This window comes from Phacochoerus africanus, chromosome 5 (genome assembly GCF_016906955.1).
Source record: "Phacochoerus africanus isolate WHEZ1 chromosome 5, ROS_Pafr_v1, whole genome shotgun sequence".
Lineage (NCBI taxonomy): Eukaryota > Metazoa > Chordata > Mammalia > Artiodactyla > Suidae > Phacochoerus > Phacochoerus africanus.
In genome coordinates this window covers 84,028,155-84,089,102 of record NC_062548.1, presented here as the reverse complement: position 1 = coordinate 84,089,102, position 60,948 = coordinate 84,028,155, and the positions used below count along the sequence as shown (strand labels likewise).

General features: G+C 46.0%; 1 protein-coding gene and 1 pseudogene across 1 annotated transcript; one reads left to right on the top strand and one right to left on the bottom strand.

Moving 5' to 3' along the window:
• The first annotated feature begins 591 nt into the window (after window positions 1-591).
• Window positions 592-33,206, top strand: B3GNT2 (UDP-GlcNAc:betaGal beta-1,3-N-acetylglucosaminyltransferase 2). The gene is made up of 2 exons (XM_047781983.1): window positions 592-852; window positions 30,549-33,206. Exon 2 carries the CDS (start codon window positions 30,558-30,560, stop codon window positions 31,749-31,751), a length of 1,194 nt encoding a protein of 397 aa, XP_047637939.1. The 5' UTR covers window positions 592-852; window positions 30,549-30,557; the 3' UTR covers window positions 31,752-33,206.
• A 7,492-nt stretch (window positions 33,207-40,698) lies between these two features.
• On the bottom strand, window positions 40,699-41,007 carry LOC125126833 (non-histone chromosomal protein HMG-14-like; annotated as a pseudogene).
• Between the last annotated feature and the right edge of the window lie 19,941 nt (window positions 41,008-60,948).

Below are 60,948 nucleotides of genomic sequence, written 5' to 3'. Positions count from 1 at the left end.
GTGCCAAGTAGGCATCATTTGAATACCTAAGAGGTGGCAGCAGGTACTGGAGGGTCAGAGAGCAATGGTCAAGTTCCATTTTGGCCCCAGGAACCCCTACCTTCATCGTCCATGGTGGAACCCCAGGGTTTTGCTGGGGCACATTGGCACAAGCACTTGGTTGGTCGCAGTTCGGTCTAGAACCAGTCACAAACACTCTGGCCAGAAGAGGCCACTGGAGTTCTCACCAGGCCATGTGCTTAGTTTCCCAACGTCAAAGGTACCTCAAGAAGGATTTAGGTTAGACTGGAGTTGGAAAATAGTTCTTTTGAGCTTCGAGCTGCCCTTTTTCCCACCGAGGGTCTAATTCTTAGGGTCCCTTTCCCCTAGTTTAATCCTTTGCTTCTCAGGTATGGGCATGGAGAGACCCTGGAACCAGGAGCAACATCAGCTTGGGCGGGTCCCAGGCGCCCCTGGCAGACAGGGAGAAGCTGCGCCTTCCCTAAACTTGGGTCTCTGGGCTGCGGGCCAGACTGGGCGGTAACATGAGGGGCGGTGCCCGGCCCGATTGGCGCATCGGTCAGGGGCGGGGCCGCGAGGACGGGGAGGGCCGGGAGTCCGGAGGCGGTGGAGACGCCACGAGCCGTGAGTGAGGCGCGGCGGAGGTGTCTGCAACAAGTGCCGGAACCGAGCCCGGGCCGAGCCGAGTCAGTCACCCCGTCGCCGACACCACCAGTACGCCCTTCGCGGGCGCAACGCATGGAGCGAGAGCGGCGGCGGTCGCCGGGCTGAGCCGCGCGGAGCGGCCGGGACGTGGATGCAGCCGCGATCTCCCGCCCCCGCCCCGCTGAGCAGGAGCAGCTCCCGGACAAGGTAGGGCCGGGCGGGTCTACACTCCCGCAGCCTCCCTCCCACCTCCCAGGCTGGTTTCGCTCCCTCCTAGCTCTCTAGTTCCCGGCTCCCCCTTCACCGCCCCCCCACCCCCCAGTACAACCCAGTTTCTCGCCTGTTCCGGCTTCGTACCGACGCCCCAGCGGAGGAAACCGTCTCTAGGTGGCTTCTGCCGCATTTAGGTGTCCCCGTCCTCTCCCTCGGCCCCCCGCCACCTTCTTTGCCCTGAAGGAAGAGGATAACGAAACCCACGGTACCATGCCTTCTGAGCCTCTTGCTCCATTCCACACCCGCCCCGGGACCTAGGAATATCCCTCCCTCCCCACTGCACCCCAACTTCCGGGGGAGCCCGCGCGGGGGTGATGCAGGCGTTGGGAAGGGGGGTCTGAGGCTGGGCCTCCTCATTTGGGTTGTCCTGGCGTTTCGGGGAGGGGGCGGTGGTAGGTTTCGCACTTGCAACCCCGCACCCCACCCTCACACTGCGCTGCCTCTGGTGCCGCATGGGGAGATCAGGTGTTTTGTGAGCCAAAGAGCTGCCGGCAGTCTCTCCCCACCCCCATCCGCCTGCCACTGCCACCTCTGGGTCCCTAAAGGCTGGTTTCTGTGAAACTTAGGGAGAGAACCTTTTGCTGTGACCTCTACAAAAATATTCCACGGCGCCCGCGTTGAATGATTAACCAGGCTGCTTGACCGAAACCTGGGGAGGGGGAAGGGTGGGTGCTTTGGGGAGCTCGTCGAGCCGGCCTCTGCAAAACACCTGGCGTGCAGGGTGGTCTTGGATCGGTGCGGACTCTTGCTGGCTTGCCGTGGGACGGCAGGCCGACCCTTCTGGAGGCAATGAAACCCAGTTACCTTAATTTCCAGGCCACAGTATTTTCCATTCAGGAAAGCCCCAGAACCCACTGTCTCCTATGAGAAGGGGAGAAGCAGCCTAGATAATCCCTACAAGTGTCAGAGCCTGAAACCTGGGTTGGCGAGGACACTCTCTCCTTAAGTAAAGGTGGTATGCTTGTCTTTTCATCCCTGTTCCCCATGGCCTCCTGAACCTTCCTAATTTAGTAGTATGGTAATTTGGAACAATTATTCCATATTCTCCTACCGCTCCCTTATTGGAGCCTTGCTGTAGATTTCAGATTGCAAAGCCAGTTGGTGAATATGGGCTTCTGCTTGTTATAACAAATCTTTCCGGTGTAATTTTTGCCTCGGGAGTTAATGGGATGGTTTAAAGAGGTGGCTGACAGGGCCAGGACTGGGATGGTTAAAGAGGTGGCTGACAGGGCCAGGACTGGGATGGTTAAAGAGGTGGCTGACAGGGCCAGGAGGAGACCCAGCTGAACCCAGCTCCGCTCGGGCTCTCCTCTTGAGCCCTCTCCTGGCCTCCGCCATGTGGATCTGACAGCTTACCTCCCGGGAGGATAGGTCTAGTGGTCACTTCTTCCCCGCTGTCCTAGTTCCCTCTTCTGCTTCTTTTGAATGAAGGTTATTCAGCCTGGTGGAATTTGGGCGTGTTAAGAGTCTGGGTACCCATAAACTGGATTAGATTTTAGGACCATGGACTGGCCGAAGCCGTATACTTGAGAACCTGTACTTAGAACTATACTTGAGAACCTTTCTCTGCTGCCAAGCCTTTGCAAATGTCTTTATCTTATCTCCTGTTTGGAAGTACTTTCTCTCTTTGGAATACTCTCTTCCCTTGGGAAGCTGCCTGTAGCAGGGGCTCATGCCCTTCATTTAATTTTTGTGCAGATGGCATGTGTGTGATGAACATGAACTTTCTGTAAGAGTTCCCACTTCCCACCTTCACTGTTCAGGTCTTGCTTCTGCAGCATACTGCTCCGTGGCCTTGGACAAATTGTTTAGCATCCCTGCCTCTTTTTCCGTGTCTAGTTTTGGGGATGGTAGTGTCTGTTCCACAAGATTGTTTTTGAGGACAAATAGGAGACTTTTTGCCAAACTCCTAGTTTTGCATCGTGGGAGTTAAGAATCACTTAATAAGTGGTGGTCATTGTGTAATCAATATAGACGGTCCTCCAGGCACCAACTTCCTCTTACCAAAAACTGTAACCATGTTGATTGGTCTGACTGAGACTAAAATCAGCCAAATTTGGCAGCTGGTGGATAGCTTTTAAAATCCAGGGAATGAGGTAATCTTTTGAGAAAAATAAACATAATATGCTGGTAAAATTATGAATTGATTTTTTCCCCCCAGGTTTTTCATGGCAAGCTTAGTATATATATAGGTGGCTTGTAGTTGTAAAGATTTCCTTGTTTTTTAAAGAAAACCACAATTTAGATTTCTCTAATTCTAAGATACTAAAGTTCTACTAAAAATAGGAAAGTGGAACTGATTATTTGTGGTTGATTTTTCACAGTACTGTTTGTAAAAAAGTGTGGCTTTTTTTTTTTTTAAGTTACATTAGGAAATGAATGAGAATCTTAAGAAAGTTAATCATTTTGCTTTACCTGATGCATTGTTGGTATAAAGCTAAGATATTTTGGATAGAAACGTCACCTTTCTCAGCTGACGCAAGGATAAGAGAAAAGGTAAATCCTGGCGTTACCGTTGTGGCACAGTGGAAACAAATCTGACTAGGAACCTTGAGGTTTTGGATTCGATCCCTGGCCTTGTTCAGTGGGTTAAGGATCTGGCATTGCTGTGAGGTGTGGTGTAGGTTGAAGACGCGGCTCGAATCTGGCTTTGCTGTGGCTGTAGGCCACAGCAGGTATAGCTCCGATTGGACCCCTAGGCTGGGACCTACATATGCCTCGGGTGCGCCCTTAAAAAAGAAAAAGAGGTAAGTTCTTTGTTTCTCAAACTTTGAAACAAGAGGAAAACTTTTCTTCCCTTCTAAATTCTTTGGCTGGTCTAATAATTAAATTGACATAAGACAGATGAGCAGATTAACATAAGGAGAAAAACATATTTAATTTCATGTGTTCAGGGTCCCTTAAAAATATGTGACTCCAAAGAAGTGACCAAAGCAGGCGACTTTCATACCTTTTAGACAAGGAAACAAACGTGGGAAGAATTGAGGAGACAGAGGGGTTTGGAGTTAGGGTAACTAACTGGTGAAGAAGTGACAAGGTTGATTTGCACAGCCCTGTCTCTGTCGCTGAGGATGCCTTCTACCCTTCCGGTGCAGGGAGGATACCTTCAGTGGGAGATTTATTTTTTGCTTTCAGGGGGACAAGGGAGGGTCAGCGTGTCCTTGCACTGGCTGTTTTCTCAAGTAACTTTAATTCAAAATAATCAGTATGTTCAAAGTGACATGTTTTGGGATGGCCTGTCCTGCTCCCCTCACACCTTATAAGTTTTAGTTTTGACAAGGCAGGGTTTTTGTATTTTTGTTTTTTTTTTTTTTTTTTTTAGGGCCACACCTGTGGCATATGGAGGTTCTCAGGCTAGGGGTCTAATCGGAGCTACAGCTACCGGCATACACCACAGCCACGCCAGATCGAGCCACGTCTGTAACCTACACCACAGCTCATGGCAATGCTGAATCCTTAACCCACTGAGCAAGGCCAGGGATTGAACCTGCAACCTCATGGTTCCTAGTCAGACTCGTTAACCACTGAGCCACGACAGGAACTCCTTGTTTTCATTTTTAACTGTAATTTAAAAATGCTGAACCAGGGCTGTGAATGTTCTTAAAGCACATTCTGTTCTTGACGTACTGGGTCAGAGCTTTTTAATTCATTCTAACTTAATAGCAGCAATATTTGACTCTACTTAGGTTTTTGTTTTTTCTTTTTTGGCCACCCAGGGCCAGGGATCAGATCCAAGCTGCAGTTGTGATCAGCACCTCATCCTTTAACCTGATGTTCCCAGTTGGGGATCACACCTGTGTCCTGGTGCTGCAGAGATGCCACCTATCCCATTGCGCCACAAGGGGAACTCCCCCCCCCCTTTTTGGACAGTTTTATTGGGCAGTTTTGTTAAAGACTTTAAAATGGAATAAATGCCAATGGTTACTTTTATAAACATGGAAATTCTTGCATCTGGGTTACTGTTTGGTTATGTAATTTATGCAGCATGTACAATAGTGGTGCATAAGTTACATATACTGAAAAATTCTCATAAAACCCTTTTGGATTTATCTGCAAATACCCAGGAGAAGTTAAAATCATTTGGATCAGTTGCCTGGCATTTTTGGTGTGTACAGAATGTTAAAACATGAATTAAACTGGGCTCTGACAGTTTGGAAGTTGGGTTTCCTGGATTACATAATCACAAGTGCCCAGTAAAGACCATATACCCCACAGGTGTGGATCCAGCTGTCCCTCCCCACTTCTCTCAAGGTGGGATAACTTGTAACTAGGTGCTTGCCAAATTTGTCTTCAAATTGTAGGATGGATAAATTCATCTCTCCAGAGAGGCAATTACCTTTGAATAAGAGGTAAATGTGTGTGGGGGTAAGGCTTTGAGCGAATTGATGTAATGATTTCATCATCACCAACTGATGATGAGGCCTTGCTAGTCTGAACAAAGCTTTGGTGGGAAGAACTTGCTACTCAATTGGTATTTTGTTATTAGGGCATATGCGCCTCAATTATTTTACTGCTGGAAAAAAAATTGTTTATTTGTTACAACTCTGCATTGAGAGTTGTGGCTCCTACTATGAGTTTTTTGCACTTTGCGCATCAGCTCTGTCTTCTTGCCTTGTCTTAATTTTTGTAGCAAGATTCAAACTTTTTTCGAGGGGCAGCGCTGTTGATAAAATCATAACGTCTTGAAATATTTTGTGTAGTTTTACGTAGTTATTTCTATAGATAAGTCTTTAAGAATTTTTTTTATAGGTTTTCTGTGCATCTGTGAACATTCCCTTAGAGCAAGTTTTAAAATTGTTTTTATTCTAATGTGGCTACAGAGGGGAAATTCCCAAGTAGCAAGGAAATTGATACTTTCTACTTTTCATTCTGTGGCATTTAAAAATAGGTTTATTGTTCCGAAGGCTTCACTCTGATGTGATTAAGATGTACTGTGTTTACCAGAATGTTTTAAAAAACTGATTATCCAAGGGAATCAATTCTAGAGTGTGGCCGGTCTCTGTCAAGTGGTTGTATGGTGGTTTAGTGGTTAAAGAGAATGAACTTGGAGTCAATCAGAGGAGGATTTTTTTTTTTTTTAACTTGAGGTGTGGCATAGAGTAAACTGCGTAAAGTGCACTAATATTAAATGTGCATCTCATGAATGTGTGTCCACCACTCAATCAAGAAGTAAACGTTTATAGTACCCCTTCTGGTCAGTACTCAGCCCCTAGAGGGAACCCTTATTCTGACTTATGTCATCTTAGATGTGATGCATATCATTGTAGATTGGTTTGGCCTATTCTTGAACTTGATATAAATGGCATTTACAGAAGCAGAGTGTAAAGTCTTCTGTGGAACAGGCCAGGATTTGAGTTCCATTTTTGGCACACACTCACTATGTGACTGTGGTTATTGCCTGATACTCTAAGCCTCAAGTTTCCTCATTAGTGAAATAGAGGAGATAAAACCCATCTCAGCAAATTCCGCTTGTGGCTCAGTAGTATCCATGAGGACGCAGGTTTGATTTCTGACCTTGCTCAGTGGATTAAAGGAGCTGTGGGCTGTGGTGTAGGTTGCAGACACGCTTCAGATCTGGTGTGGCTGTGGCTGTGTTGTAGGCTGGCAGCTACAGCTCTGATTCGACCCCTAGCTCGGGAACTTCTATATACCTCAGGTGTGGCCCTAAGAAAACAAAAAAGAAAAAAAAAGCTATTTCAGATTTGCTAAGAAAATTAATACAATATACCTAAAATACCCAGCACTGTGCCTGACATACAGTTTCCTTGTCCCCTTTTTAGTTATTTAAAAAGATAACTAAATCAACTGTATCTTCTGTGTTTTCATAGGCTATTTCACTGTAAAAATTGTGTAGGTTATTTATTGAAAGTTAGAAGCCAAATCTTTGTTGATTCAACACTTTGTTGATGTAGCATTCAGCTTAAATAAGACATATTATTTGTTGTTAGTTGATCTCCAATTATTTTTTTTTTGTCTTTTTGCCATTTCTTGGGCTGCTCCCGCGGCATATGGAGGTTCCCAGGCTAGAGGTCGAATCGGAGCTGTAGCTGCCAGCCTATGCCAGAGCCACAGCAACTCGGGATCCGAGCCACGTCTGCAACCTACACCACAGCTCACGGCAACGCCGGATCGTTAACCCACTGAGCAAGGGCAGGGATCGAACCCGCCACCTCATGGTTACTAGTCGGATTCATTAACCACTGCGCCATGACAGGAACTCCCCCAATTATTTTTAATAGACATTTTCTCTCTAAGTCTTAAAGTGACAGTCATTCAAGTGTTCCTTTTGGAGCTGATTGGTCACCTGTGTGAAATGAGCAGTGCTGACGGTTAGTTTACACTTGATTATGAAGCTCATGGAAGAATCTAGTTTAGGTAAGAGCCTTCAGTAAGCACCTGGGATTCCCAGAACAACGTTTTACTGCTTTATGTTTTGTAAAATAATTATTTCAGAAGCGAAAGCACAGAGCCAGTTAATTAAATGCTTCAGACAACCCGTTGAAAGCATTTTCAATTTTTATAGTCTTCCTATGTAAGTGAATATTGTATATTCAGGTGTCTCATGCCTCCAAGTGTTTGTGGGTTATTTTTTTAAATAGAATTTTACTTTGTGGAGCCAAAGTACTTCCTCCCCCCCCCACCTTAGGGCTGCACCTGCAACATATATGGAAGTTCCTAGGCTAGGGGTCGAATTGGAACTGCAGCTGCTGGCCTAAACCACAGCTACAGCAACTTGGGATCTTAGACGCATCTCCAACCTAAGGCACAGCTCGTGGCAAATGCGGGATCCTTAACCCACTGAGCCTTCATCCTTATGGATACCAGTCAGGTTGGTTACTGCTCAGCCACAATGGGAACTCCCTTGGGGGCCATTCTTTAAATTTAACTTTGCGGTACTATGGCATTCTTTCTAAAAGCCTTTTTTTCTTATGATGTTTATTTCGGGAAAAGTCAAGACAAAGGAAAATAAAGTTATTTCCATCTCTTTGTAACTGCTGTTAACTTGGTTGTGATCCTTCTAGGTGCTTTCCTCTACTTTGTATACCTCTAGAATGAGGCTGGGAAAACATGTTGCTAAGGCTTTAGGCAAATGTAAAGCAAATTGTCTGGGCCTTGGAGATACCTGGCTGGGAAGGCAGAAAGCTTTGGAGGCTGGGATTCAAATCCATCCCTACTCTGGCCTTGTGGCTATGCCACACAGTCCCCAGAGGCTCCATCAGATGGACCCCCAGCCTCCAGGTTACAGTAGCCAAAGGGGAAAACCTGTTCTTGAACACCCCCTACCTCTACCCCCAAGACCTCAAGAAGATAGGTAACAAAAGGGTCAGTTTGTTCACTTAGCCAGCATGCATTGATTGAGCACCTAGTGGATGCCTGGCACTGCTTGGCCCCTTATGTATTCCCAGATGGGTCAGGAGATGCTGTCAAGGAGGTAGCAATCTGGTGGGAGCTCTAACCAGGAACTGATAAGTGTTTTGGTAGAGGTGCAAGAGAAGTGCAGCAGTGGGGGCAGCCAAGAAAGGCTTCCTGAGGAAGTGGTGTTTGGGCTTAGCCTTGCTGGATGCATAAATAACTTCAAGGGCCAGAGAAAGGCTGGCAGAGGCAGCTGGGAGGAGGCGGCTGGGGATGGCTGGCCTGTGGTGGTGTGTCAGGGAAAGAGCACGTGATCCCAAGGGTTTGGAGGGCAGGGTGCTTAGGGAGGGGTCGTAAGACACAGTGCAGCCTCGATGACTATGCAGAGAAAGTGGCACTTGATCGTTGTGGAGGTGGTGGGAAGCCATGGAAGGCTCCTGCGGAGAGGCTGTGGTGACATGTCACGGTCAGGCTTGCCTTTAGGAAGATGAGCTTGAGCTAGAGAGGTGGATGCCAGGTGGGTGTGCTCAGGGGCCTAGGTCTTTTTACAGCCCCCCAATGGGGCTCCCTGCTTCCTATTTGCCCACGACAATCTATGCTCAGAAAGAAGGAAGAGGAATCTTTAGAAACTGAATTGCTTTCCCTGCTTCTCTACTCCAGTGGCCCCTAGTCTCCCTCAGAGTAAAGCCAAAGTTCTTTGTCACCTGGCAGGCCCTTGGCTCCGTTCACCCTCTCCTATCTGTCCCCCTCAACCCCCAACTGCCACAGCTCCAGTCTCTGTAGTCTCTGCCCTTGCACTGGCTGTTCCGCCTTCCTGCAACTGTCCTGCCCCCTTCCCCCCAACTTCTGTCTGAGAAGAGGCTTTCTCTGACCGTCCCTGTCCTTATCTACTGTTACTGTTCTTTGTCTGAGCCCTTATCAGCTTTATGACCACATGACTTCATTCTTTGTGAAACATTGCCTGGTTTAAGTAGGTGCTTATTATTTGTTGAATTAGGTCACTTCATCAGTCTTGCTGGGGAAAACTGAGGGCCCAAACCAGGTCAGGAAAGGTACAGAATTTAAGTGTGCGAGTGATTTATTTGAAAATGAGGCAGGCTGGGACCTGGGACCCTTTGCTGCCCTGACTGTGGTGTTTGCATCTAGACAAACATCTTGAGCAACAAAATACAAAGAAACTGTAAGAGACTAAAAATAACTGAGTACATGCTGCAGTTGGAGCAAATTGAAGGTACCAAAAAACTCTGAAAACTCAACTGGCACTTCTGAAGAGCCAAGAGCAAAAGCAGGGTGTCAGGAGCAAAAGCGGGGTACCGTGCATGCTCTCTGCACACAGAATCACCATGGGGTAGGCCCCCCTCTGACCCAACCCCTGGACTTTGCCCCCCACCCTCACCTTATATAAAGAAGCAGCTCACTCCCTCCTGCTGCAGCAGGGGCCCCAATAAAGCCTTTTGCGAATTCTTCTGTCTGGCCTGTTTTTAATTTCCATTAAGAAAAGCCAAGAGGAGTTCCTGTCGTGGCGCAGTGGTTAACGAATCCGACTAGGAACCATGAGGTTGCGGGTTCGATCCCTGCCCTTGCTCAGTGGGTTAACGATCCGGCGTTGCCGTGAGCTGTGGTGTAGGTTGCAGACGCGGCTCAGATCCCACGTTGCTGTGGCTCTGGAGTAGGCCGGTGGCTACAGCTCCGATTCAACCCCTAGCCTGGGAACCTCCATATGCCTCGGGAGCGGCCCAAGAAATAGCAACAACAACAACAAAAAAAGGCAAAAGACAAAAAAAAAAAGAAAGAAAAGCCAAGAGCCCCTTTGATGGTAACAAAGGAGAGTGAAAGAGAAAAAGAGTTGTGGTGAATGGGATGAGATTTGGAAACCAGTTCAGGACGGTGTGAAGGGAGTCAGCTACAGATTACTGGTATATGGGGACTTTAAAAAAAAAAAAATCAGATCATGGGAGGCTATAAGTGGTGTCAGAGAGGGTTCAGAGAACAGAAGTGGAGGGCAAAGGAAAGCCCAGCAGTAGGCCTGAGCCCAGAAGTGTGGAGAATTCCCATTTGAGGGGATGGGCCAAGAACAAAGACTGCCAAGAGGCAAGAGAACTAGTAGCGAATTGGAGTTTGGGTTGATCTTGAACTTGGGGTGGGGGTCGGGGTGGTGGCCAGCAGTGTTAGATTCTCTGGGAAGTCTGGGGAAGCTGAGGACTGTGAAGATTCCAGAGGGTGAAGGGAAGGGGATCGGTCAAGGCACAACCAAGGGGTGTGGCAAGGAATGGAACCTTTGCAGGAAGTTGGCTGAGAAGGGAAAGAGCAGCCTGGGGGCCAGGTGACAGAGTGCTTTGAGGTGGAGGGTGAGAGTGGAGATCACTAGTGGTACAGGACCACAGGGGAGCAGCAAGGGCTGTCACCGGGGACAGTCATCTTGTGGGAGCTGGGGAGCAACTTACTGAAAAGGGAGACTGGTCCATGTGGAGGACTTGAAGTAGATTTTGGTCCCTGAGCTGACATCAAATCTTTGTAACCATGGCAACCCACTTAGGTAATTCCCTCCCCATCCCCACCCCCTGCATAATTAGGAAAAAACCTGCACAGCCAAGTTCATATGTTGATTGTTTGAATCCAATGCAACCATGAATATGAAAGTATTAACACTCCAGTAAGTTTTTTTCTGTGGACCATAAACTAGCTAAGGCATATAATTTGTGCTTCAGAATTCTGTTGTTTGTTTTCTTTGAAAAGTGCTTAATATCCAAAAGCTTCTCAGAAAAAAACAGCTTCAAATCAAGGTTTAGATTGTTCAATGGGAAGCCTGGTGATGCTTTCAGAATTAAGTCTATTTTGGAGTTCTGGCACGGCAGAAATGAATCTGACTAGGAACATGAGGTTGCGGGTTTGATCCCTGGCCTTGCTCAGTGGGTTAAGGATCCGACGCTGCCGTGAGCTGTGGTGTAAGTGGCAGATGTGGCCCTGATGCCACGTTGCTGTGACCCTGGGTGTATACCGGTGGCTACAGCTCGATTAGACCCTTAGCCTAGGAACCTCCGTATGCCTTGGGTGTGGCCCTAGAAGACCCAAAAAAAAAAAAAATCTATTTCTCTAACATTGAAAGGGTCACAGTGGGTTTGTTAAAAATGTCATCCTCTCTAATTAAACATTTGGAATTAATGGCATGTATTTTACATTTATTTTATGGCCAAATTTAATGCTTGTTTATAAGGAACTTATGTAGCTTTAATCTTTAAGTAAATGAGATGCAGCCCTTTTACTTTTCTATTCTCTTTACCACATAAGAATTATTTTCTTCAAATGAACTTAAAATATCTCTGATGAATACTCCTATTTTTAACTGTTTCTCTCTTTTGAATTTTAATCCTTAAAGTTCTGATGGATCCTCTTTAGGAGAAAAAAAAAAAGCCTCTTTATAATGGAAATTTTCAAACAAGTGCAGATACCGAGAAGGATAGAATGAAGCCTCAGGTGGCGCTCACTGGTTTCTGCGTGATGGCTTCTCTTTTTAGGCCCTACCCCACACTTGAGTGAGAGGCACTGCGTGCACCGCCTGGAGTGGGAGGAGAAGTCCCTGTTGGACCTCCAGGTGTGGGTGTGGGAGTCTTTGGTGCAGAGATGGTAGAAGTTCTGGTAGTGATTGGGCCCCCAAGGGGGAGGGCGGAGTGGGCACTGGGAGACAGGGATTGCTGTGCCAATATTTGCAAGGAAGGGATAGCCTGTGATCACTTAAAATTAGGTAACTTAAACTGCTTGTTGAAAGAGGCCCAATTCCTAACCTGCTACACACTGTGCTCATATTGAACAAACAACCTGTTCTCTTTTATTTTGGCAACATAAATTTTTCTTGGCAGGTGGCCAGAGAAATCGATGTTACCATTTCCTCCTTTCTTCTTTCTTTCTTCCGTCTTTTAGGGCTGCAGCTGTGGCATATGGAGGTTCCCAAGCTAGGGGTCTAATCAGAGCTATAGCCACTGGCCTACACCACAGCCACAGCTACTCGGGATCTGAGCTGCATCTGCGACCTACACCACAGCTCACGGCAATGCCGGATCCTTAACCCACTGAGTGAGGCCGGGGATGGAACCCACGTCCTCATGGATGGTAGTCAGGTTCGCTAACTGCTGAGCCACAACAGGAACTCCTCATCCCTTCTTTAAATATGTAGACGTCTTGTTTGAACTACTTTCCCTTTATTTATTTATTTATTTATTTTTTGGTATTTTTCTAGAGCCATACCCATGGCATATGGAGGTTCCCAGGCTAGGGCTCTAATCAGAGCTGTAGCTGCCAGCCTACGCAACGTGGGATCCGAGCAGCATCTGTGACCTACACCACAGCTCAACGCCGGATCCTTAACCCACTGAGCGAGGCCAGGGATCGAACCTGAAACCCCATGGTTCCTAGTTGGGTTCATTAACCACTGAGCCACAGAGGGAACTCCGAACTACTTCCCCTTTCACAGAACATTTGGACAAAAGCACAAATTGTCACTATTTTCAGGATGTATTATTTTATTTTATTTTATTTTATTTTTTATTTTATTTTAATTTAATTTTATTTTATCTTTTCTAGGGCCGCACCCATGGCATATGGAGGTTTCCAGGCTAAGGGTCCAGTCGGAGCTGTAGCCGCTGTCCTACACCACCGCCACAGCAACTCGGGATCCAAGCTGCATCTGCGACCTCCACCACAGCTCATGGCAATGCTGGATCCTTAATACACTGAGCAAGGCCAGGGATTGAATCCATAACCTCATGGTCCGTAGTTGAATTCGCTAACCACTGAGCCACAGTGGGAACTCCAGGATGTATATTTTAAATCCATATGATTTACTTTATTTATTTATTTTCTGGGTCCGTGCCTGTGGCACACAGAAGTTCCTGGGCCAGGGATTGAATCTGTGTCACAGCAGTAACCAGAGCCTCAGCAGTGATGATGCTGGGTCCTTAACCCAATGAGCCTCTAGGGAACTCCTGATTTATGTTACTTTTAACACCCCTCCCCCCCACCAAACCAAGAATCCTCTAGCATCTATCAATAACTTACTGCAATTTAACAACATTTGAGAAAGAGGGAATAGGCAGAAAATGAATCTGGGGGACGGAGGCAATGCTTGTTTGATGCCCTGTCCTGAAGTTGCCACTCCAGGTTGGCACTAGAAAGGTTGTCTTCTGGAAGGAGGATAGCCCCTGACTCTGAAGAAGAGGTGGCATCCCAGTGGGCACCCGTTTTAATTGGTTACTCTGTGTGTGAGGAGCAACCTATGGTTTGGGGAACCTTGGTCCTGCCTCCCTGCGGTTGAGGAGAGTAGATCTCAGCTTGCCTACCTGGAGCCATTCAGGCTGGGAAACAATGCTGCGGGGTGGAGGTGGTTCTGGGTAACTAGCTCTTGGTACCCTTTGAAGCGTCTTCAGTTTTGGGGAATCTCAAGTGCCAGGAGGAGAGGAATAAATACAGTGTACTGGGGAAACTGAGGGTGTCCTCATGGATTTGAAGGAGGTGGTGGATTTGAACCTGGGCCTTTAAGGATGGTGGCAGGATTAAGAAGCACGAGGATGGATGTTCCAGGCTGGGAGAAGTCAGCATGAGCAGTGGTGTGAGTGAGGACAGCAGTTGTTCTTAAGGTGCTGGGGCCCAGAAAGGGGTTTTGAATGTGTGTGTACTTGGATCTGGGATGAGGTCTTTGTGAGGACGCATAACGAGGATTGGGTACCTAGTACTCCTCCACCCTGGCTGTGCCAGCCGTGCAGCTCCATGTCTGCCTTCAAGTCTGGCAGCAGCTGAGATAGATGGACTCTTAAGCTTGGAGCTGCCCATTGGGGTCCTCAGTTCCTGCCCTCTCCTGCCACTCTCTGTCTTGGGAACTTCAGACAAGTTTCTGGAAGCAGTTCACTTATCTATAAAATGAGGATACCTTAGTTGGCACTCCACAGGGCTGTGGATCCCATTGGGCTCTTGGCACGCTTCCTGGGGACATGGACCAATGTTACCAAGTTCAAGCTTGCTACACAGGCTAATAAATTGAGAGTTGTTGGGGCAAGGAACAGTGACTTTATTTGGGAAGCCAGCAGCTGGAGGTAGTGGACTAGTGTCCCAAAGAACCTTCTTATCCCAGTTAGAATTCAGGCTCCTTTTATACTAAAAGGGGAGGAGGTGGTATTGGTTGTTGCAGACTTTGGTGTCAGCTTCCTATGTTCTGGCAACCATCCACATAGGTGTCTAAAGGTCATAATGCCCCTGTAAACTTCCAACAAGACAAATGTTATTATTCTCTGTTCTTTTTATCTCTGCCTGAATGGAAAAGTGTCATAGCTTTAAAGGTCAGAGCCTTGAGAACGTATATTTCAGGCCATAGGCAACATTCTTAACGTGTAGCAAAAGCAATAGATTACAAAGGTGAAAGTAAAAGAAACAGATCCAATAGGGAGTCAGACTTGTTCTTCCCTGTTAGAAAAGCCCTGGGTGGGAGTCCCATCATGGCGCAATGGTATGGAACCCGACTAGCATCCATGAGGACGTGGGTTTGATCCCTGGCCTTGCTCAGTGGGTTAAGGATCTGGTATTGCCATGAGCTGTGGTGTAGGTCGCAGATGCGGCTTGGATCTGGCATCGCTGTGACTGTGGTGTAGTCCAGTGGGTACAGCTCTAGTCCCTAGCCTGGGGACTTGCACATACCATGGGCGTGGTCCTAAAAGACCCCCTTCCCCCCAAAAAGAAAGAAAGAAAGAAAAGCCCTGGGTGAATGGGTAGGGGCTGGTGTGCAGTTGTTAATTTCTGTTGTTTTCAGGAGTATCTCTTTTTCCCCCTTTCCCAGACTGGTTTTCCCCCTTTCCTTTTATTTTAACACAGCATTATTTACATTTCTGCACAACTCTGATTTTCATGCATGTGCTTAAAAGAGCGACTCAGGCGCTTCCTGCAAAGCCATCTTAAAGTCCAAGAGACTCCAGATGGAAAGGCAGGGAGTCCTTTGAGCCCGAGGCTCAGTGCTTAATGTTTCTTGGTGTCTCCTTCATTGTACCCAAGGGCAAGTGCCCTGATTATATTTTTTACTTTGGAAATAAATGTAGACTTTATTTTGTAAGAATGGATGGAGGTGCTCTCAAAGTCTACATTTCATGGGGACAAGAATGGCCAAATATAATTTAATAGAATGGGGAAGGGCAGTGGTTGATTTGGAAGAGTTTGTAACCTATCTTTTGGAAGTGACATAGGTGAATCTCTGTTGGAGAAAATGCCAGATTGAATTTGGCTGCCCATGTGCTTAACATTAAAGTGATTTTCTTAAAACCTAAAGTGTTTACTTCTCTCTGGTCATTTCTTAAAACCCATGGAATTAAGTGATGTGGAACGATGTAATTTTTAGAGTTAATCCTAAAACTTTGAGGAGAGTCAACTTTTAATTTGAGTTTTTCATGCATTTCACGGTGTAAAATGACAATCTACTTTCCAGCACCTATATGAAAATATTCTTTCACCACCCTTTCCCTATATGTGGCTGTAGACAGAAGTAGCCCACACAGTAAGCACCAAATTCCTCCCCTCCCCATCTCTGTCCATGATTGCCAAGCCATGGCTGATGGCCCTCTTGTTTCCAGAAGCATCATACAAGGTCAGTTTGATAACTTAGTTTATATAATGGGATTCAGCTTCTAGTCCAGTACTGTAAATTTATGCACGAGCATTTTTATTAATTTTTAACTGCCTCTTCTTCCCCTCCCATCCCTTGGGCCTGTGTTTGTTTACAGATTTATTTAATCATATGAGACTGTTTCCTGGGATATTTTAAGGTGATGTCCTACTTTGAGATGATATCCAGTAATGCTGCTGTCCTGAGGGGTGAGGGGTGAGGCATAGAGGGGAAAGCACAGAAACTGGAAAAGGCTTATGATGGTCATGAGGAGGAGACGCCCTCACTGACACCTAGACAGCCAGGGCCCTGGGAGGGTATGAGAGGAGGCTGGCAGTGTAGGGGCCTGAGTGTGAAATTATCCCCAGTAATTTGTGTGGCACAAAAGGCGAAAAAGACTCAAGAATAAAATTGTCCTTTATTTAGCCCTCATTCCTTTACTGCCCCTCCCTGTGTATATCCTTCTTGTCCTTCAATCTATTGACCAAGGGTCAATATATTGTCCGAGTGGCCCATGTACGACACAGGAGACACGCATAAATGAAATGGCCCAGCCCCTGCCCTTGGTGCCCACATGCCCTGTAGGGTGTTTGACACTTGTTATCTATAAGGTGTGATAAATCAGGTAAATGTGTGTGAGATGTTAGAACAGCGAAGAGGAAGTAATAAAAAAAGAAGCCAGTCTGGCACCAGAGGGACCAGGAAGGCGCCACAGGAGGGGGTGCTGGGGGCACTTGGCCTTTCTGGCCTTATTTTTTATGTTGATGGCCCAGAATGGAAGCTATAGGCTGTGAGAAGCCTGTGTCACCTGATGACCCCGGATGAGGCTCTGTGCCTCCCTGTGCCTTGGTTTCCTCATCTCTAGATGAGGCGGTTGGAGCATAGGAACCGTGGGGCCTTGGAAAAGAAATTCTTGAAGCTTCTTTCTGGTAATGAAATGGGGATATGGTCTGCTTGTGGAATGCGTGTGCGTGTTCTGGAGAAGACAAGTAAGAGGGTGAGAGGTACAGTTTGTGGCCAGTACTTGCTCTTCAGTCGCCTTTTTCTGACACAGGCTGGTGTCCTATCCTCCCAGAGCCTGGAGGGCCCAGGCTGTGGCGCCAGAGGGGGGAGGGGGGGTTGGGGAGAGGAGAGGCAGCATTTTCTTCCTGTAAAAAGCTCCTGACAAAAGCAGTTTGCCCAACAGGTTTGTTAGATTAGGCCAGTTTAAGCCCCTGCCGGATCGTACCTGCCTCAGCGTGGATAAATGCCTAACTTAAGCGCAGGGCCCCCGCCGCCCCATGGCAGCAGGTCCTGCCTTAGCTGACCAGGGGGTCTGGAGATGGGTCTCTATTGTTCCTTTCTCTTGCTGTTTAAACATAAAACTTCCTCGGAACTGTCTCCATCTTCTGAGTATCCACAAATGCAGTGATTTCACTTCCTAAGTTATTATTTCTTTTAAAATGCAACTTTATTTGGGGATTCTTGAAATCCTCTTTGAGTGACAAGGTTGTGTGGTAGAAAAGAGTAAGAGTTTAGCCTTGAGGTCAGGGTCCAGGGTCCAAGTGCTGGCTCCGCTGGATTAGCTTTGTGGCCTCAGACTAAGTGCTCCACATTTTTGAGCTTGTCATAAAGACTAAATGAGATGAGAACATCCTAACATAGAAAATGGGCGAAGGGCAATGAGGAGTGGGAAATCTGAAGGAAGCACGTGAACAATGATGGGTCAGTTGAAACAACAGAGGCCCTGTTTTCTTTTTTTTTTTTTTTGGTGAAGATTAAAAGAAGGGCAGTGTGCACAGTCACTCTGGATAGCTCCGTGCTCTTAGGGGTCGAGCATTGAAAGGAGAACTCCATCGGGCTTGGTGGGGGATGGGTGGAGAGGGCACAGGAATATGATTATATTCTAAGTGACTTTAAATGTGTGTTCTGGGGAGTTCCTGTTGTGGCTCAGCAGAAACTAACCTGACTAGTCTCTTTGAGGATGTGTGTTCGATCCCTGGCCTTGCTCAGTGGGTTAAGGATCCGGTGTTGCTATGGCTGCGGTGCAGCTGTAGCTGCAGTCGCACCCCTAGCTTGGGAACTTCCATAGGCCATGGGTGCGGCCCTAAAAAAAAGTGTGTTGTTTGTAATTTTTCCAAAGGAAATAATAAGGCAGTGGAAAAGGAAGCATATGTGGTTGGTTGTCAGGTTTTTTGTTTTTGTTTTTTTTTTTTTTAATTATAACGAAAATCAGTACCAATTCATAGGTTAGTGATTGGTCAGCCAGGCCAAATACCTGTACTGTCAGAGGGTGCATTAGACATCTGACCACAGAAGAGGAATCGCTGAGACCACGCTCTCTCCCCCCTGTGAACCCAATCAGCTTTATCAAATGTATGGGCACAAAAGCCAACTGTATTTGTAATCAACACGGACATCCAATTTGGACTTCTTCATTTTCCCCTTATTTCCTGTACCTGTGACTTAGTTGTGTATGCGTGTTTCAATAGAGGGGCTGTGAAAGGAAACATGTTCCTACAGTCTCTCCAGCAGCAGCATTTGTTAAGTTAGGTGTGGACACAATGAACCCTTACCCAGAGAGGCTTGGGGCCCAAGAGCACTTGTCCATTCTCTCCAGCAGCCTCAACCCATCTGCCCACAAACTGTGTGGGTCTCTGCATGCTGACACCCTGGGCACCCAGCCCAGCTCTGGGCTGCCCTGCTTCTCCCCAAAGCTCTGATACCTACCATGTTTCAAGCCCCACTCAGGTCCTGCCTCGTCCTCTGCTGTCAGCTAATGGACCATTGTCTATTTATTGCTTATCAATTGCTTATCAATTCACTGTACAGCACCCGTGCTTTATACACTTTCCCTCTAACTTTAGATTTAGATAACACTGTTTATGGTTGGGGATGAGTTCAGATTGGCGATGCGGAGATCTCTCACTTGTGCCAGTTTTCAGCTGTTGCTTGTCAGCTCCAAATTTATCCTTTGTTGCCTGATCTGTGAAAATGGAGCAGGGCCTTCAGATATTTTTTCCTTTGCCTTCTCTACTTTGAGGGCCCTGAAGAGGCTGTTGCAGGATTTTCCTTCCTGGTTCCAGGAGTCTAGAACCTGCACTTCTGGGCACCTGCAGGCCATAGCGTTCTCCAGCTTTTGGCTGCTGTGCATTCTGTCCAGCTCTGGCAGCTGAGGAAGAAAGGGGAGCCTGGGCCCAGCCCAGGTTGCTACTTCTCTTCAGCCCTACATGTATGCACACTGGGAGCCCTGTGATTCTGGCCATCTAGTGAGCTGGCCACCTAATCTTTGTGCTGAATGTGGCCTGTTTTGTCCAGGCCATGCAATGAGGTATTAAGTTCCTGCAGAGGGAGGCTTCTCCAGGTCCTGGTTCCAGTAGCCCTCTGATACCCTATGTATATGACTCCCTCTGCGCCCTTCCAGCTGTCTCCCAGTTTTGTTTCCCCGTCACCCTCCTGATGGGTACTCTGTTCCAGACTTTGTGCCAGCATCCTAGAAGGTGGTTCCTGCTTTCCCAGTGACTGGACCATCTCTAGCCTGGGCACCCAGGAACTTTTCTGCCATCTATATCTTCTTCAACAAGCTCCCAACCTTCCACATTTATCCTTTTGGGGGTACTTTTTATCTGGCGCAGGGTACCCTTTAAGGTTCTAGTCTATCTTAATAGTTACTCAATTACCATATTTTTAAACTTCCCATGCTTAAATTACCATGTGGTTTTTGCCTCCTGGTTGGACCCAGACTGAAATACATCCCATGTACCCCAACTAAGCAAAACAGAAGGATGAATCAGAGAGAAATCTAGGGATTTTTCTGAGGGCTTGTTGAGAGCCTGCCAGCCAGACTTTGTACCCAGGTCCTGGGGCTTGGAGTAGAAACTCTTACTGAGCCATATCCCTGCATGGGCTCTTAACAAGGGCTTCCAAAACACATTCAGCTCCATTGCAACATTTCTTTTCTAAGATGGTTTTCCACCTAGGTAAGTAGATGTCCCCGAGTTTTCAGTCTGTCCCACAGGCCTTCCTTCCTTCAGACATGGTCACCCTGTCCCTCTACTGTCATGGCTTGGTGGGGGTCCTCCCATTGCCAGGAGGGAGGTGTGGTAGCTCCTCTGTCTGGGAATGCAATGGCGGGGAGTGCTGCCAGAGGAGCACTGGAGGCTCTGCAGAATCCCACGCACCTGCCTTCCCACACAGCTGGGGCTGGTTGGGGCTTTTCACTCCAGTTTACCATTTCAAATCTTGCCCCAACCCACCCAGGTGTAGACAGACTCATCACTTCTGTTATTCTTACCTTCCCTAACTTTAGAAGATCCTGCTGTTATACTTGCGTATTCAAAAAGGTGAGACAGATTTCTTTAATACGTGTCACTGACCAGCACACATATAAGTGATTTGCCAGTGTCATCGCTTTGGAGAAAGAGCATGTTTATTTAATTAATCTAGTTGCTGCTGAACATCTGTATGCAGTGAACTTGACCATATGACCAAAATATGTTTGTTCAGCCAATGCTGACTGACTCTCAAATGCCACGTGCAGGGGTCATGGTGGTAGACACAGTGCGAGACCTCCATCACAGAGGGTGCCCTAACTCCTGGGAGGAGAGCTTCAGAAGTGACCCTGGACCTAATTGAGGAGGAGGAGCTCTTCAGGAAGGCAGAGCAGACAGAGGGCACTTGCAGATGACAGAGGAGCTGGGGCTTTCCGCAAGAGGGAAATGTGTTTGCTGTGGTTGGAGGTTAAAGTGTATCTGCTGCGGAGTTGGGGGATGTTGGCAGGGGGTGGTGTGAGGGGAAGCACAAAACATCCTAAAGGGCCCTGGCCAGGACCAGAAGGGCATGTGAGTGGAGGCTGGAGGAATGAGGCTGGTGGTCAGGCCGGGGCATATCCTTGGGCAGGAGATCTCATCTAAGGGGCCTCATCTCATCTTGTCCATGAGGCCCTGAGCTCCGGGAGTGGAGAAGAGAGGAGTTGTAGAAGACAGCATGGCTGCAGTTAGGCTGTGAGGGAGCCAAGGTGTGCTGGTGACCAAACGGGGGAGCAGCATGAGCGAGGGATGTGGGTACAGGGGCTGAGAGTGGGTAGCGGAGCTGTGGGAACGAAGGGGTTGGGCTCCCGTGGCAGCCAGAGGCAGAGTGTGAATGGGAGAGGGGAGAGGAGAGGAGGAGGTGCAGGTGAGGCGTGGAAGTGGGGACTTTCGACTCCTGGGGGAAGAAGCAGCTGAAGGTCCTGCTATAAGGGCAAGTGGAAGGAGCGATCCATTGCAGATGAGGGGCCCAGGAAGAGAGACTCCACAAGGTTTAGAGCTAATATCTGGAGTTAACTGCATCAACTTGTAATCCTCCTTTCGGAGGTAATGGTTTAAGGTGGTGGGTAGATGGATTTCTAGAGTGAGAATATTTATAAAAGAGGCAAGAACACTAATAAAACTTGAGAAATGTGCTTTGCGTTTGGTGTAGGAATCAGAAGCCATGAATGAAAACTCTTGAATGCTCATTGCCTGGTAGATAACACACTGGTGTGGCAGGTTATATCCTCCCCATCTGACAGATGAGGAAACTGAGACTCAGAGATGTCAAGTAACTTGCATAAGGTCACACAGCTAGTAATAGGTAGCATAATCAGACTTTAACTTTGACTCTAGATACCAGACTCTGACTTTCCAAAGTGAAAAATGATCTGGGACATTCTCTTCCTCAAACATCTACCAGCCTTGTTTTATAATGACACATTCTTATACCCTGAAGATCTATTACTCTTGCCAGTTTTGCTAAAGGCAGGGGCAAGATGGCCTCTGAGAAGGCTGATTCCCTGTTTACTAAATTTTGTTCCTCTTTTTCTGTAAGTTCTGTCTGTGTTTATTTGAGGACTGGACTTGGTGATTGATTTTATTTTAAATGATAAGAACCATTTGAGAAAAATCAATCACACTAGGCTTTGGGGGACCTATGTAATCCATGGAGACCAGAAGGTGCCTCAGACACTTTGGTGTGTATATAATGTTGCCTGTGGCAACATGTAGGTAAACAGATTGACCACATGTCCTTTTTCCTTTACATTTTGAACATGAAGGGTATTATTACTGACTACAGACTCAATTCCTTGAATTTAGCTGGTAGATGTTCTATGACTTAGAGACCAGAACGCAGTCAGATACATTCTCTACCTGTGCCGGGTGTTTGGGGAGGCCTGGGGCTCCAGGGCCCTGGTTAAGAACCCAGGCCAGGCTTCTTGCTCCTGTGAAGGAACAGGCTCTAGGGCTGGCCCAGCTCTTCTGGTCCCCACCGAGCAGCTGCACTCACACTCTGATCGCCGCACTGTCTGCCCTGAGTGCCAGGAGGTAGGTTCTCTCCCCCGGAACCGCTTAGCTGCAAGCTGTCCCTGTCTCTTCATCTGAGCAGAACCTGGAAAGGCCTGGCAAGGACCAGGCAACAGATGTGAGCAGCCTGGGAGGGAGGTAAGGATTTAGGAAAGCCACTCTGGCCAGGCTTCTAGAGTGAGGGCAGGGGAGGTTGTGCAGGCAGGATGACGTACAGGTCCTCTGCCCCCTGATATGGCAGGGGGCCAGGGCTCTTTGTCTCTTGGAGGATTTGTGTGTCCCGTTTGCACAGGAGAGTGAGCAGGAAGCAGATTACCCTGGACATGAAGTGGAGGAGGCTGCTAGCTAAGGAGCTTGGATTTCCAGCCTCCAAGCCTCAGCCTGACTGGATGGAGTGGCTGGTCAGTTCATTTCATGAGAAGGGCTCGCCTTTCTTTTTCTGTCTGCCTGCCTCCCTCCCTCCTTTCTTTTCTTCTTACACGCATCCATTCTCTTTCAGATTCTTTTCCCACATAAATCATCACAGACTATTGGATAGAGTTCCCTGTGCTGTACAGCAGGTCCCCATTGGCCAATCACTCCATATACCTCAGTGTGCAGATGCCAATCCCAAACCCCCAGTCTGTCCCTCCCACCCGCCTGTCCCCTTTGTTAATCATAAGTGTTTCAAAGTGTGTGGCTCTGTTTCTGTTCCTCAAATAAGTTCGTTTGTGTTCTTTTTTTTTTTTTTTTGGATTCCACATACAGGTGATCTTACATGATGTTTGTCTTTTACTGTCTGACTTAGTCTTGCCGTTCTTTTATCCTTAACTTTGGTACCGGGGGCGGGAGGGAACCCTAGGCAGTCTTGGGCGCAGGTTCTGGATTGGGCCTGGGTGTGGTTGCTGGCTCTGTCCCTGACCATCTGCCAACATGCCTGAGCCCCTTGGATGGGGGAGTCAGTCCCTGACTTGGAGTTTTGTGAGAGTGAGTCCTCAGGGCTGTCTGTGGCCACCTTAAAATGTCTTCTGCTTTGCTTTTGGAACTGGAGGGAGCCTTTTAGGATCATCCTCTTCAGTGGTTCCCAGTCTAGTGTCCAGCAGTGGCAACACTGGAATTGTTTGGACTGTAGAAAATGAAATGACTGTGGAATTATCGGTAAATTTTACATGATCCTGCCCTACCTCCCATATCTGACTTCGACTGATGGTAGTTTTGAGGGTTCAAATGTATAAATATAAAGCTTTAAAATTGTTAAGTTAATTTTTTTAAGAAGATTAACCATTGAAAGGCAGACTGTCATCCTTTTAGTTCCTTTAGTCATAGGCCTGTGCTGCAGTGTTGATTTGCATCAGGGTTTAAAACTCAGATTCTGGATCTGAGCCGCTTAGGTTTGAATCCTGGCTCTGCCATCTGCCAGCTGTGTGACTTTTTTTTTTTTTTGTCTTTTGTTGTTGTTGTTATTGTTGTTGTTGTTGTTGCTATTTCTTGGGCCGCTCCCACGGCATATGGAGGTTCCCAGGCTAGGGGTTGAATCGGAGCTGTAGCCACCGGCCTACACCAGAGCCACAGCAACGCAGGATCTGAGCCGCGTCTGCAACCTACACCACAGCTCACGGCAACGCCGGATCGTTAACCCACTGAGCAAGGGCAGGGACCGAACCTGCAACCTCATGGTTCCTAGTCAGATTCGTTAACCACTGCGCCACGACGGGAACTCCAAGCTGTGTGACTTTGGGTGAGTTAAATCACCTCTCTCTGAGTAGCTGCCTCAGAACATCACTGGTGCCTGGCACATGGCCGGTGGTAACTGTTTATTAAAATAAAGCAGATGTGTTCATATTTTACTATTATTTTTAGGAGTCCCTTCTAATAGATGGGTTCAGAAGAAAGGTGTGCAGATCAGAGCCTTGGCGGAACACTGCAGGGTCCAGTACAGCGTTGGAGTGTCATGGTCTGGTCTAGTGATGGGGGTGTAGAAATGGGAACTTCGAATCCGGATTCGCGTGCGATGTGTTCCCCACCCCCACCCGAGGCCGTCTAGATGTGTGTGTGGTGGAAGCTTTTGAAGGGGAGAGATAGTGTGGCAGCATTAAGGAATATTAAAATAACCTATAATCCTCCCACTCTGATTAAACCGGTTTTGTTTTTGTGTGCTGTTTTATCTGGATTTTCACATAATTTAAGTACGGCATCTGTGCTGTTTTGTAATCCATTCAGCTAACACAGTTTTTTTTGTTTTTTTGTTTTTTTTGGTGGTTATGTCCCTACCTTTCTAAATACTTTAATTGCAAAATGAAGAAGGAAGTTGTTGTGAAACAAAATCAACTAAAGTGTTTTAGAAATTTCAGGGCTGTTCAGTCTCAGTTGGGAAGAATTTACTCCCAAGTACAAGGTGAAAGCTAAGGTTGTTCTTTGTTTGCATATGGGATTTTCTATTTCTGTTAGTCACAGTAAAATTCTGTGTTTCACAGTACGGGTTGTATAACATCTTCCCTAGCTCCAGGGTAGGTTTTCTTACTCAAATTCTTTTTAAGCAGTGTAACTTCCTGCTCAGAAAAGGACACAGAATTGGTTTTATGTTTGTAATGGGAATATTTAGTCAGATATTCAGAGAACTTTTTCCCACAGATATTTTTATGGAGGTCACTGCTGTATTCTCCTTTCCATGAACTTTGGTTTGTTGTAAGAGTCTGGTTCTCATGCGAGGGCCTGTACCTAGGTTACAAATGAAGGATGACATTTAAACTTGATGGGAATGTATAATTGAGAATCCAGGTGGTTTTTCTACCATTTCTTCTCAGGTTGGTTTGGAAGAAATGGCCTTTAGAAATAGCGGTAAGAGTTAGCCCAAGCTGCATGTTTGGGAATTTGGAAAAGGAAGGCTGGCCCCTTCTCAGAAGGGGAGTTGGGAGATTCTATGTCTTGGTAACAACCAAATGTACCATGCATGACCCAGTGCCTTGGGTCTTGTCAGTCTTTTTTTTTTTTTTTTGTCTTTTTGCCATTTCTTGGGCCACTCCTGCGGCATATGGAGGTTCCCAGGCTAGGGGTCTAATCGGAGCTGTAGCCACTGGCCTACGCCAGAGCCACAGCAATGCGGGATCCGAGCCGCGTCTGCAACCCACACCACAGCTCACAGCAACACCAGATCCTTAACCCACTGAGCAAGGCCAGGGATCGAACCCGCAACCTCGTGGTTCCTAGTCGGATTCGTTAACCACTGAGCCATGACAGGAACCCCAAGGTCTTGTCAGTCTTGAGCAGCCCATGAGACTTCACTGTTGACCTGGACCAGGTTAGAAGAATGTGGCCATGCCTGAAAGAAAAAAAAGAAGAGATCCAGGAGTTTTCTCATGGCTCAGTGGGATAAAGATCCTGTGTTGTCATGGCTTTGGCTCTGGTTGCAGCTGTGGCACAGGTTTGATCCCTGGCCCAGCCACTTTGAAATGCCATGGGCACAGCCAAAAAAAAAAAAAAAAAAATGGGGAGGAGGGGAAGATATCCAAAGAGCTCTGGATTGAGAGCCAGAAGACTGTCATCTGAGCCTTGTCACTGAACTCTTTAATCCCTCTGAGCTCTGCTTTTCTTACTGGTATAAAGTGGTGCCCCTCAGCTTCCACGGGGGAGGGGAAGGGGCAAATGAGAAATGGACAGGAATCCTCTGCACACTGGAATCCTTGGAAGGTGAGGATGGTGTTCCTTTGAGAGCCAAAAAGCCCTTTCTTGGCCAAGGGGATGGGAGGTCCTAGCTGGATCATGATCGCAGAAATAAAAGCCTGAATTGCAGCGATAACGTTGGAAACCTTGGCCGGAGTCAGCAAGCCTAATGTACTCCTCAGCGTATTCCCAAAAGAAGGATTGGTGCTTTCCTCGGTAGAAACTTCACATCACCTCAAGTGGTTCTGTCTGGATTGCAGGTATCTGGCTCTGCCCTGTTACCTGGATGCATCATTGGCTCATAGATCTGAAATCATTTATTATTCACCCTGAATCTGTTTGAGAAAAATTAACTTAGAGGTTCACAGCCTGCCATGTAAAAGTACGCGCTTAGTTAACTTGTGATGGAACATGATGGAGGAAAATGTGAGAAAAAGAATGTGTGTGTGTGTGTGTGTGTGTATGAGAGAGAGAGAGAGACTGGGTCACTTTGCTGTACACCAGTAGAAAAAATAAAAATCATTAAAAAAAAAAAAAAATAAGTACCGTGCTTCTCTTTCTTCCTTAAGCTGGCCTCTTTTACTCCAGACATTTCAGGAGTAGTCTGTTGATAGCCATATTCTTTTCTTTTTCTTTGGTCTTTTCGCCATTTCTTGGGTCACTCCCTCGGCACATGGAGATTCCCAGGCCAGGGGTTGAATCGGAGCTGTAGCTGCCAGCCTACGCCAGAGCCACAGCCATGTGGGATCTGAGCCTTGTCTGTGAGCTACACCACAGCTCACAGCAACGCCGGATCCTTAACCCACTGAGCAAGGCCAGGGATCGAACCTGCAACCTCATGGTTCTTAGATTTGTCAGCTGCTGAGCCATGACGGGAACTACCAAGATGACATTCTTTAACTGTATTAGATACCCACACAAATACATTCTAAGTGTGTGTATTGAGCTCTCTTGTCCTTGAAAGTTTAGGCCTCATAGCAAAGAGGTTTAGGTTGCCAAAGAGGTACTGGACTCAGACATTCAGTTTGCTCACAAGGTGTGCTCAAAAGGCTTATTTGAAAGGAGCTGATCTAAGGAGGTTGTGGACCCTAGATGTAGGTGTGGACAGTTTTTTTAATTGGGTTGGTTGATTGGGGGGGGTTTTGGGCCACGTCCATGGCATGTGGATGTTCCCAGGGCAGGGATTAAACCTGTGCCACAGTGGTGTCAATGCCAGATCCTTAACCCAGTGAGCCACGAGGAAACTCTTGGTGTGGATGTTTTCAGTTATTTAGGTTGTGTGTGACTTGGGACCCTTTAAGCTGTAATTAAGAATTAGGAAATATCATGTGGTTGTTTTTGTTGTTGATGCTTTTTTGTCTGTTTGTATGCTTGTTTTTTTACCCCCTTTTCTTTGGAGAAAGTTTAAGGCCTTTTCTTGGTAGCTCAGCAGTGGGATTCCTGTGTGAGCAGTGGTGGAGAACTGGGGAGAAGGGGGGTGATGCTGCTTCCTTAAGTGAGCTGAGTGCACCCATTTCACTTTACCACTTGCCATGTTCTCCAGATGTGTAAAGGCTTTAGGGGAGCAAGGGTAGGGTGTGGGACTGTTATTTTAAAAAACAACTTTTACTTACGTGTTCATAACAAACTATTTAGCAGTGGTAAATAACAGGCAATTAGATTAGGATCTACTGGACAGATTTTAAGAGACAAACATCTTGTGAATTCCTATTGATTTAACTTGGGCTTTTCAACATAGTGATAACTTCACAGCATTCTCAGTGTGACAAATAACTTCTACCCTAGGACTGTTAGAACCCAGTGAATTTAAAAATCTTTCATTAAAAAAGTAGAAGCTTGGAGTTACCCTTGTGGCTCAGTGGAAACGAATCTGACTAGCATCCATGAGGACACAGGTTCAATCCCTGGCCTTGCTCAGTGGGTTAAGGATCTGGCACTGCTGTGAGCTGTGGTGTGGTATAGGTTCCAGATGTAGTTCGGATCTGGCATGGCTGTGGCTGCGGCCTAGGCCAATAGCTACAGCTTCTATTCGACCCCTAGCCTGGGAACTTCCATATGCTGCCATTGCAGCCCTAAAAGGACAAAAAAGACCAAGAGAAAAAAAAGGTAGAAGCTCTCTGGTGGCTCAGCGGGTTAAGGATGACTTGTCACTGCTGTGGCTCCAGCCACTCTGCAGGGGTTCAATCTCTGGCCAGGGAATTTCCATATGTCATGGACGAGGCCAAAAAAAAAAAAAAAAGTTAACACTATACTTGATTAAAATACAAAATAAACAAGTTACAAGGATGTAATGTACATGGAGTTCCCATTGTGGCACAGTGGCTAACGAATCCGACTAGGAACCATGAGGTTCGATCCCCAGCCTTGCTCAGTGGGTTAAGGATCTGGTGTTGCCGTGAGCTGTGGTGTAGGTCGCAGACGCGGCTTGGATCCCTCATTGCTGTGGCTCTGGCATAGGCTGGTGGCTACGGCTCCGATTAGACCCCTAGCCTGGGAACCTCCATATGCCGCAGGAGTGGCCCTAGAAAAGGCAAAAAAAAAAAGGATGTAATGTACAGCACAAGGAATATAGTCAATATTTTATGATAACTTTGTATAGAGTATAATCTCTAAAAATATCAAATCACTGTGTTGTATACCTGAAACCGATATAATGTAAGTCAGTATACTTCAGCTAAATAAACAAAATCCTCTGCTCTTCCAACAACATCAAACTGTTTTCCTTTACACATTCTTACTTGGACTTTCACATTGTATTGAAATTTTAGAAGAATCAATGTTTTTAACCCCCTCCAAAAAAACCCACTTTTTTCTAGAGGTCAGAGAAGAATGGCTATCATTTGACACAGTGGTCTTGGAACCCCAAAGCCTTGGCTAGGTTTCCAGCTCTGCTCTTAACACAGTTGCTTCTTGAAATCTGTTAACTCAGGTATAAAATAGAAATAAAGTAACAGTACCTACTTCAGAGGCTCACTGTGTATCAAGATAATGCACAGCGCCAGAGAAGCAGTACTTTGGTTTTTTTTTTTTTTTTTTCCAAGGATGAATTCTCAGCTGTAGAATTAACCTAAGAAAATTCTTTATAGCATATTGCCATTCCGTTTTTGGGGGGTTGGCCTTTAATGTCAAGCTTATCTAACTGATTGTTCTTGGGTAGGTCATCCATCTCAGTAGTGTTAGAACTCTGGAGTTTACAGCGCCAGCAAACCATCTCATTCCTCTTTCTTTGTTCTGTTGCCCACAGCCTGAAATCTATTCTTGGCCTTTGATATTTCACTAAAATGTCATTTTCATTTCTCTTTTCCTTCTTGCTATAAACCGCAGAGATCCTAGATATACAGTTGGAGTTTTGACAAATGTATACACTCACGAGCCCCTCGTCCACATCACGACATACATTGGTACATACCTGGTACATTTCTATACCTCAGAAACTCCCTCCTGTCCCTCTTCATTCAAAACCACTACCCCCATCACTTATAGATTTTTAGGGCCTAGAATAATTTTTGAATTCTTGAACCTAACGTAAATGGAATTTGAGGTCTGTCTCTCCCTCACAGTACTGTTGTTGCTAGTAGCAATAGTTTTCCTTCTTATTCCTGGGGTTGTTCCAAAGTATGAAGATAGCACAGTTTCATAATCCATTTTTCTGTTGATGGCATTTGGGTTGGCCTCAGTTGTGGGTGATTCCAGTATAGCTGCTGTGACTCTTTTCATTTTAACTCTCTGAACACTCAGGATTGGTGTCTTCTCTACTTCCCAGCCCTGCTACCTTGGGCAAGTGTCTTAATCTTTCTGCCTTGGTTTCCTCATCTGTAAAATGGTAGGTTGAGGGAAAAATGTCAAAGTTATGAGCACCGTTTTAAAAAAGAAAGAAATAGGAGTTCCCGTCGTGGCTCAGTGGTTAATGAATCCGACTAGGAACCATGAGGTTGCGGGTTTGATCCCTGGCCTTGCTCAGTGGGTTAAGGATCTGGCATTGCTGTGGCTGTGGTGTAGGCCAGCAGCTACAGCTCTGATTAGACCCCTAGCCTGGAAACCTCCATGTGCTACCGGAGTGGCCTAGAAAAGGCAAAAAAAAAGAAAAGAAAAGGAAAAAAAAAAGAAAGAAATAGAATAAAATAGGGGATCAGAGTGAAGTTCATGTACTTTACGTGTTGTAGCCCACATATAAATACAGTTGTGTGTGTGTGTGCACATGCATGTACCTAATAAAAAATAGAAATTATATTTGTTATTATGAATTGTAAGCATATCTGTCTGCAGCATACTGATTTGTATATGTCCATGTATAAGCAAGGAAGTTGAATGACCTGTAAGTTACCAGGTAAGTGCATGTCTTTGCCCTCGGGTGTCTAATACAGCCCCAGTGTTAACGGTCACTTATGTGCGGCTTGCTATGGGCCAGCCACTGTTTTAAAAGCTTGCATATAAAAGCATGTGGCCCTCATAACTGTCCTGTCAGGTGGGTTATTAGCCCCATTTTATAGATGGAGAAGCTAAGCTGTCAGTTACACAATTTGTCTGAATTCCCAGAGCTCAGTTCTAGGGTAGTAGGGCCCTGGTTTGAACCCAGGCAATGCCAGTCTAGAATCTGTGCTCTCAACTGCTGTTCTGGGGGCCATAGAGAGGCAAATGACCTGTGAACAAGTGCCCTTAAGAATGATCTAATTAATACAGTGCTCCTGTCTTTTTTGTTTCAGATATGAGAAATGAGTGTTGGACGTCGAAGAATAAAGTTGTTGGGAATCCTGATGATGGTAAATGTCTTCATTTATCTGATTGTGGAAGTCTCCAAAAGCAGTAGCCAAGAGAAAAATGGAAAGGGGGAAGTAATAATACCCAAAGAAAAGTTCTGGAAGATATCTGAACCCCCCAAGGCATATTGGAACAGGGAACAAGAAAAGCTCAACAGGAGGTACAACCCCATCTTGAACATGTTAGTCAACCAGACGGGGGAGGCGTATGGATTTTCCAACATAAGCCATCTGAATTATTGTGAACCTGACCTGAGGGTCACGTCCGTCGTTTCTGATTTTGACAGTTTGCCAGATAGATTTAAAGACTTTCTGTTGTATTTGAGATGTCGGAATTATTCACTGCTTATCGACCAACCAGATAAGTGTGCAAAGAAGCCCTTCTTACTGCTGGCAATTAAGTCCCTTACTTCACACTTCGATAGAAGGCAAGCGATTCGGGAATCTTGGGGCAAAGAGACCAATGTGGGGAACCAGACAGTGGTGCGTGTCTTCTTACTGGGCCAGACGCCCCCCGAGGACAACCATCCTGACCTTTCAGATATGCTGAAATTCGAGAGTGAGAAGCACCAAGACATTCTCATGTGGAACTACAGAGACACTTTCTTCAACTTGTCTCTGAAAGAAGTGCTCTTTCTCAGGTGGGTGAGCACTTCTTGCCCAAACGCCGAGTTCGTTTTCAAGGGCGACGACGATGTCTTTGTGAACACCCACCACATCCTGAATTACTTGAACAGCTTGTCCAAGAACAAAGCCAAAGATTTGTTTATAGGCGATGTGATTCACAATGCCGGACCTCATCGGGATAAGAAACTCAAGTACTACATCCCAGAAGTTGTTTACACTGGCGTCTACCCACCTTATGCAGGGGGCGGTGGATTCCTCTACTCCGGCCACCTGGCCCTGAGGCTGTACAATGTCACTGACCAGGTCCTTCTCTACCCCATCGACGACGTCTATACTGGAATGTGCCTTCAGAAACTCGGCCTTGTTCCAGAGAAACACAAAGGCTTCAGGACCTTTGATATAGAAGAGAAAAACAGGAATAACATTTGTTCCTACCTAGGTTTGATGCTAGTACACAGTAGAAAACCGCAAGAGATGATTGATATTTGGTCTCGGCTGCAAAATGCTCATTTAAGTTGCTAAATTATGTACAAACTCCGTTTTGCATAGAAAGACATAGCTAACATAGTTCCCATGTTGTGTGTTCTCTCACGTTAGGGGCAATTTCTGTGTTCAACCATCAAAATTGCCTTTATAAAGTAGTATCCATTTGAGGGCCTCTAAGCCCTTCACTTGTGGTACTTTCTGAAAAGGGAAAGCAGAGGAAGATCCTAATGTTTTCTGGTGGATATGGCAAGATGATTGGCTCCAACCCTTCCTGCTGGCTTATGGTCATTGTTTTCTGATTTGCTTGCCTCATCATCCGAAATCATGTTTCTGGAATTTGACCATTTTAAGTTATTTTTGTTTTGCCCTCTTCTGAAGAATATTCCTGTTTCTCATTATAATGAGTGAATTATCTGCCATTTAGATTTCCATGAACCTATTGGCTAACAAAGACATTGTTATACATGACTCAGTGGTTTTGTGAAGTGGGATTATGTTTGTTTTCATGTGATTTGGATGAATTTTTAAAGTTGTCTAGAAATGGATTTCTGTTGAAATTTCCTGCCACCCCAACAGTATTTTCTTGCATTCGTCTAATCAATCAGTTTTGCAGAATGAGAATCCACTGTGTGGCATGTATCCAGTTTATCTTGTTATGGTCTTATGGTCATAAGGATAGAAAGTTTAACTCTCTTGTATTTGGCCTGCTGAGTGCTATCGTAATAATTCTGTTTCTAGTACTGGAAAATGAGTAGGAGTCCATAATCTTCAAACTGAAGATTGAATTGCCCCTAGCAACCATACTGTGTTTATGATTTTTCGTCATGGACCAGAAACACTTATGTAACTTTTGAACTTTAAGCAAAAAGATTGGAGTTGCAGACATTTTTACAAGTGGCTTGTCAGTTTAAAACTGCAGAATTCTGGAAGTTCCCTCGTGGTACAGCAGGTTAAGGATCCAGCGTTGCTGCAGCTGTGGCATGGGTCACAACTGTGTCACAGGTTCGATCCCTGGCCCAGGAATTTCCACATGCCGCAGGTGCAGCCAAAAAAAAAAAAAAGGCTGCATATTCTGTTCTTGCCATATCGTCACATATTCCTTATACAAAATTACTATTCTGAGTAGTGACTGCTTCCCTGTCTCAGTGTAGAAGTGCCTGTGTTTTTATTTATTGTTCAGATATTATAGACCAAATATTTTTAAAATAAATTTTGTGTAATATTTTATTTGTATACAGTGTTTATGACAAACTATTTAAAGCATGATGTTTTATGTGGCAACATGTACCATAAGCTAATTGTTATTTTTGAATTTTAAAATTTGTTTTTTTTAACTATTAGATAAAATTCTGCCAAACTGTTGCTTATATATATGCTATCTTGTAACATGCTTTCTTTAAATATTTTTGTGTTACAGAAATGAAGATTCTTAAAAGATATATATAATACTGGATACTGTAAAATGATGGAAATAAAATCATTGTATTTTTAATGGTCATGTGTAATGTGTAGTAATCTGTTTCCTCTGTTTAATTACATTTTCCCCAAGGAGGCCATTCCCCCCCCCCCCCAGAAACTACTACGGTTATATTGTACTATACTTTTTTCTCTGTCTTAATGGGTCATCTGTCTTTGCATTTAAAATGCTTAAAGGATGGGAGTTCCCATCACGGCTCAGCAGAAACAAATCTGACTAGCATCCGTGACGACGTGAATTCTCTCCCTGGCCTCACTCAGTGGGTTAAGGATCCCAAGTTGCCGTGAGCTGAGGTGTAGGTCGAAGATGCGGCTTGGATCCCATGTTGCTGTGGCTCTGGCGTAGGCCAGTGGCTGCAGCTCCGATTCAACCCCTGGCCTCTGAACCTCCATATGCTGCGAATGATGAGGCCCTAAAAGGACAAAAAATAAATAAAAATAAAGTACTTAAAGATGCTTTCCCATGCCGAGTCTTTGAGAAGAGCATAGATGTTTATGCTTCCACTGTCAATGAGTATAGAGAATTGAAGAAATGGAGCAGCGTCTCAAAGACTGTATCATCTTGGGATTTGCTTGGTGGTTCAATGGGTTAAGGTGGTTTAATGGGTTGTCACTGCTATGGTTCTGTGGCTCAGGTGGCTGCTGTGGTGTGGGTTTGATTTGTAGCCTGGGAACTTGCCCATGCCAAAGGCACAACCGAAAAAAAAAAAGGACTGTATCATCCTAGGCCATGTCCATTTTGGAACTTGTATCCATGGTGAGCAGGCCTGACCACGTAAGTTTATTTCCTAGACTTGTGTTGAGGAGAAATCGCTAATGTTCAATTAAAAACAAATAGACATTGAATGAAATCCAAAAACCAGAAGGATTAGTATTATGAGACTGCCGTTTCGCAGACTGTCCTGCTGCTGGGAATGTCGAGGCCGTATATGTGAGCAAGTAAGAGGACGCAGATACTTGATGTGGATTTTGAAGGCCTGTAAGGTTGGTTCTTCTAAAGATTTCATGTGCCTGCATCTAACCTCTGCCCCTGTGGTTGCTAGCACCTCTCCCAGAGGGCCTCGTTACCAAGTCTGGTTTAGAGAAGAGTCATGAAGCTCTCAAAACATTCGTGGGTAATTGGATCACAATTTGCTTGTGTCCACATGAAAATGTTTGGAGGGCCACTGAGGGCCTTTTTTGTTTGTTTGTTTTGGCTTTTTTAGGGCTGCACCTGTGGCACATGGAGGGTCCCAGGCTAGGGGTCAAATCAGAGCTACAGCTGCCGGCCTACACCACAGCCACAGCAATGCAGGAACCAAGCCATGTCTGCGCCCTATACCACAGCTCACAGCAACGCTGGATCCTTAACCCACTGAGCGAGGCCGGGGATCAAACCCGCAACCTCAACGGTTCCTAGTTGGATTCATTTCCACTGTGCCATGACAGGAACTCCTCCCTGGCTCTATATTTGGCAGAAATTCTCATGCAGTCGTTGCCTGAGCCCACTACACTGGTCATCAACCTCACGGGCTTTTTGGCAAAGGGTTTTTAGAGCTTTCCAAATGCTTGGGCTCTGTTTTGATACTGATGGATCCTTAAATCCGTGAAGCCCTCTCCGTGCCCATGAGATGGGTTCTCCCCCAAGCATCCATTTCTTGGAATGTAAGCAGCACAGTTTGATTCATTCTTAGAGAACAGTTCAACAGCTGAGGCCTCCGTGGAAACTGGTGTTTGGACCTTTTTCATGGTTACTCCAAGTCATGTTGATTTTTGAGTTTGAAGGTCAAAAAGGCTAAATGAGCATTGCCTGAGTTTGGACTTTTCATAAACCCAACCAGGCCCTAAGAGGAAAAGGATGAAAGATATCAGAATGGCTCATTTCCACCCCGACCCTGGTTTCCTTTCTTGAGTTGGTCAAGGGAGAATGGAAAAGAAGGGCAGGAAATTTGAGTCACACTTGAAGCTGAATCCAGAATTAAAGGCACCTGAAAGTGGCCACCTCCTTCCTACTTCTCTACCCTGATCGGTGTGGTCTGGAATGTCTGTCCTGGGTTGTCGTGGCTCCCTCAGATGCAGAAAGAGAAAATGCATTTATCGAGGGAAGGATGGCTTATTTTCACTTCCAGGAAAGCTGAAATGAATGAAGCTTTTAATTGGGCCAGAATTTAACTTCTCTGTGATCTCTTTGCCTTAAGAAAAATGTCAGATGAAATAAAAATTCTTGTTTAGAACAGGATAACAAATACTTCCATGTGCTGGGCTGTATAGATTATGTAAGATAAATTAGTTTTTCCTTTATGTTAATTCTATATTGGCTTTCTTTTTTAAATGCTAGGGTCAGAGTTCCCATCGTGGCACAGCGGAAACGAATCCGACTAGTATCCATGAGGTTGCGGGTTCGATCCTTTGCCTTGCTCAGTGGGTTAAGGATCCTGTGTTGCCGTGAGCTGTGGTGTAGGTCACAGACGTGGCTTGGATCCCGAATGGCTGTGGCTGTGGCTGTGGGGTAGGCCGTCAGCTGCATCTGATTAGACCCCTCGCCTGGGAACCTCCATATGCCTCGGGTGCAGCCCTAAAAAGCAAACATAATAAATAAATGCTAGGGTCATCTGCCAGATAATTTTGAAATTGAACTTTAATTAAACAATAAATCTGAGGAGTTCCTGTTGTGGCACAGTGGTTACGAATCCAACTAGGAACCATGAGGTTACAGGTTCGATCCCTGGCCTTGCTTGGTGGGTTAAGGGTCCGGTGTTGCTGTGAGCTGTGGTGTGGGTTGCAGACACGGCTCGGATCCCGCATTGCTGTGGCTCTGGTGTTAGGCTGGTGGCTACAGCTCTGATTCGACCCCTAGCCTGGGAACCTCCATATGCTGAGGGAGCGGCCCTAGGAAAAGGCAAAAAGACAAACCAAACCAACCAAACAAACAAAAACCAATAAATCTGAGAAATTAGTTATCATGATTTATTCAAGTCTCAAAGTAATACACGTGAAAGGAAGTGTGTTTGTCCTTAAAATCATCTTAAAAGGTAGAGGCTGAGAATGAGGCACTTTTTTGTCTGTAAGGAGCCCTTAAAATCTTGTTTTTTCACATCATGTGTGAAATGCCGTACTTATTAATTGTAAGATGCAACACTTTTTACATAAGTTTAAAGGCCAATTCAATATGATTTGTAACAATTGTATCATATGACTCAATTGCGGAAGTATTAAAATGTGAAATACTTCATCTTAGAATTTAATTGAAATACGGCATTAGTATACACACATACACTCTCTTAAATTGAAGATGGAGCTCTGTTGAGGTTTCTTTCCTTCTGTCACTTTGATCTGTGTTTAGAAATGTTCGCTCAGGCAACCATGGTAGTGGCTTCTGAGCTCTGGCAGTGGTTTTCCTCCTGTCTGTTGTGTGTGTAAAAGGGGATGTATTGATTGTGCCGAAGCAGCACAAGTAGAGCTTTTAATTTGATTCTAATCCAAGGGCTTATTTCCAAGTCAGGGGCCTGGCAGGTGAACAGGGGTGCTTGCAGCTTCCTGACAGCTGCCCTGCTTCGGGGAAGTGCCCTTTCCTCCTATTCAAGCAGCAGGCCGACCCCATGAACAACTTGCGGCCTCAGTGTCAGCATGGGCTCACTCGTTGCTCTGGGATCCTACAATCTTCTGTCGTGCCCATGCTCATCCTGTCTTCAGCTAACACTCTCTTCCAGTTCATCATCCACGCCCTTCCCAGACTGGCTTTCCTAACCATTCTATGGAAATGGCCATCAGTAATCCTGATCCTGGCACCAATTTCAACCCCCTCCCCTTTTAAAGGAACTATGTCAAAATGAAAAAAATATTATCCTACCCTTGGTTGGGATTCTTCCAGAAACAGACCTTAAGAGGCGGATTCTAGGAGTTCCCTTGTGGCACAGCTTGTTAAAGTTCTGGTGTTGTCACTGCAGCAGCTTGGGGTTCACTCCCTGGCCAGGGAACTTCCACATGCAGAGGCACAGACCAAAAAAAAAAAGGAGGGGTTCCCTTTGTGACTCAGTGGTTAACAAATCCAACTAGGATCCATGAGGATGTAGGTTGGATCCCTGGCCTCACTCCTTGGATTAAGGATCCAACATTGCCATTATCTGTGGTGTAGGTCGCAGACACGGCTCGGATCTTACATTGCTGGCATAGGCCAGCAGCTGTCGCTCAGATTTGACCCCTAGCCTGGGAGCTTCCATATGCTGTGGGTGCGGCCCTAAAATAGCAAAGAAAAAAAAGGAAAGATTATTAATATCAAGGGACAGTTTCTTTTTTGTTGGGATCAGAGCACTCTGATTCTAGTGCAAGAGGGTCCATAGTCCATGGCAAAATGATGCGAGGAAGGAGGGCAGCCAATAGAAGTGTGTGCTAAGCCACCTGGAACTGGATTTCAGGTCAAGAAAGAAGGAAGTTCTCTTTGTGGCTCAGCAGTTAACAATCCCGACTAGTATCCATGAGGATGCGGGTTTGATCCCTGCCCTCTCTCAGCGGGTTAAGGATCCGGCATTGCCGTTAGTTGTGGTGTAGGTCACAGACGAGGCTTGGATCCTGCATTGCTGTGGCTCTGGCGTAGACCGGCGGCTACAGCTCTGATCTGACCCCTGGCCTGGGAACCTCCGTGTGCCCTGGGTATGGCCCTAAAATAGCAAAAGCAAAAAAGGAAAGAATATTAATATCAAGGGGCAATTTCTTTTTTTTGTTGGGATCAGAGCCCTCCCTGCCTTGCCTTGACCTTGCTAATACCCACCCTGTTCAGCCTCAAGCACCCTGACCCTCCTCTGACCGCCTTGGAGTGAGGCCTCTCTTTCCCTCCCTTGTTTGTCTTTATTTTCGTGATGACAACTGGCGCTGGCCTGAAAGGGCCTGGGACAGAGCTGTCTCCCCCTCTGTATAGCTCAGCAGCTGAAGCTACTGAGGGGCGGGGTGGGGGTGGGGATGGCCCAGGCTAGAGGGCCCTCGGGCTTTTTCACAGACACTCAACGCTGCCCAGGCCAGTAGCCCTTCAGCTGCCAAAATTTCCTGAGTGGGTAGGAAGAGGCCAGGCCTTCCCAGCTCAGTCTGGCCCCACCCAGCTTCTCCCCAGGCCCCAGAGAAAGGCCTGGCTCTCACTTCCTTTGAATCACTGGACTTTTCCTCCTCGTGTTCAAGGCTTCAAGGGACTGGGCTCAGAATGCCTTTTCCTACTTGTCCTACTTCATTGCAAAATGAGACAGAGTCATGAGTTGTTAACTAATCATTAGGTAATTTATTTCCCGTCTGTGGGTAGAGAGGAGAATGGAAAAAGAGAACTTTGTTGGCACATCGAAGAGTTAGCCGGGGGCCAGGTTGGAGGAGCCTAGCAGGAAACCTAACCATGCAGAGCCCCAGGGTCAGACGACAGGTTTCAGGATCCAAAACAGTGACAAGGCTCAAGTCCTGTCTATCCTTCCCGTTGGAACCTGGGGGCCCCCACACACCTGGAGCCTCTGATCCGCTCTTGCCCTCCTGGCTGGTGAGATGGGGGAACCCCAGAGAGGCCAAGGGAGAAAAACCAGAAAACGATCACGCATGGGCAACCCAAGCCTCCTCACGAGCAATAATCTCACATGGATTTTTCTGCTTGTGGGATGTGAGACATGAGCGGTGGACATTGAGGGGTGAAGTTGTTGGGCTTAAAGCTGGTGGGAATTGCCTTTATTTATTTGATTGCAAAAGCCTCCCCGAGTGAGTCACTGTGGAAAGAATGAAGAAGGAGGGGTTGTGATGCCAGGTCGGGAAAGCTGGAGAACCTTCTCACTCATAGAGTCCTGCTGGATGGAAGAAGATGAACGGGATGAACAGAAGATGCAGGACAAACCCAGGGAGAGCCCGCTGGCCCGAGAGGCAGGGGAGGAGCCCTTCACAGCCTGTCTTGCTGGTCCCACCTCCAGAAATTGTACAAGTGCTTATTAGAAGGAGCTGGCACCGCCCTGCAGCTGAGTACCTGCTCAACATAGGGGTTGTCCTAGCATTTACACCCTCCAGATTTTTTTTCTTTCGTACCTGAGATTTTTTTTGGGTTGTTTTAAGAATCAGTACACGGGCATTTCAGTTTGTACACAATCTTACTATATGCACCCCAAATCTAAAACCTCATATAGTTGTTCCGGTGACTTTCCAGTTTCAAATTTGGAGGCCACTTTTCCTTAACAGGATATCAAGTACCAGTACCTTCAGATACTGATCTGCTGTTATATGTCCCACGAATTCACAAGTTAATATCATATACATGACATCCTCAAATCTTCCGTCGTTCACAACACATTAACAAAGTTACTAGGAAAACTGGACTACGAGACCAAAGATGTTACCGAGTGCACAAAACTCTGAGCCGGGGAGCCAAGATCAAGGAGTGGTTTGCCTTAGGAAACAATGCTACCAGAAACAACACGGGAAGAGAACTAAGTTAAAGTGTTCAAGACATTAAGTGAACAACTGATTTCCAAATTGCCATTTAGTATGTTTTGTGTTTTTTTATTTTTTATTATTATTTTTGCTTTTTAGGGCTGTACCGTCGGCATATGGAGGCTCCCAGGCTAGGGGTCTAATCAAAGCTACACCTGCCAGCCTACACCACAGTCACAGCAACGCCAGATCCGAGCTGTGTCTGAGACCTACACCGCAGCTCATGGCAATGCTGGATCATTAACCCACTGAGTGAGGCCGGGGCTTGAACCCGAAACCTCATTGTTCCTAGTCAGATTCATTTCCTGCTTTGTGTTATAGGATATAAAAGCTACCCCTTCAGCTACAGCTCCGATTCGACCCCTAGCCTGGGAAACTCCATATGCCGCAGGATCGGCCCAAAGAAATGGCAAAAAAAATAAAATAAAATAAAAAATAAAAAATAAATAAAATAAAAGATACCCCTTGAGTTCCCGCTGTGGCACAACAGGATCCATGGCATCTCTGCAGCGCCAGGACACAGGTTCAATCCTCAGCCCAGCATAGTGGGTTAATGGTTTTGGCATTGCCGCAGCTACAGCACAAGTTGCAACTGTGGCACAGATCTGATCCCTGGTCTGGGAACTCCCTATACTGTGGGCAGCCAAAAAAAAAGAAGGGGAAAAAAAGCTACCCCCATCTAGGGAACGTTAAGCTGACTCCCAAGACAATTGAAGCCTCCCATACTCACTATCCTATTATTTTCTGGTTGTACCAAAAAATAAACAACCAGCAAATTATTTCACCTCTTTTAAAAAAAGTGTGTATTACAAGGAGATCCTGCTGAATAGCATTGAGAACTTTGTCTAGATACTCATGTTGCAACAGAAGAAAGGGTGGGGGAAAAATGTAATTGTAATGTATACATGTAAGGATAACCTGACCCCCTTGCTGTACAGTGGGAAAAAAAAAAAAAAGTGTGTACACTTAAAATGTTTTGAGAGTTACTAAAAAGCCTTGCATTTGCAAAATAGTTGATAAAACTATTCCTTTGGATTGTACAAGAAAGGAACCAGGGATCACTGACAGGACCAGGCGTGAGGTGTTAATCAGACTTGGCTTCTTTCTCTCCTGCTTCATCAGAGACTGGGCTCTCCTCATTCTTAGTTTCTCTGTTTTCTGCAGGTAAATCTTTAGTCTCTTGATTAGCCACTTTGGCTTATTTTCCTGTTGCTCCTCTTTTATTTTTTGTTTGGTTTGCACTTTTTTTGTCTGAATATTTATCCATTCCTGCTGCCTTTTTTGGCTTTATTTCCACTTCTGCAGGAGCAGATTTAGATGACAGACTCACTCATCTCCTCTTGGGCTCCTCCTTCGCTGCCTCCTCAGCCGAGCTGACCTTCTTCTTGGGCATCATGATGCCAGGGCAGGTGTACCAAGAGCTTCGTGAAGCTGGCCTGCCTGGCTGCAGCTGCTACCCCCACCAGAGCTGCTGGAACTGGCAGATTTTTTTTTTTTTTAAATGGCCACACCTGGGCATATGGACGTTCCTAGGCTGAATCTGACCTACCCTGCAGCTTCAGCGATGCTGGATCCTTTAACCCACTGTGCCAGCCAGAGATTGAACCTGCACCTCCGTAGCAACCCGAGTGGCTGCAATTGGATTCTTAACCCACTTTGCCACAGCAGGAAATCCTATATTTTTAATAATATGGCAAACAATGTATTTTTCTACTTTATTCAAAGTCTGGGAATTTTTCATTGCTGGCAGATAAACCCCATAAATTACTCTTCTTTTTTTTGTCTTTTTTTTTTTTTTTTGCTATTTCTTTGGGCCGCTCTCGCGGCATGTGGAGGTTCCCAGGCTAGGGGTCGAATCGGAGCTGTAGCCACTGGCCTACGCCAGAGCCACAGCAACGCGGGATCCGAGGCTCGTCTGCAACCTACACCACAGCTCACGGCAACGTGGGATCTTTAATCCACTGAGCAAGGGCAGGGACCCAACCCGCAACCTCATGGTTCCTAGTCGGATTCGTTAACCTCTGCGCCACGACGGGAACGCCCATAAATTACTTTTCTAAGATGGAATTGGTTTATTTGGAGAGTGTTGCACTTAGAAAACTTGAAATTCAAAAATAGTTTTAACTTTGAATTAATTTTTGACTCACAGAAAAGCTGTAGAGCACGACTTGCTGTCGTGGCTCAGCGGTTAACGAACCTGACTAGTATCCACGAGGATGTGGGTTTAATCCCTGGCCTTGCTCACTGGGTTAAGGATCCAGTATGGCCATGAGCTGTGGTGTAGGTTGCAGACGAGGCTCGGATCTAAGTTGCTCTGGTTGTGGTGTAGGCTGGCAGCTACAGCTCTGATTCAACCCCTAGCCTGGGGAACCTCCATATGCCTTGGGTACAGCCCTAAAAAGACCAAAAAAAAAAAAAAAAGTTGTAGAGCAGAGAGTACCCGTATACCTCCACCCAGTTTTCCCCACTGTTAACGTTTTAACCCTAACTATAACCATAACCATAGATATCACAGTGAGATCAAAGTGCACATTGGATCAACCAACAATAGGAAATCAACATTGCTCTAATTCTATTATCTATACCACAGAACTTATTGGAATTTTACCAGTTTTTTCCACTAGTGTCCTCTGGGGTTCTATTCAAGGTCCCGCATCACATTTAGGGATTTTTTCCTTGGCCCTCTCCAGTCTATTCATTTCTAAACCTTCCCTTTCCTTTCATAGATTCAATACTTTTGAAGAGTACTCACTATTCATAGACTTCACTGTGGGCTTTGACATCCACACGATTAACATGGGGTTGTATTTCTTTGGCAAGAGTATCACAGAATCGATGTCTTGTCTTTTTCAGTGCATCATGTCATGGGCTCCTGAGTGTCCACATGTCCTCTTCCTGGAAATTTTAATCTCCTTCACTGGGATTCTGCTGTGTAAAACACTATCTTTCTCTTTGCAGTTAAGAAATATCTTGGAGGACATTTGTACATTTAAAAGTTTGTACAGGGAGTTCCTGTCGTGGCTTATTAACAGGTTAAGAACCCAGCCTAGTGTCTGTCAGGATGTGGGTTTGATCCCCGCCTTTGTTCAGCAGGTTAAGGATCCAGGATTGCCGTGAGCTGTGGCATAGGTCACAGAGGCAGCTCAGACCCCGAGTTGCTGTTGCTGTTGCTGTGGCTGTGGCCTAGGCTGGCAGCTGCAGCTCCAATTTGATCCCTAGCCTGGGAATTTCCCTATGTTGCAAGTGCGGCCATAAAAAGAAGAAAAAATAAATAAATAGGCCTAAAAAATAAGTAAAATTGCAAATTTAAAACAAACAAATAGGAGTTCCCATTGTGGTGCAGTGGTTAATGAATCCGACGAGGAACCATGAGGTTGCGAGTTCGATCCCTGGCCTTCCTCAGTGGGTTAAGGATCCAGCGTTACTGTGAGCTGTGGTGTAGGTCACAGACACTGCTCAGATCCCGCATTGCTGTGGCTCTGGCGTAGGCTGGTGGCTACAGCTCTGATTAGATCTCTAGCCTGGGAGCTTCCATATGCCGGGGGAGCGGCCCTAGAAAAGGCAAAAAGACAAAAAGATAAAAAAAAAAGAAAGAAAGGAAAAACAAACAAACAAATAACAGGTAATGCATGGAAAGGACTTATTTCTTTTTTTAGGGTGGCACCTGTGGCCAATGGAGATTCCCAGGCTAGGAGTTGAATTGGGGCTGTGGCTGCCGGCCTACACCACAGCCACAACAACACCAGATCTGAGATGTGTCTGCAACCTACACCATACCTCATGGCAATGCTGGATCCTTAACCCACTGAGCGAGGCCAGGGATTGAACCCACGTCGTCATGGATGCTAGTCAGTTTCGTTTCTGCTGAGCAACGTCGGGAACTCCTGGGAAGGAGTCTCGCGTGTAACAGGTGCTCAGTGATATAGCTGTTGCTTTCTTCATCACCACTATTACTGTTTGTCCCACTTCTGTCCCCTGTTTGCCTCTGGTGCTGGTTACCTCTACCATTCTCTTCATCATCCTCTGCATTTCCCACCCATCCCACCTGCACTAGTCACTTCCTCACACTGGGGATGGCTGTCTCACTTAAATATCTGCAGCCTCAAGAAGGGCACAGAAAAGCTGGTTGCATCTCAGCACATGGAGATCAGAGTGGAGCCAGAGCCTTCTGTTTCTCCAGCTCGAGGAGGAAGCTGTGCTAGCAGGAGGGGCACTCACCTGTCTTTGAGGGATGTGCTTACTTTAGAGGTGACCTGGGTTGAGGGGGCCCTGCTGGCCCGTATTCCTCATGATGAAAGTCTGGACCAGACCCCCAGGGCCCATGGTCACACTCCTTGTGGACCTGGAGGAACAGGATGAAAGAGAGCCCATCTGGATGAGGCCTTAAAGCAGGAATGAGCAGAGGTGGATTCCTCCTCTAGAAGGTAGTAGAGTTTTCTCCAGCGAAGTGGTGGGTTGTGACACTGAGCCTCCTTCAGGGGTCACACCAGAGAGGAAGAGTCAGGTCAGGGGTCGGGGGAACACCCGGCCCTCTCTCTCTATCCTGGGCACTGGGCAAGGATGCCCAAGTTAAAGCAGCCCTGGATCCGATTAGCTGGGAGCAGGGGCTTGTTGGCCATGGTCAGGAGATGCCGGTGTGCTTGAGGACGCCTGCTACGAATTGCTTTCCAGGAGGTTCCTTGTTCTTTTAGCATACAGGCTTTATTTACAGGATGGCTTTTCTTGGCAGCCATCTCAGCCTCCCAGACTCTTCCCCTGCCTCAGAGCATTTGGGCTCTATTTTTACCCAGAGCTGAAGTTTCCCATGTTTGAAAATAGCTGCCATGCACAAGACTGTTGTAGCTGCTGTTTTGCCTGCAGCACGCTTTCCTCCGTTCTCTCCTTCTGGAGGCAGACGGAGCCCCAGGACTCAGAACCAGAGGGATGGGCACCAGGGCGCTCCTCCTCCTCGGGGCTGATGAAGGTACCCGGCCAGCTCCCTGACTCTGCAGGAAGCTTCCCACCGGCAGAAGAAGAGAATGAGGCACCCTGGGTGGAAGCAGGAAGCGGGTGGCGAGAGCAGTGGTGACACCAAGGAGCCTTTGAGCCCTGAGCCCATGTCCACAGCTGGCCTTCGCGGCTGTGTGAGCCAACACCTCCCCCTTCCTCTCAATCTCGCTAGAGTTGGGTTTCTTGGTCCTGGCTGATACCATGAAGCCTAGTTCCTTCCCTGAGTTCTAGTTTGAGTCCAGCTGTGGGTGCCTCCAGGTTCCTCACCAAGGCACCAGATTTTAAATTGGTTGCTCCTGAGAGTCAACTGGGGGTGGGAGCTGATCTGCTTGTCTTAGGCCCAAGAGTCTGGATGGAAAGATTCAGGAAGCAGGCAGCAGTGAATATCTTTCTTTTCTCCCAGGGTATGTTCAGTGCAGGTCTGGAGATCCCTAGAGAAGAGGGTTTACAGCTTATTTTTCAGGGTCAAGTTTATAGGCCTGGTTTATAAGTGTTAGCTCTGGTGACATGTGAAGAGCCAAAAAAAGAAAAGGAAGAAGCGGAGTTGCCATCGTGGCTCTGTGGTTAACGAATCCGACTAGCATCCATGAGATTGCGGGTTCGATCCCTGGCCTTGCTCAGTGGGTTAAGGATCCAGCGTTGTCCTGAGCTGTGGTGTAGGTCACAGACGAGGCTCGGATCCAGCGTTGCTGTGGCTCTGGTGTACGACAGCAGCTACAGCTCTGATTCAACCCCTAGCCTGGGAACCTCCGTATGCCACAGGAGAGGCCCTAGAAAAGGCAAAAAGACAAAAAAAAAAAAAGGAAGAGGCAAGTGCATGTGGGCATGTGAGCTCAAGTGGGTACAACTTAGTTCCTTGGGAGGAGAAGGTGCTGGTGGGTGAGGAGAAGACGGGGGAGGGAGGGAGGGAGGAGCTGAGCAGAGTCTACAGCCATGTGGCGGGGGGGCCGGGTCTCAGTTAGGGGTGGGCTAACACAGCCTGGCCTAGCTGGAGGGGAAGTGGGTTGGACACTTATTAGAAAGTTCTGCCCTCCTAGCTGCCCAGGGTCCTCCTGGCCCAAGCAAGCTGGGGCCCGGCAGCACGCAGCTGCTCAAGTTGGAACATCCCCTGAAATGACGTGATCGTTTCAGAAGACACGCTTGGTGTTGGAGGTGAGACCTCGGGGCCTTGCTGGAGGGAGAGTTAGGGGTCTGGCTGTATGGGAAGCACCCTGGCTACAGCGGGGAGGTTCAGTGTGTCTGTGCAGTGTGATCTGCTGAGCCAGTCCTGGTTTCCTTCTTCAGTTCACAGATGAGGGGAGTGAGGCTTAAGAAGTTATGTCAACCCACGTTCACACAGCTAGCAAGGCGGGAGCCAGGACGTCTATGTGGGATGTCCAGCTCCAAAGTGTAGGGGCTTTACCTCGCCGTGGGACTGTCTCCCTGGACCTTCCAGAGGAGGATGCATAAGGCTGTCACCGTCCCAGGAGGTGCCACCAGTGCTGTGGCATCTCTGCCCAGGTCCCCAGTTATGAGCTTGTATTTGTCCTTTGATCTGCTATCTAGAAAATTTCTCCCCCATTAGCCACCACACTCAGGTTTTGTCATCTGAGAGTCTGACCCCAGCCCCACCCAGGTGCCTCACTGTGCAGAGACAGCCTGGTGTTCTGTGCACAAACCCACAATGCGTGTTAAATGAAGATGTGTAGCCACTGAGAAAATATGTTAGTAGGTGAGAAAACTGAGGTTCCTGGAGCGTGTGACCTCTTCATTTCAAATTGGCCGTGAAAGTAATGCAGGTTAGAGGTTGCCCAGGGCTTGGAGGTGACGGAGGAAAGTGGGGGTGACTATTGAGGGCTTCTTTTTGGAGTGATGAAAATGATTTAAAATTCATTACGGCGATAGTTGCATAACTCTGAATTTATTAAAAACCATTGATTCTACACTTAAAAAGGGGAATTGTGTGGTATGCGAGTTATAGTGCAACAAAGTTGCTACTGAAAAGAATTAAATTTCACCAAATTTAAGGGGGAGAAAAAAGGTAAGGCAGGGTCTCAATTCCAAGTTTTGCACAAAACAGACCAAATCAATCAATTCTGCTTCCCCCAGTACCAGTAATAGACACATCAGGCTTCATGAAGATAACTGCTCACTGAAGGTGTCCTTTTAATGCTTCTCCGCCAGTTGTCCACACTTCCTTCCCATTCTGGAGACAAAATAAAGGCCTAAGGCCTCTTCTGATGCTGGAACTCTATCTTTCTGATTCCATGATGCGGTGAGACCCCTGCCTGGCCATGAGCTGGTTGCTTGGAGTCAGGGGTGCTGTCCGGACTGCGGGCTGCCATTCTCTCGGCCCAGTCACTTTGCTGCCCTCTCGTGTGTCACTCTGTTAGACAAGGGCCTCACCCAGGATGAGGCCAGTTCTGTCTCGGTGCCTGAGTCCCTGCTGCCTGCTGTCTTATTCCCCCACTCAGTTGTCCTCAAAGCCCTGGGTTCTTCGCCAGCATGTTGTCTTCCCCCCGTAGCCATGGGGCAGGGTGGTCTGTCCTAATCACCTCTGTGCTCGCCCAGGACAGCAGCTCAGGAGGTGGTCATCGAATGATGAAGATGTGAACATAGAAATAGATGTTGAAGGAAGATGTGTGTGAGTGCACAGCGAGTTTCTGATTTCCAGAGCATTTTCCCAAGATTTTGTTCTAACCAGTTTGGCTGGTTTAATTTGAATTTAGTCTTTGTTTTCTTCTGCTCAGTTTTCATGTGAAAGTAGATGAAAAATTCCATGAGGGCAGGTATCTGTTGTGTTTACCCATAATAGGAGCTCAATAGAGAGGTGTTGGAGTTCCCGTTGTGGCTCAGTGGGTAATGAACCCGACTAGCATCCAGGAGGACATGGATTCGATCCCTGGCCTCAATCAGTGGATTAAGGATCTGGCATTGCTGTGAGCTGTGGTGTAGGTCACAGATGCGGCTTGAATCCCGTGTTGCTGTGGCTGTGGTGTAGGCCAGCAGCTGCAGCTCTGATTTCACCCCTAGCCTGGGAGCCTCCATATGCCGCGGGTACGGCCCAAAAAAGCAAAAAAAGAAAGGAAGGAAGGAAGAAAGAAAGAAAGTTAGTTGTTGAATGGATGAATAGATGAACATGGTAATATTTGTTGAAGGGAGAAAAGGTAGTGTGAGGAGTTCCCGTTGTGGCTTAGCAGAAACCGATCTGACTAGCATCCATGAGGACGCAGGTTCGATTCCTGGCCTGTTCAGTGGGTTAAGGATCCAATGTTGCCATGGCTGTTGTGTAGGCCAGTGGCTACAGCTCCAATTCAACTCCTAGCCTGGAAACCTCCATGTGCCGTGGGTGCCGCCCCAAAAAGACAAAAAAAAAGAAAAAAAAATAGTATGACAATGAAAAGGTCTCCAGAGAGGAAAGGAAGAAAGAGCAGAGAAGTGTTTGTTCCACCTAATTGCTAACTCTTCATTTTATTTTATTTTATTTTTTTAGGAGTTGTCCCCTGAATTTTTTTCAGTTTTATTGTAATATAATCCACTTACAGCACTGTAAAAGTTTAACATGAACAACATGGTAATTCGACTTATCTATACCATGAAATGATTACCACAGTCAGTTTAGTGAATATCCATCACCTTGTATATATATACACAAAACCAAAGAAAAAGAAAAAACATTTTTTCCTTATGGTGAAAACTCTTAGGATTTACTCTCTTGACAACTTTTCTGTACAACACATGGTGGTGTTAATTGTAAAAATCATGTTGTACCTTTACATCCCTAGTACTTACTTCTCTTATAGTTGGAAGTTTCTGTCTTTGGACCACTTTCATCCAATTTCCTCCTCTCCTGCACCCTGCCTCTGGTGACCCCAAATCTGATCTCTTTCTCTCCTAAGTTCAGTGGTTTTTTTGAAGGGTAACTGACCGACGACACTATGTTTGTTCCTAGGGCACAGTAATTTGATTTTTTCTGTACATAAGTAATTTGATTTTTTCTGTACATAAGTAATTTGATTTTTTTGTGTACATAAGTCTAGTTACCATTTCTTTCCGTACAAATGCATCCTGAAAAAGAAAAATGGAGGAGTTCCCGTCGTGGCGCAGTGGTTAACGAATCCGACTAGGAACCACGAGGTTGCGGGTTCGATCCCTGCCCTTGTAAACGATCCGGCATTGCCGTGAGCTGTGGTGTAGGTCGCAGATGCGGCTCGGATCCTGCGTTGCTGTGGCTCTGGCGTAGTCTGGTAGCTACAGCTCTGATTCGACCCCTAGCCTGGGAACCTCCATATGCCGTGGGAGTGGCCCAAGAAATGGCAAAAAGACAAAAAAAAAAAAAGAAAAATGGAGCTGGAGGAATCAGGTTCCCGGACTTCAGACAATACTCAATCGACAGATTCAATGCAATCCCTATCAAATTACCAAGGACATTTTTCACAGAACTCGAACAAAATTTTTTTTTTTTTGTCTTTTGCTGTTGTTGTTGTTGTTGTTGTTGTTGTTGCTATTTCTTGGGCCGCTCCCGCGGCATATGGAGGTTCCCAGGCTAGGGGTTGAATCGGAGCTGTAGCCACCAGCCTACGCCAGAGCCACAGCAACTCGGGCTCCGAGCCGCGTCTGCAACCTACACCACAGCTCATGGCAATGCCGGATTGTTAACCCACTGAGCAAGGGCAGGGATCGAACCCGCAACCTCATGGTTCCTAGTCGGATTCGTTAACCACTGCGCCACGATGGGAACTCTCGAACAAAATATTTTAATGTTTGTTTGGAAGCACAGAAGACCCAGAATAGTCAAAGACATCCTGAAAGATATTATCATTGTTATTATTATTGTTATTATTATTATTATTATTATTTTGGCCATGCCCATAGCATGCATAAGTTTCTAGGCCAGGTATTGAACCTGAGCCACAGCAGCGACCCGAACCACTGCAGGGACAATGCCTGATCTTGAGCCACAAGAGAACTCCTCACCTTATTATTGACTGTACTCCCCACACTGTACATTTCATCCCCGTGACTCTTTTTTTTGTAACTGGAAGTTTGTACCTCTTAGTCCCCCTTGTCTATTTTCTCTCATTCCCTGCCTCTTCCTCTAGCTAACTCTTTAGTTTTTCCTTTCTTTATGTCCTATCCTGACTCCCTACATGGACCCAAACTGCCGATGCAAGAATAATCCGAGGGGGTTCCCTTAGTGGCTCAGCAGTTAACAAACCCGACTAGCATCCATGGCCTTGCTCAGTGGGTTAAGAATCTGGTGTTGCCGTGAACTGTGGTGTAGGTAGCAGATGTGGCTCAGATCCTGCATTGCTGTGGCTGTGGTGTAGGCCGGCAGTGCATTGCTCTGATTTGACCCCTAGCCTGGGAACTTTCATATACCGCAGGTGTGGCCCTAAAAAGCAAAAAAAAAAAAAAGAATAACCTGAGGATAGTAAATACCTGGCCACAGGTACTTGTCAATTAACTCAAAGACTACCTGGATTACTTCCTGCCCATTCCTCCAACTCCCACTTACCTCTGCTCTCAGCTTTCATAGCTGTCCTAATCCTGCTTTATGACTTATTTTGAGACCTGAATCTCAGCTCAAGACATTTGACTGGAAATTGGCATTCAGTCTCCAGCCCTGGAGTTCCCACTGTGGCTCAGGTGCAGCCATCAAAAGGAAAAGAATCCAACAGAGTATCTGTGAGGATGTAGGTTCAATCCCTGGGGTAAGGATCTGGCGTTGCAGCATAGGTCTCAGACGTGGCTTGGATCTGGTGTTGCTATGGCGGTGGTTTAGGCTGGCAGCTGCAGCTCTGATTCCACTCCTAGCCTGGGAACTTCCATATGCCACGGGTGCAGCCATAAAAAGGGAAAAAAAAAATCTCCAGTCCTGTCTATGGCCACAGTGGATGAGACACTCCCAATTCCTGCCCCACTCTGCAGGCCAGCCAACCAGGTTGTGTCCTGCCCAGTGTTCCTACCAATGGAGGGAGATAGGAAATTAATCTAGAGATTAGCTTCTTTTGGGAGGAGCCTCCAAGTGTCTAAACTTAGTGACATGCTTCTAACCAGCGGAATACAGCAAAGATGCTGAGAGGTCACTTTCATGGTTAGGTTATAAGTGATTTCCTGTTAGCCTACTCTCTCTTTTGTTGTCACTTTGGAAAAGCCTATGTGGCAAGGAATTGAGAAGGGCCTCTGGCCATCTGCAAACCAGGAAATGAGGCCATTAGTCTAACAGCTCTTAAGGAAGTGAATCCTGCCAACAACCATGCGAATGGGCTCAGAAGCTGCTCCTTCCCCAGTTGAGTGTCCAGATGAGACTGCGGACCTAAGACCAGCACACCTCGGCTGCAGCCTTGTGAGAGACCAGAAGCGAGGGCCGGACTCAGCTGTGCCTAAGTGTCTGACCCTCAGAAACTGTGAGATAATAAATGCATGTGAAAGCGCTAGGATTTGATGAACTTGTTACTCAACAGAGATCACTAATACATTTCGAATGCATTTTGGTTTAGGCTCTCCAGCAAGGGATACATTTACTGTAAAGCTAGTGAAGTTGAAGTGTCTGGGTTCCTCATTTGCATAATCTCTGTGCACAGCCCTGGGAGAGTCCCTAGCCGTGTGTTCACAGTCAGGTGTTGCAGAAAAGTTTACAAAAAGCATTATAACTGCAATCAGTTAGGGCTGGTGTTTCATACTGCCTCAGCTTTCCCTCCCTCGTACTTCCTCTTGAGTCGGGTGGTGTGGCCATCGGTGGGGACACTGGAGGATTTGACTTAGGGGAATTTGACTTGGAGCTACGTTTCGTGGGACTTGGAGGCGTCCAGGCATGTGGCTTGCAGTGGCTTCTGTGTAGAGTCGTTTGTTGCCAGCAAAGTTTCCCAGGCTGGTACCTTGACAGAGTTGGGATTCAATCTGAGGTTCATCTCATGGATTTAACACTAGACTGAGTTGATTTTCACATTCTTGGTGCTTCATCAATGGCTTTGGTTCCTTAACTCAAAGGCGGCATGAGTGTCTACCTTCAGATAGTTGCTAGAGCTGGTACTATTTTCCATCTTCCGCTGGTCTAACACCCTGGCCTTATCACCCACTGACACTAGCCTTGGGCCATTTACATGACCCACAGAACTTCTCTCTTTGCTAGGCCTGCCTGTGCTCATACCTCTCCCTCAGCCTGAAATGACTTCTCCTAAGCCCATCTCTGTAGAAACTTCCTAAGCTTTTGCTGTCTTGATATGAAATACTGACATAACATAAAACTCATAATGAGCCACTAGGAGGATATTGGTGGAAAAATGGAGCCTGAGTGTAGTCAAGCCAAGAAGAAGATGAGTCACTGAACAAGAAACTTGAAAGTCTCTGAAATTAGATACGGCTCCTATATAAAAGGAACTTGATCGTTCCCCACATGTGGGAAAAATTCTAAGGACATGCGTGACATTACAAATAATGAATTGTGAAGCTGAAAGAGACTTTCTAAACCATCAATGAAAAGCAAGTTTCGATCAAATATGCTAGAAGAAAGACTGAATTATCCTTCTGTTCTCCCTGTAAAAAAATCATTTCATGGAATTGTTGTTCTATAAAGTATAATCAGAGTGTACAGAACAAAAAGTATAGGGAAAAAGTATTATACAGCTTTATACAATTTTTAATTTTTTGCAGTTTTCTTCTTTATTTTAAGAAAAAAGTTTTGCATGTATTTGGAGTTTTGTGTTCTTTCTGCTAAGAGGGTCACAAAGTTGTATCAGCTGCAGGGTCCACAAAGCCTGGATCTGTTCCTGTTCCCATCAAGTAGGAGAGAAAATTCCTTGATGCAGCCATTGGATCCCTTCTTCCTATTTCCCCCCCTCTGAGTCCAGCTGTACCTTGCATTTCCTTAAAAGGGCAATTAAATAAATAAATTTAATTCAACTAAAAATGCTTTGGTTTTGAGGAGAGTAGACAGAGGGAACAAGTGGTTAAACATGTCTTTTGTCTGAAAGGTGGTTGGATGGAGGAGCAATGAGAGAAATTCTCTGTAAACTGGGAAGATGGCAGAATTAGAATCTCTGATTCTGAGAAGTTATATTCTGAGATGCTTCAGTTAATTGTGAGACACACTTTTTTTTTCTTTTTTTTGGTCTTTTTAGGGCTGCACCCACAGCATACGGAGGTTCCCAGGCTAGGGGTTGAATCAGAGCTACAGCCTACGCCACAGCCACAGCAACGCCAGATCCGAGCCATGTCTGTGACGTACACCACAGCTCATGGCAACGCCAGATCCTTAACCCACTGAGTGAGGCCAGGGATCAGACCTGCATCCTCACGGATACTAGTTGGGTTCATTAGCCACTGAACCATGATGGGAACTCTGAGAAACACCTTTCTAATAGTTGACCTTACATCGAGGACCTGGCCTGGGCAGGTGGGCAGTTTCCATGACACCCAAAAATCTCCCGTTTTTAACACCAGGATGCTGAGGGTGACAGGCCTGACCAAGAGAAGCTGGTACCTGGAGATTGGACTTGGCTTTGGGGCAGGGTGGGGCCTGAGGGGCACAGACCCTATTGTAAATCTAGTCCAACAGGTGAATCCTGGGCCCATGAGTGGTAACAAGGGACTTTGTTAGCAGTGGCGGAGGCAAATTTGGAACTTTGGAAGAATAGGAATCTGGTGTGCGAAGTGTGGGAAGGGCTGAATGGATCAGTAGGACAGATATGGGGCTCCAGGCAAATCAGAAGGCCGGCCTGGGCGTGGGGATAGTGCTGAAAGTCAGTCCAATCCCAGTCGCTGAGGGAACCTGGTTAGAGGGAATGCCCTGGTTCAAGACCAGCTTACGGGCCTGACTTGTGATCTTGGCAGTAAAAGCCCTGCTGATACTTTGGAGGCTTTCCAGTTCTTTGCTTCCTGTCAGCTCCATGCATGAGTAGTGAATGAGTAACTGCAGTGAAATGTCTCATCATATCTCATTAAATATACCTTAAAATTTTGTCATCTCATTTACTGGGTGATCTACTCAGCAGTTATCTTTCCTTAACATAAGGGCAGCTACTTGAGACCATCAAAAACAATAGACTTAAGAGGAAGCAGTGTCCTTAATCTGATCTTGGTCATTATGCCAGCCATCAGGCTGCTCCTGCTTCTGTGCTAGCTGAGCAATCTCAAAAGGAAGCTCTTGAGAAAGGCTTGGGGCCCCAGTCATTTCCTGACTCCCAGTCCCAAGGCAGATTGCAGATCACTCTCTTAACATCTCAAAAGATAATCAACCATTGAAGCAAAAACAATAACACCCTGTTGTGGGATTTATAAAATGCATGAAAACAATTGCATAAAGGCTGGGAGGGGAGAAAGGGGGGTATACTTCTGTAGAGTTCTTATGTAATACATGAGATGGTCTGCTGTCACTTGCAAGTAGATTGTGGTAAGTTAAAGATATATACTATAAACCCTAAAGCAATTGTTGCTGAAACTGCCTTTGTCCATGGGGGTGAGGACAGAGTTTTGGGCAAAAGGGAAAGGAGCAGCTTTTATTGCTTTGTCAGGCACAGGAGGCCAGAGAGGGTTAATGCCTTAAAGACTGAGTCTTCTGGGAGAGAATCAGAGGTGGATTTACAGTTTGGGAAAATAAGGCCCCAGATAAGGATCAGGGTAGATGCAAGCTTGCATCTTCTTCAAAGCTGGTGTTAGTGGCCCCAGGACTGGTTCCAGAAAGGTCACATGACCCTTCTGGAATGAAGAATACTTCATCAAGTCATTAGCATCTTCCATTTGTTGGGGATTTTAGTTCTGCAGAAGAGCTCAAGATATTGTCATGTGCATCCCTTGAGGGGGAATCAGGACCCTGGCCCGAGGCTGCAGTATTGTCTCTGGACTGCCTCTCCCTTGTCTCTGCGTCCCCTCCCTTCCCTGATTAGGGACTGTTTGAACCTGCCCTTTGGAACTCAGGGAAGGTCACGGAGGCTGAAGCCTTATTCCCTACAGGCCAGAAATGGGAGATGCAGGAAGGCATCTGTGCCCAGGAGCCCTACAGGATTCTGCTCTGTTTCATTATCATTAAAGTAAAGAAACAGAGAGTTATAGCTGATAAGCCAATAAAGGAGATAAAATGGAATAATGAAATATGCTCAGTGAATCTATAGGTAGGCAGAAAAAGAAGGAAATAAAGGACATATAGGACCAATAGAAAACAAATAGCAAGATGGTTGACTTAAAGTCTAATTATGTCAGTAATAGCACTCAGTGAAAATGGTCTAAACAACCCTAGTCAGGAGTTCGTGTCATGGCTCAGCGGTTAACCAATCTGACTGGGAACCATGAGGTTGTGTTTCGATCCCTGGCCTTGCTCGGTGGGTTAAGGATCCAGTGTTGCCATGAGCTGTGGTGTAGGTTGCAGACGTGGCTCGGATCTCGCGTTGCTGTGGCTCTGGAGTAGGCTGGTGGCTGCAGCTCCGACTGGACCCCTAGCCTGGGAACTTCCATATGCCTCGGGAGCGGCTCAAGAAATGGCAAAAAGACCAAAAAATAAAATAAAATAAAATAAAATAAAATAAAATAAACAACCCCAATCAAAAGATAAAGGATGACACATTGATTATCAAAACAAGACTGAACTGTATGCTGCCTGCATGAAACACACTTAAATATCAAGATATATAGCGTAAAAGGATGGAAAAAGACACACAAACACTAGTCAAAAGGAAATTGGGATGGCTATATTACTATTAGACAAAGTTGATTTCATAGAAATAAAGTCACTTAATAATGACAAAAGGGGAATTCCCTGGTGGCCCAGCAGGTTAAGGATCTGCTGTTGTCACCACTATGGCTCAGGTTCGATCTGTGGCCTGGGAACTTCTGCATGCTATGGACATGGCCAAAAAAAAAAAAAAAAAAAAAAGGTGAAAGGGTCATTGTATCTTCTTCATTAAGAAAATATAAAAATCCTGGAGTTCCCGTCATGGCGCAGTGGTTAACAAATCCGACTAGGAACCATGAGGTTGTGGATTCGATCCCTGGCCTTGCTCAGTGGGTTAAGGATCTGGTGTTGCTGTGAGCTGTGGTGTAGGTTGCAGACGCAGCATGGATCCCATGTTGCTGTGGCTCCGGCGTAGGCTTGGCAGCTGCAGCTCCAATTCGACCCCTAGCCTGGAAACCTCCATATGCCGCAGGAGCAGCCCAAGAAATGGCAAAAAGACAAAAAAGAAAGAAAAGAAAAGAAAGAAAAGAAAATATAAAAATCCTAATTTTTTTTGGTCTTTTTGGGCTGCACCCATGACATATGGAGGTTTCCAGGCTAGGGGTTGGAATCGGAGCTGCAGCTGCTGGCCTGTGCCACAGCCACAGCAATGTGGGATCCAAGCAGTGTCTTCGATCTACACCACTGGATTCTTAATCCACTAAGTGAGGCCAGGGACTGAACCCACATCCTTATGGATACTTGTCAGGTTTGTTACCACTGAGCCACAATGGGACCGCCAAAAAATTTTTAATTAATAAAGATGACTAGAGAGACAAGACTTTGAGGTTTGGGGCCCTGGGCTACAGCCATACATTTCCAGACTCAGTCCCAAGGCTGCCCAAGAGCCCAGGCAGGTGAATCCTCAGATTGCATGGTCTGTCCCCGGGGACTTGGGAAGGGGCTTATGGTTGTTTGGAGATAAATAGAGATGGGTGGACTGTACCCCATCTTTATTGCTACAGGTTTAAGGTATTTGGGACTTCTAGGAACCAAGAAACTTTTGGATAATGTGTTCATCCTGGTGAAAGATCCATGCTAATGGGCAGGGAATTTTCAAACCGCACTTAGGCAACACAACACTTTAAAAAAATCCTGTTTCTCCTAAGGGAACAAACTCCGAAGAGATTTGACTCTGCAAAATCTTAGACACTCTTTTACATTTATAATGAGCAATTTAGCCCAAACATTTCCTGCTTAATATTTGCATAACATTACCAAGCTAGGCGAGGAAAAAAAGGAGATCCCAAGTCTTATTGCAAATGGAAAACTCTTCCCAACTTTGAAATGACAGCTTTTAAAAGCTTTGTTTTTCTACCTTCATCAGAACTCTGGGTAATCTCTGAAAGGAAGCAGCTCCTCCCAAGCAATTAGAGCCAGTCTGGGAACTTGGCCTGAGGCACTGGCAGAGGAAGCTTCATTACCCCTCAGCACCTGTTCCAGGGATCCACTGTTTTCTCTCAGGGCTGCAGGGTCTCCATTACTCTAGATTAATCCATTAAAGAGAGTGCCCTTGCTGAGCTCTGGGTGACTGTGCACAGTCCTAGTTTGTAGGGCCAAGGTAGAAGTCATGCATCTCCTGGGTGTGGCCTGTGCTGGGAACTGAGAGCTCCAAAAATGAATGAGGCAGAACAGGGTGTCACTCCATAAGTTCCCCTTCATTGCAAAGAGAGATAACTGCTGGTCAGCTCTTTATTTATTATTTGTCTTTTTAGGGCTGTATCCACAGTATATGGAGGTTCTGAAACTAGGGGTCTAAATCGGAGCTACCACTGCCGGCCTACACCACAGTCACTGCAACACCAGATCCGAGCCATGTCTTCAACCTACACCACAGCTCACGGCAAAGCCGGATTCTTAACCCACTGAGTGAGACCAGGGATCAAACCCACAACCTCATGGTTCCTAGTTGGATTCATTTCCGCAGCGCCACAGTGGGAACTCCTGGTCAGCACTTTAGCCATGCCCTCCAACCTAGTCACCAAGAGCAGGCCACCTGACATATCTCTTCTGATGGTGTCTCGGAAGTATAAAGCATCACCTGCGGAACAATTTTACCAAAAAGACTTAATCTGAATCATCCAATCAGCTAAGACGAAGTTAAGTTGAAGTTATGTTTAATTTGGGTTTAGCAGAAAAGGGAAATATTTTTAGATGGTTCTTTCTTGGTCACTCCACTGAGCCACGAGAGGAATTCCTCTCTTCACATTTTAAATAAATGTTCTTTTGCACCTTAAAAAAAAAAAAAGAGAGAGAGAGAAGAAACATAGGTGATAAAGAAATAAGTTAAACTGTATCACTCACACACAATCAGACATTGGGACATTCTGTAAGACATATGACTTAGACCTTTCAAAAAGTTAATGTCAAAAATAATAAAATAGGATTGAGGGAGTTCCCATCGTGGCTCAGTTGTTAAAGAATCTGACTAGGAACCATGAGGTTGTGGGTTCGATCCCTGGCCTAGCTCAGTGGGTTAAGGATCCCGAGTTGCCGTGAGCTTTTGTAGGCTGGTGGCTACAGCTCCAATTAGACCCCTAGCCTGCGAACCTCCATATGCCGCGGGAGTGGCCCTAGAAATGGCAAAAAGACAAAAAAATAAAATAAAAAAAAATTAAAAAAGGAGTGATTGTTCTATGTTAAAAGAAGCTAGAAGTTCCTGCTGTGGTACAGCAGGTTAAACATCTGGCATTGTCTTGTTCTCTCTGTGGGTTTGATCCCTGGCCTGGTGCAATGGATTAAGGATTTGGCATTGCCACAGCTGTGGCATAGGTTGCAGCTTCAGCTTGGATTCCATCCCTGGCCTGGGAACTTCCTTATTGCCATGCGTACAGCCAAAAAAGAAAAATAATAATAATTTAAAAAATAAATAAAAGAAGCTAAAGAACTAAATATAATATAAACCTTGATTAGATCCTAGTTGGAAAAATAAAACTTAACTATAAAAGACACCTGGGCGTACAGTTGGGGGAAATTTGAACTGGATATTAGATGATGTTAGGAAATTATTATCATTATTATATATAATATGTAGGCAAATGGCCTTATATTTAGGAGATGCATGCTGAAATAATTAGTGGTGAAGTGTTTTGATACAATTATTTTCAAATTGTTCAGCAAAAAACCAAAAAACAAAAACAAACCTCTGGCGAAAATGTTAACACCTGATGAACATAAATTTCATTCCTTTTTCCATTTCAACTTTTTTTTTTTTTGACCACACCCACAGCATGTGGAAGTTTCTGGGCCAGGGACTGAACCCATACCACAGCAGTGACCCAAGCTGTTGCAGTGACAATACCAGATCCTTCACCAGCTATACCACAAGAGAACAGCGGAATGTCCATTTCAATATTGTTTGTTATTTGTCTTTTTAGGGCTGCACCCCAGGCATATGGAGGTTCCCAGGCTAGGGAGCTGCAGTCACCAGCTTACACTACAGCCACAGCAACGCAAGATCCAAGCTGCATCTGTTACCTACACCACAGCCCATGGCAACGCCGGATCCTAACCCACTGAGTGAGGCCAGGGATCAAACCTGTGTCCTCATGGATGCTAGTCAAATTCATTTCTGCTGAGCCAGGACAGGAACTCCCATTTCAACTTTTTGATTCACAGCTTTGTAATTTTCATAATAAATTTTGATGAAAAAAGGAATAGAACATTGCTTCCCTCAAAGTTTTCTTTTATTCCTTCTGTATGAATTTTAGGGGCTTTTATATATTGTTATTGCTAACAAGAATAGCTATTGGAGAGCCCAAGACGGCAGCAGTGGGAACCACTGTTCTGGGGAAGACCTGGCATTACGTGTCTCAGCGCCATCTGATTCTACCATTAACTAGGTGGTGGAGGGGAAGGAAAAAAGTCTTCTCCTTCTATTCTTCTTCTAGGTTTTTGGCTGGGGCCTCTATGACAAAAGACAGATTAGCAAGAGAAAAAGAAACCAAAGTATCTCAAATATATGGGAAGAGTAACTTAGGGAAGAGTCGCTCAAACATGTGGCTACAGCTCAAGCTTAAATACCATCTGGTGTTGTACTGCTGTGGTGCTGCTTTGATCCCTGGCCTGGGAATTTCCACATGCCACGGGCACGGCCAAAAAAAAATTACAAAAAAGACAGTGGAAACAAATGAAGAAGAGTGTGGGGAATCAAGTTATGGGGAAATGACCAGGAAAGGTACAGTAAATAAGGGTAAGTTTTGTTATGCAGATTTAAGTCAGAGCCTTCTTCACTAAGTTTCCCTGCGATCAAGAGTCCCCCCTCTCTTCCTAATTCAGAGGGAGACACCCTTACCAATGGAGAGTCCCTTTATAAAGGAAACTTTATAGGAAAGTGTAACTTCTACTCTGTTTTCAGGGCTGCTTCTGTGTTGTGCTGTTTCTCAGAATAATGAGCTTATAATAATCCTTAAACCAAAGAGGCATATTTGGGGTGACATATTCTGGTTTCTTACAGTGACCCTTGATTTGCAGCTCAGTCAGCAACCCTATTACATACCAATCACTGCGCTCAAACTTCACAAACATGACCTTATTAAAAATAAGCCAACAAAGGAGTTCCCATTATGGCTCAGCAGTAACGAACCTGACTGGTATCCATGAAGATATGGGTTTGATCCCTGGCCTCCATCAGTGGATTAAGGACACAGCGTTGCTGTGAGCTTTGGTGTAGGTCACAGACCCGGCTCGGATCTGGTGTTGCTGTGACTGTGGTGTAGGCTGGTGGCTACAGCTCCAATTTTACCCCTTGCCGGGAACTTCCATGTGCCACGAGTGTGGCCCCCAAAAGCCAAAAAAACAAAACCAAAAAACCCCCTAAAACAACAACCAAAAAAACCCCAAACGAAAAAACAAAACAAAGCAAAACAACAACAACAAAAAACCCCCAAGCCAACAAACAAGCAAATAATATCTGAGGCCTGCCTTCAGAGAACGAGTACTCCAGTTGAAAGACAGGTCTTTCATCAATTCCCTGTAAAACAAAGAGGAGGAATATCAGAATTATGACAGGAGATTCTAGAAAGAGCCATTAATCCTGTCAGAGAATTTGGCAAGAATACACAGAAAACAGTGACTTCTGATCCTACCTTGAAGGATTTTGATAGCAAAGGTGGCATGCTTGGATGGAGGATCTGGGTGAGCAAAGATCCATAGGTTATTAAAAGCACCAGTTAGTGATGGAAAACCACATTGTCAGGTGCCTGCTGTGGAACTGGAGAGTCCAGGATTTTTGTAATTATTGGCGTGGTTGAACAGTTCTTCCATAGTCATGGTTTGCTGCTCTTCTATTTACGTTTTCTGTATTTGGTCTTGGTCTTAGAACTTGTCCTTAGGTCTTGGTCTAGAGCTTGATGTTCTTCTGTTACTGCAAATCACAAAAAGACTCCCCTTTTCCTATCTTGGAAAGAAAAGGCTTGCTTGGTAGAGGTGTAGAATCTGCTTTGATTTTATTAGGCCCTCCTGATGGATATTTGGACATTTCACCATTCTACTCTTATTTGATTCAAGGTAATCTGAAAAGAGGAGAAAGGAATTCTTGAGCCACAAAACCCAAATCATGGTTTCTTACAAGCTGCTCCACATGGGGCAGGAGGTTCTAAATCACAGCAACATGGAAAAGATGTTATGTTAAGCTGTTATTTTTTCATTCAAAAGTTA

Excerpts from the sequence above, each read along its gene's own strand:
- B3GNT2 (XM_047781983.1), top strand. The coding sequence starts at position 30,558 with ATGAGTGTTGGACGTCGAAGAATAAAGTTGTTGGGAATCCTGATGATG.